At 45.2% G+C, this 72,089-nt stretch overlaps 1 protein-coding gene across 2 annotated transcripts; it reads right to left on the reverse strand.

Annotated features, from left to right (window-relative positions):
* Nucleotides 1–1,463: 1,463 nt before the first annotated feature.
* On the reverse strand, nucleotides 1,464–41,099 carry LOC147611886 (uncharacterized). 2 transcript variants are annotated; one of them, XM_086783759.1, is made up of 3 exons: nucleotides 40,666–41,099; nucleotides 2,507–2,839; nucleotides 1,464–2,345 (listed from the first exon to the last, which is right to left on the reverse strand). In XM_086783759.1, the coding sequence occupies exons 1-3, from the start codon at nucleotides 41,037–41,039 to the stop codon at nucleotides 1,616–1,618; spliced, it is 1,437 nt and encodes a 478-aa protein (XP_086639885.1). In that variant the 5' UTR covers nucleotides 41,040–41,099; the 3' UTR covers nucleotides 1,464–1,615. The 2 variants fall into 2 exon arrangements, with proteins under 2 accessions (XP_086639885.1, XP_086639886.1); XM_086783760.1 differs by having other exon boundaries at nucleotides 2,507–2,836; nucleotides 40,666–41,082.
* Between the last annotated feature and the right edge of the window lie 30,990 nt (nucleotides 41,100–72,089).

The following is a 72,089-nucleotide window of genomic DNA, read 5'->3' on the forward strand; positions in this document are numbered from 1 at the left end:
CATGGGACCAACCACCAATCATTGTTATTCCAAATATAGAAAATTACAAAAGATCTTATGCCAAGAGAGAAATTTCTCAAAAAACCTTTTTCCTCGAGTGCCCCATTGTCACATGCACAACATGTGGACATACTTCATCCTTGATTTTAGGCTATGATTAGGAATCTTTTGCGGTAATAAACAACCCATTTTAAAGCTAGGCATTTTACGAAAGGCAATCAAGTGAGGAGTTGGAGGGCTTTTCCAGGCAATTTCAAATTATAATGCTTTTTATGCTTGTCCTCTGTAGGTGTTGTTGACTATATATAGGGGTATTTAAATGCCTATAAAAAGGCTAGTTCATTCCCTTTTGTAATCATGTAGTCCCAAGTTTGTTAGACAAGTCATGGGCATAGGTGTTACCTTTTGGAGGCCATTTCACATGCAACATTGGTATCCTTGATGAAAGACTTATTCCAAGAGAAATTTCTCAAAACCTTTTGCAAAATACACAGCTCGATCGTCCAAGTATAGCATGTGGACATGCTTAAACCCCAGTTTCAGGATATGATTAGGAACCTTATGGGGAAATAAACAACCCAATTTAAAGCTAGGTATTTTGCGAAAGGGAGTCAAAAAAGAGTTGGGAGGGGATTTCCAAGCAGTTTGGTATTATATTGCATTTTATGCTTGCCCTTTGCCGCATAAGGGAGCCTATAACAAGGCTAGTTCATTCCCTTTTGTAATCATATGATCTTGAGGTTTGTGTGACAGGTCATAGGCACAAGGGTTATCTTTTGGAGCCCATGCTGGCTAGGATCTATGTACATATTGATACATATATACAGAGCACACTGTTACATCTCTCTCTCTCTCTCTCTCTTTCGTGTTCCTCTCTGCATTTTGCATAGTTCTTAATACTAGTTCTTCTCCATGTGACACCCAACCTTGGCAATTCCGGTTACACAATGGACCAGAGTTTGTGAGAGATGGGAGATTATCATCAGTATCATCGTTTGGCACATCTGGCGGGCGAGATGCAAAGAGGCCATTGATGTTGCCATTGGAAACGTCACCCATGCAACTTAGAGCAGATGCAACAGCACCACACCATGCTTGGACTGGAGAGCCGATCTGACACTACAGACCCCGTGATGTAGCCTCTCTCCCCCCCTCCCCTGACGTAGTCTGAAGACAACAGCCAGGGGTGCAGATAGGAGTGGCATGCACCTGCCGTGGAGGAGAGCTCAAGGGGGTAATATGCTATCTCCATATGTTCTGTTTAAGTTCGTAATTGTAATCTTCCAATGTAGGTCAAGCCAGAGTTGCTGATTGAACCTGGTGGTTTCTGATTAAAAAATAGAAAATGCCCCCTATGTAGAAGTGGCACACACAGACTAAAGAAGTGAGCTCTCAGTGCACACGTGTGAATGTGTGTTTGTGTGCGTGTGAGAGACAGAGAACATAAAACCTGTAGGCTCTTGTACCACAACCGAATCATTCATTACTTATGAATATCCCTGGCTTCCAAACATTACTTAAGTTTCTGACTCAATGCAGTACTTTCAGCTTAAGCCTATATAACCAGACACTGAACTGGGCTACCAATTATGGTACGCCTTTAGTGCAATCAAAATTATGCTTTACCAAGCAACCCCGTGATATTCTGCATTATCCAAAGTTCATGCAGCATACAAGCCTTCACTGCCAACTTTTCGGCTATCTTCTTAAACCGGCTTGGCAAGTGGGCTGCTGAGATTACCGGTCCAAGTAGAGGCAAGGCTCCAGAGAGGGTTGCTTCCGCTGCAGTAGAAACCACCTCTGCTATAGCTATCTCAAAGACAATCTTTCCAAAGATGTGTACCATTGTGTCATGTACGGCTGTCACCAACCCCTCCTTTGAGGCAATCTGTGCAGAGAGCGCGTGCTTATTCGCCTCTGCATTAACCTTTTGCATTGCATCATCGGCATCTTCAATGAGGCCCACATCAGAGCATGCTTTGAGAGTAAACCATAGTGTTTTGGAGAAAGTGAGCATGACAGGACCTGCAATAGGCAGCAATGTGCCTGCCATGAGATGCTGTGAGAAATCCAAGGCCTGATGACGTTTCTTCACATTATGAAAGGGCTCCAGTGCATTCCATACTTCTTCCTTGACAAAACCATGGATTTGAAGTTCATCAAAAAGACCTTTCCGTTCAGAAAGGTAGGCCTGCAGCAGTGGGAAATGCAGGCTCTGGATGTTTTTCATGACATACTGCAAATCAGGGCCCTCGAGCTTTACACCTGTTGCTTGACCTTCTGGGAATGGGATGCAGAGGATAAAGACTCTGACATTGAGGCTATTGATCAGGCTGAGATCTCTCCTGTTATACAATTGCATGGAGGCATAAGCCGTTGGGGACTTTTGAGTCTAAAAACCCATTATTGCTAAGTTTCTATCATCTAAGAAATGCATGCAGACCCAGCTATGAAAGCCACCCAAACTAGATAGATTTGAATAGATATGACCATCAATGTATCTTACCTTACTTGCTCCTCTAACCCTTCCAGTTGATTCTTAAGCAAAGAACTATCTGTGATTTGCATGAGGTTATCTGCATGTGTGCGCACAATGCAGAAAAACTTCCGGTAGTCAGCCGCAAGTTCCATAAGCTTTTCATCCTCTGGTGTGATCCTGTTGTTCACAACAAAGATAATGGCCTTGGTCTCTTCTTCGAAAAGCCGGTAAGCTTGCACAAACTTATCCACATCAAGCTTCCCACCTTTGCTGTGGCTGCTGCTGTGTCCACTGCTGTGGCTACTGTGGCTGCTGTGGTTGCTGTGGCTGTGGCTGTGGCTGTGGCTGTGGCTGTGGCTGCTGTAGACATGACAAACAATCCACCTTTCAAAAAACACACTGTGAAGGAAAGCATTTTGGCATGCATAAAATTTAAAGAGATTATGTTGCTGAGTTCAAGCGACATTATAATAAAACCATATACTGATGGGAAGTTCAGGTTAATTCCCAAACTTAACAAAAACCGAAGTGCGATCTTGCCTCTGTGAGAGTCTACTCACAAAGCTTCAAATCAACGACTCAATCTATCGCATCCATCACTTACGTGAGTGCCATACGGACATGATAATCAGCATTCACCCACTAAAGGACAAGTTTAGAGGTAGAATCGGATCAGATTGGAGCTAATTTTACACCATAATAGGAGTCCAGAATTGCCCAGGACATGCACACCTGAATGGGACATCTTTTGGGCGCAATTTGAACACAATTAATCATATTTATGATAATCTTCTAGGGTCAAAAAAGTAATGGCCAACCGAGCATCAGAAACCTATGAATAGGCAGTTAAGGAGACAGATAAGATCATCCATATGCCAGTATCTACAAGTGCCAATTATTAGAGCTGCAGAGGAAATTTGTGGGTGAGAAGAAGGCCATTCCCAAGCAGCCAAATTCAGTCCGAGAACAGCAAAATCAAAAGTGACCTTTTGTCATCATATGTAGAGCATGACAGGCAGTAGGATGTAAAATCTCATACAAATCTGTGTTTTATCCATTGCATATATTCGTTCATGAAATATACAATAGATTAGAATTCAACGTTGTCTTTTGTGTACTTGCAATTCACATGATTAGCAATTTAATCAATGCTTAATTAGAGTTAATCTAAGCACACTTCCACAATTATGTAACGTTGGTATCGCCTCGGGCAGCCTACAACGATTAGAGTTAATCTAGGCATGCTTCCACAAGAATGTAACATTGGTATCAAAGCACTACATCGCCTAGGGCAGCCTGCAACTAATGTGCCTCTGACGTGCATCCTGCACTTGGATGCCACATGGACATGGCTAAATAGACATGTGCAAGACCTAAGGCCCGATACTGCATTTTGTGGGTCCTTGTCCAAGAAGAAAGTCCGCCAGTGCCCAGTCACGGGTGGAAAAGTCAAGTCATGCAAGTCCTACACCATCATGTTGTGCCAGTCATGCACTGAACACATAACCCTCTTGCAACGTAATGAAATACAAGGTGTGCGGATGCTTATTAGACCTCCATCACGTGTCAAGACACCATGATCACGCTTCTGCATGCAGGTTACACTCTCTCTCTCTCCTATCCTGCAATGAAGCGAATAAGTGTTCTATCTGCCGGGTGCCCGGTACATATAGTACAAACGGCAGGTATGGCAGTACATGCGGTACATATAGTACAAACGGCAGGTATGGTTGCCGCACAAGGGTGTACGGGCAGGTACGGACGCCATACAAGGATGTACAAGCAAGTGCGGGCCTCGCACAAGTGTACAATATGCAAGGAACGTATTTGGGGTCTTGTCTCAAGAGGACAAGCTTGATGGCAACAACTACTCCCTTTGGAGTTTTATGGTCACAAATTTACTGGTGGCCAAGGGTCTATGGGGTTTTGTTAACGGCGACGCCCGTCCCACAGCTATTGCACATGCCACTCCTAGGCAAGATGCTCAGCTGGCTACAGCACTTACTCCTAACACTCAAAAACATAAATAATGGGATGCTAGCAATGCCTTGGCGATGGCTTTGATCTCATTGTCCGTAGAGATATCAATTATACCGCACATACATCTCATCAAGATTGGGATGTATTGGAAACCATGTATCAAGCTAAGAATGAGGCCAAAGTCTCATATCTGAAGCAGCAGCTTGAGAATCTTGATGTGAGCGAAGGTGACAGCATGGCAAATCATCTCACAAAGATCCAAGATCGTCTGGAGAAATTCCTTTATATAGATGAGGTGATTGCGGAAAAATAACTTGTGCCACAGTCTTACTTGAATTTTCATGTCTCTCATGCTGTCCATGCAGGGCAACCCGGTACTACTTCAATTCGAAGAATTAGTGGGTTTGTTGTTACAAGAAGGGAAGACAAGGAAGAACAACTCTTCCATTATGGCAATGATCAAGTCTTTTCTGCCAATGACAAACGCAAGGGCAAGGCAAAGGGTGGCTACTATCAGTTTAAGGCTGATTCTCAACAACCATCAAGCAAAGCAGAGAGTGATGCAGGTCAGCCCAAGAAAAGGGCCTATATCACTTGGACTCATTTGAGAAGAGAGCACAGGATGCAAGTTTGGCAAATACTTCTACAACTCCCGTGCACGAGGCAGAGTGATGGCATACCAAATTTTAGCATGTGAATTATGACAGTTTGTTGTTGCTACAAAGGCATCAAATGGTGCAAGATATGCCTCCTATGCAACTGCCACCTAAACATGTATGTGAGGCAAAATGCACAGGAATGCCTTCCCAAAGGATGGATTTGTAAGGGCTATCCGGAAATTACAGCTGATACACAGTGATGTGTGTGGTCCCATGAGGACCCCATCACTTAGGAAGCATCTTTATTTTCATTGATGATTACTCTAGCTTTGCTAGGATGTACCCTTTAAAAGCAAAATCCGAAATGCTTATATGCTTATATGTAGCAGAAATACTGACTTTTGGAGATCTTCCTTGGCTGTAAACCTTCAGCATGAAGATGACTTGGTTCTTGACCTTCAAGGTTACCGTTGCGTTAGGCTCCCTTTGGCTGTCCTACCCCTTGGAACACTTCAGCACTTTGTGAATAAAGAGATGATTTGACCTTATTAAGCCCATGCTTATTGTCACGATTGTGACTAACTCTCTTAATCTCTCCTTAATTACTCCTTAATCCCTTATCAACTGAAAGGACACCTGTGAAGGGTCACACCCTTACACATGGGTCACTATCAAAGGACATGTCTATTCATTAAAAGGCACACCCCTAAGTCCAAAGGACATAACCGTTGACTCAAGAGCCACACCCCTTCCCAGGGATGTGTCTCTTCACTTGTACCCTTTCGGCCTCTATTTAAGAAAGGCCCCTGTCTCAATGCAAACAACTCAATCTTTCTATCAGCATTTGTCTTATGTTTATTAATTAAGTCTTAATCATGTTAATAAAGCTATAAAAGCTTTACAGTGGTATCAGAGCAAAAAAAAAATTCCTACCTGTGGATTGTGAAGCCCTCACCCTCTCCGCGGCACTCCCTCGTCCACCCCTCTTCTCGGTGTTGTATGGAAGCAGCAGAGCGATGGTGGACTTGGCGTAAAGCTTTGCCCATGGTGATGTAAAATATTTATTTTTCTTCCCCCGTGGGTTTTGCGGGCCACTTAGCCTCTTCACTCGGCGTTCTCCCCCCTCGACAACCCACACGTGTGTTGTATGGGAGTTATGGAGCAATGGCAAATCTGGCGCAACACCCTCCTCCTTGCTTCGTTCGCTACAGGCTCTATGCCCCCCTTCACTATGTGCAACTGCCGGCCCTGAGCGCCCCTCGCGGCTGAGTATCGACTGCTCCCCCCTCCTCACCTCGTGCGCTGCAGGCTGTGAGCCCCTCGCATGATTCATGTAGCTGCCGACCCAGCGCCCTCGTCACTGATTCGTGGTTGCCGCCACCTTTTCGCCTTGCTGGCGACGCCCCTACGAAACGGCGCACCCCTACGAAGCGGCGCCTCTACGAAGTTTTCAGGCCGTCACCTTTACACACAAAAAAATAAAAAAAAAGCCTTATAACTTAAGGCTTATACTTAAGCCTTCTATACACGTGGCTTCCACCAGCCACGTGAGCAGCCGGCAGCCAGCACCCAACGGCCACCCGACCAGCGAAAGGCAACCCGCCAGTGCAAGGAAACTCGGCAGTGACCAGCGCACACAAAAAAAAAAAAAAAAGAGAACCCAACGGCCAGCCCCCGACCAGCGCATTAAAACAAAAAAAAAAAACAGAGAGAACCCGACGACTAGCGACTAGCGCATTTTAAAAAAAAAAGAAAAAAAGAAAAAGGAGAACCCAACGGCCACCCGACCAGCGCATTTTGGGAAAAAAAAACCATAAACTTACCTTACGGGTTCCTACGAAACGCCTTGGTCTCCTGCGTGCCAACTTGCTGCCACCTCCCTTCCTCGAGAGCAGCCTTCTCCATTGCTAGGCTCCTGTGGTCTATGTTGGTGTTCTCCGCGGTTTGACGACTACGACCTTGGTGCTTCTTCTCCAGCAAAACTATTTACTATGGCAACCTCCTTCAGGTGTGATCTTTCGATTTTCTTAGGTATACACATTTCACATAATGTGGAGTACTAACATATCAGCAACCCACCATTTCATTCTTTTGTGGGCTCTCCACTCCTCCGGGGCCAATACCCCTTTTTACGGGATCAAAAGCACCTCTCCGATCACGTGGACACACACTACCCTCTTCTCTGACGGCTTATGGCAGAAACCTATGACTTCAGTAGAGTCTTGACAACAGCTGAAAGGAATTATACAGTGACTGAGAGAGAAGCTCTTGGGATGGTGTATGCTTTGAACAAATTTAGACATTATTTATTGAGCAACAGGGTGATTTTTCATGTTGACCATCAAGCATTGCTGTATCTGATTAAGAAGCCATTGTTAACTGGAAGGTTATCCAGATGGATGTTGTTGTTACAGGAATTTGATTTTGTCATTGTCCACACACCAGGCAAGGAGCATGCTATAGCTGATTACCTGAGTAGATTAGAAATTGGAGAGCCAACAGGTATCAATGATGATTTGCCTGATGGAGAGCTGTTTGAGGTGCAAAATGCAATATCTAAGTCATGGTATGATCAGATGTTGATATTTTTGACAGATGGGACTATGCCAATAGGTTTTTCAGCTGATCAAAGAAGAAAACACTATCCTGCACCATTCTCAGTGGCCAAGTACACTGTCCTGGTCCACTGTTCGTCAAGTCTTCAGTGCCCAATCTTCGGGGATTTCAGGGTCCCAAGGCTCAAGTAAACCATCAGTCGCACGAAGTCCCAATGGTCCACCTTCTCTGGTCATGCAATGTCGAAGCTTGATCCAAGAGATATCTGAGGGTAGAAATCAACAGCAACTAAAGAACAAAAAGAAAAAGAAAATATATGTATTTACTTAGGTAAATACAAGGAAAGCAACTGCAAAAGTTCACCACCTGGTGACATACCCCCCTCTTGAAAGAAGCAAGCGACCTCGATTGCATACCACACATGCTAACGGATGACATAGGACGATAACAAGATTCCCCATGTTATTAATGCCATTCATGTATCACTTGCTAACGGATGACACACAGGTCGATGATAGGAATTCCCCACTACCATTAGTGCCGTCGCAAGTTGAGCCTTTCAATATACATGTTTCCGGATGCAACACAGGGCGATAGCACGTGTCCCCGCACTATTAGTGTCACAACACGTATAATCATTCATTGAAGTATAACAGATACAACTTCAAAGCACTGAAAGTCCATTCATTCATTTATTGACAACAAATGTCAAAACTGTACATTGCCAAACATATGATACAAGTGTACAGGTCATTCAAAATTCAGGTTCAAAAAGCAGATCTTGTCACTGTAGTGTCTAACAAGAAAGCTTTTCTACCTTCGTCTAGTGCAGACAAATCAGTTTCAACTTCATTCACTTGGTTTGCAAAAACCAAGTACGGAGAAAGATGATTTTACATTACTGAAGTTATGGCAGAAGCAAAAATAACTGGGACAGACTCTCCTTTCAGCTTCACATCCAGAACATGAGTCTTGTCCCTATGTGTTTCGACCCAGCAGCGGCCGAGCAAGGAGAGCGCCTATTCCATGTCACAGTTTGCTTTCCTGGACTTCGCCGCGAGTACCTCCCGCTCCTTTCTAGGAGAGGATCATTGGTGAGCTCAGTGCTTGAGACTGGCCCCACAGCAGCTTCAACGGTGGCTAGAGCAGTTGGCCTGCCTTCGGTCAGAGTTTTGGTTCCTGACATCTCCTCCCTTCCGAAGGTCATTCGGTTACCTAGGATAGGGAGGGGATGGATCGATCAGAGAGTGGAGTTTTTCGGGGCACCCGAACCAGTGTTTTATATGCAGGCAGGTCGGCCACCTGGCCAAGGCCTGCCCTCGCAGGAGACCCCGACCCTCACCGCAGCAGCAGACCTCCGATGGCCCGCCCACAGATGCGGCTCGGCAGGCAGTCTCCTGGACACCTACTCAGCCCACAGAGACCTCGGATTGGCAGCCTGGACAGGGGCGCCGTAGAGGGAGACAGCCTCAACAGCATGCCCAGAGACCGACGCAACAGCAGACACAGCCTCAGAGCATCAGTGGGTTCCAGTGAGGAACAGCTTTGCTCCCCTGCAGGCGGAGACCCGAGCGCAGACTGAGGATCAGGAGATGCCAGCAACCCCCCTTCACCCCCACCCCCCATCCCCCATCCCCCCCTCCCGCCTCGCTTCCGCCTTCGCCTCCTCCCGTTCCCACTCCCGCATTTTCAGCGGCTCCTTCCCCACCCCCTTCTCCCCCTCCGCTCGCACTACTCCTTTACACGCCTTTTTGGAGCGGAGGGCCCCCATGGGCCAGCACCCATCAGAGTTCATGTGGTGATACCTCCGGCCCGAGGGGAGGAGGCACTTGATTCAGCGGTGGCCTTCTCCTTCCCTCTTTGCGGCACTAGCGACCGGGAGTGGACTCTGGATCTCGCTCTTAGTATTTTGAAGACTCAGGCACTTGAGTTTTCTCACCATGTGAGCGATTTGGAGATGACAGACGTGATAGGCCGACTCTGGGAGTTGCACATTTCTTTGATACCGGGAGTGCGGATGCCTCCGGGAATCGACATTTGGTGGTTCGCATAGTGGCAGACCTAGCACGAGACCCTGCCTATGTATGCATACATGAGGTTTCTCTCTCCGAGCGGGAGGCAGTCGCTATGGGACACAACCATTGGCGCCTGGTCCGAGACTCTTGCAGCACACCGGGTGGGCAGATTCGTAGCCGCTCGGATGGGGATTACTCTCCATCCAAGCCGCTTGCGAAGGCCCGCCGTATGGCTGAGACAGCCTCCACCTCAGCAGGTCATCCATGAGGATCATCTCATGGAATGTACAAGGCCTTGGCGGTGCACACTATGTACGTTATCGTGGTTGCTTGAGGCAAGAGCTTCAGAGATGCCTGGTTGGGGGCAGCATTGATATTCTGATGATGCAGGAGCACCATTTGAGTGAGAGCAAGATTCAAAGATATAGTTCGGTGATGCTTGGTAGATGGGACACATTTTGGACTGCAGGTTTTGGCCCCTTGGGTGGGCAGGGAGGAGTATGTATGGTCATTGCGGATGTATGGCGGCAAGCCATTGTGGATCGCGGGGTCATTGTGCCTGGTAGAGCGCAGTATGTTATTCTGAGGATGCACGATGAGCACTTTGGTGTGCTCAATGTCTATGCGCCCAACCATGCTAGTGCCAGAGCAGAGTTCTGGACCCTTGTTACATATGCATTGCCCGAGGCCGCACATTGGTGTGTCGGGGGAGACTTCAACATGCTTGAGGACCCGGCCGATAGGGTGGGAGGCAGTCATGTTACAGTGCACGGCACGGAGCTTGCAGCTTGGGAGCAATTTTGTACGACACTGCGGATCACTGATGCATGGCAGCATGAGGCTTTCTCCCGTTCTCAGGACAGTCTTAGTTTTTCTCAGTCGGATCACCGGCAGGGAGGGACTAATCTATCACGGATCGATCGCTTCTATGTGGGCGACAGGTTCGGGGAGCGTGGTGGCTCCGTTGGCATTCTCGCTGGCACCTCTTTTTCAGACCATGCGCCAGTTATTTTGACGGTTGAGGAGAGGACACGGGAGACCAGCTTGCAGTTGGGGATCCCAGAGAGGATACTTACAGATCCTAGTCTTTTTGAGGACATTGAGAGGATATGGCATGATAGCCAGAGCTCTGACCTGGATGCAGCAGGCCAGTGTGCCAAGGGACTCATCGAGCTCAGCTCTTTTTTGCACGCTACAGCCTTGACACGGCTGGGAGAGACACGAGAGCAGGAGTGTCGCTTGAGACGTAGCCTTGCTTCGCTCCAGCGTCTTCAGGAGCAGCTGCCTACATGTGAGTGGGTGGCGTCCCAGCTGAGCCAGGCACGCCAGGAGGTTAGAGAGGCAGAGGAGCAGAGACACGAGTTCTACTATCATCGCCATGCCTCGCAATGGACGCAGCTTGGTGATAGAGTGACTGGGGAGTTTTTTGAGATCACCGGACCCCGCCATGCTCGAGCAGGAGTACGCCAGCTCAGGAGGCAGGACGGATCGTTAGCCATTGAGCCCGGGGAGATTAGAGATATTGCCACTGAGTTCTATAGAGACCTGCTTTCAGCGGAGCCAGCCACGGAGGCACGTGATGCTTGCAGACAGACTGTGTGGGCCCATGTGCAGAGGAGGCTCACAGATCGTATGCGCACAGTTTTGGGTGAGCCCCTTTCAAAGGATGAGCTTGTTGAGGCTTTGAGGGTCCTTCCGCGTCATAGTTGCCCTGGGGAGGACGGATTGACACCTGCCTTTTTTATGCCCTATTGGGACCTTTTGGGGCCAGGCCTCCGCAGGGGCTTTCAGTATGTTTTGGACACTGGGGTGATGCCACAGAGTTTTTCAGAGGGCTTGATCTTTCTTATCCCCAAGGGGGAGGGAGTGTCAGATGATATTCGGCATTGGAGGCCTATTACGATCCTCAATACTGTCTACAAGGTCCTAGCAAAGGCCTTGAGTTTGAGGATCCAGCCCTTCCTTGGGGAGTTGATTCATGCTACCCAGACAGGATTCGTCGAGGAGCGCAGTATCCTTGACAACATTTTCACCTTCTGGGAGGCGACGGCCCGAGCTAGATTTCTCAGTGAGGACTTGGTCGTTATGCTTCTCGATTTTGAGAAGGCATACGATAAGAGTCGATTGGGGTTTTCTAGAGGGCACTATGCTTCGCTTGGGTTTTGAGCCAGACTGGATTCGAGGAGTGGCGGCTCTCTATTCCACAGCTCGTAGCCAGGTGTTGATGGCAGGAGGACGGGGGCCGAGTTTTGCGTTGACCAGATCAGTCCGTCAGGGATGCCCTCTCGCCCCGTTCCTTTTTCTTTTCTTTACAGAGGCTATGAGCATGTATCTGACAGCCGAGGAGGTTGGTTTGAGAGGACTCCAACTTCCAGACCGGGGTGAGGACCTGCTCGATTCTGAGTTTGCTGATGACACGGGATTGTTTCTGCATGGCCAGGAGGCCAATCTACAGAGGGCAGCCAATCTACAGAGGGCAGAGCAGTCCCTATAGGTTTTTGGTGTGGCTTCGAGAGCATTGATCAATTGGCGCAAGACAGTGCCTTTTTGGATCAGTAGCGCTCCTGCTCCGGCATGGAGCCCAGACCCGGGTTTTAGATGGATTCCTCTTGGCATAGCAGTGCGGTATCTGGGATGCCAGATTGGACTTGATTTGTCACCTGAGCAGCAAATCGCCCCGCTTCTTCTGAGCATTCGGAAGAAGCTTTTATATTGAAGTACAGCTCGGCTATCCTTGGCTGGGAGGGTGGTGGTGACAAATCAGGTGCTTTTAGCGACTATGTGGTACATCACGTCTTGTTGGATCTTCTCGAGCTCTTGCATCAGCCAGGTATAGAGGCTGATCAGGAACTTTCTTTGGTCTGGGCGGGATGGTCAGCCGGACCGGGCTAAGGTCGCTTGGGCAGTTATTACTCTTCCGCCGCTGGCCCAGGGGGGCTTGGGCATTATAGATCCAGCTGATTAGAGTAGAGCCTTGTTGGGGAAGCTTAGTGTTCGGGGGCTGCTTCCAGGCACGCTGAGCCTTGGAAGGAGCTTCTTTTTCAGCGGCTGCAGGCTAGAGCTCCCCCAGCAGGGGACACTTGGGCACCAGAGATACGGTGGATCTTCATAGAGATGAGGAGGGAGGACAGATTTGCCTTGAGCATCCTGCGAGCTTGGGAGTTGCTAAGACCGGGGCTTTCTCAGAGACCTCCCACTTGTGATGAGGAGCGGGCCAGACAGCCGCTCATCTGGAGCCCCGCAGTACGCACAGAGCAGGGTCATATGCTGGGTTCTCGGCCTCGTCTAGCCTGGGGACCATTGGCGGCAGGCCCAGCACGCAGTTTTGGAGATTGGCAGGCCTTTTGCAGTCTCCCGGAGGAGATCCAGGCGGAGAGGCTGAGTCACTTTAGAGGGGGGCTGATTATGAGGGATGACATTCAGGAGGCACTCACTGAGGAGTGGTTCACACCTTTCGAGCCAGCGGCCCAACGGTGGATGGGAGCCTTTACACAGTTGGAGATCCTGATTGCTGTCAGAGCTTGCATTGAGGATGGTAGATGTCTCTACTATGAGATACAGGATGAGAGCAGACTTCCAAAAGTGGAGGCGGAGTCGCCTTTGGTTGCAGAGTGCATCTTCAGAGGATACGGGTAGTGGCCGCCGCTTCTCGGAAGTGGCAAATTGATCCAGACCCTACAGATGTGGACTCTAATTGGCGCATATGGGCATATGCTGCGCGCCGCTTGGCCCGGCTCCAGTGGGACCCTGGCGAGTACGAGTGGCATGATCCTTATGCGTCCCCCGAGGCGACTGAGATCACCTTTTTCCAGTACACTGTTCGGCTGGGGAGGCATATTTTGACTACGAGGAGGATGGTCTCTCCAGCTGCATCGGAGCATTGCCGACTACAAGGACTCTCACAGGATTTCCTGGAGGATTTTTGGACCAGGCTCTGGGCTAGCCGACAAGCACGCAGGATCTCGGCTTTCCAGTGGCTGGTTGCCCATAGGGGCTCTGCAGTTGGCACCTGGCTTGTCTACAGTGGCCTTCCGCCGGCTTGCGTCCGATGCGGCCACCCATTGGAGACACAGAGACATTGCCTATGGGACTGTCCACAGGCGCAGTAGATTTCGCTGAGGATGCTGCGCATTTTGGTCCCCCTCTCTCCAGAGGGCATGTATACGTGGGGAGCCGCTGCTTGGTCGACTTCGTCAGGGCCAGCTCTGGGATACGAGACGGAGCACGACAGCCAGGCCATCAGATTCATTAGGGGCCAGCCTCGCCTTGTTCCTTCACCGGATTTCTCGACAGCCGGCTGGACACAGGAGAGGGATTTACGATGGGAGCTCCTCAACATCCTCACCATATGGTTCACTTGGAGAGCCTGTTGTTTCAGGGCCTTTGAGGGGAGACTGGAGCCACCAGCAGAGACTGTTCGGGCTATCTGGCAGGAGTTGATCCACACCCTGTGAGGACAGTATGACCACATCCGGGGCGACTCGGATCGAGCGATCTTGCGGCGCCAGGCCCTCCACATCACTTGGCAACGGCCCTTTCTATACTCTACACGCGAGTACCCCCCGCTGGCACTACAGGCCACCTGTTTGGATTTTCCCCCTCCTATTGTATGATATAGCCTCTTAGTTATTTGTACTTTTTTGCACCTAGGGAGAGTCTCCCTGGCAGCCTTGATTGGATCTCTGCTCTACCTTCTTATGAGCAAGAGAGGGTTTTGTAGCCCAGTGGGTGTTTTTTTATAACTAATGAAAGGATCTTTTCTTGGAAAAAAAAAAATCCTCTTGATACATGTGAACAAGACCTAACCAAGGGTAATTTTTCCCATGTGGTTTTTCCCCTTGGATATCTAATATGAAAGGACACTCTATCTATTGCTTTGTACTTTCATTATGGATTTGATACATGAAAGGTTGACTCTACCACTTACACTGATTCTCACTCTCAATCTCTCTGTGTACCGTGTCCATCTCCATCTCCTTCTCTGCCTGACTCTGTGTCATGTGCATAAAATGCCATGGACATTCTCTGAAGCTAGTCCAAAAGGGGCAACCAAAAAAAGAACAGTAGAACTAGAAAATGGAGCATAAGGTGCTCAAGTGGCAAGTTTGTGTTGGGGTAAAGACATTATGCCCACCCTTATAGTGTGTACAAGCCCATAAGTTTTATAGTACATAGTACACTTAGTACTTTTAACGTACTAAGTGCACTATGTGCACTAGAGCAAATATACATGTGTGATAGGGGAGTCACACACTCATACTTTGTGAGCTGACTTATCCCCACATGTCTCACTCTCTCTCTCCATTCTTCTCTGTGTGTGTCTCCCACATGAAACCCTAACTGTTTCAGCTGAGCTTCTTTAGCTCCTTCAACTGGTATCAGAGCTGCGGTTGTGTCCGTGTGTGCGCGTGTGTGCTTCCTGGCATCGTAGGGCTGGTACAGGTGTGCGTGTACAGGTCTTAGTGTTGTGCTCTGTGGAGCGTAGGTTTGGGTTGTGCAGGACTCCATGTGTGTATGCGAGTACAGGAAAGCAGTGTCCTGTTGAGAGGCTCTTTACTTGGTTGTGTGGCCAAGGTGTTGTCCACAAATCAGGTACTGTGTGGGCAAATCGCGAGCAGCATCTATGCCAGGCAGCAACGAATTGACCAGCCACAATAAGGTCAGTGTTGGCAGATGCGGTGAGTAGTGTGTCCCTATTGTGCTGCCACGAAGTCCAAGCATCAGTTGCCGTCAACGCAGGAAAGCTGCCAGGTGTTGGAAGATTGATGCGCAGGGTCTCAATAGGCGATCAGCAGGGCAGAAGCATAGGGACTTGTGTTGCCGTGTGTGGGTCTGATTCGCCACCCTGCATAAGCGTCAAAAAGGTGTCCTGTGTGTGTACAAGGTAGAGTCGCATGGTGTGTTGAAAGCAGGCAAAAGATGTTACAGAGGTCAACGTAGACAGGTGTAGTCGTTTGGAGTTTGCTAGAGCCTGGATCTGCAATCCGCATAGTGGGACTGCCGAGAGCGTGTCTAGCTGGCCTGAGGCGATTGGACCGGTTTGATATCTTCAGCCTGTGAACTCGGCTACACGAGTCAGCAAATACGACTCCCCCCCCCCCTCTTTCTGCAATAGAAATCAGAAATTTCAGAGGTATTTGCTTCAATTTTGGGATTTGCATGTCCATTATCATCAATTGAGCAGGTACAGGTCCTAATGGCTCAGATTTGAGCACAATTGGCAACATTGGGTGACATTGGTCACATTCCGGATCAATTGGCAGGAAATTGGGTGTTAACATTTGGGGCTTTTGATGTAATTGTGCCATTGGGCATTCATACATGCTGTATGATGTGAGCAATCTCACATTCGGGGCTAAATTGCAAGAAATTGGAGTGCAAATCAAAGGGCTTTTGTGCCAATTGGGTTGATTTGCATGCAGGCACTGGCATTTGATGCTTTGGGCAATGTGTTGATGCCTGTCAAGCACTCAATGTGCCAGTAAATCAAGGGGCTTTTATGTATTGGATGTATATGTGGCCAAGGGGAAGCATTGTGAAGACTCTGGATGCCTTCATGTGCATTAATGTACCATTCATGATCAGAAATTGATCTTAAATCAAGGGGCCTTTCAAGATTCTGTGCTTGTTGAGCTTGGCAAAGCAGCAGGGAAGACTTTTATGCCTTGAACCCTCAGAAATCCACTTGCAGTCAAGGGGCTTTTGCCCAATTTCTGTCCGGGACTGTTGTATGCAGTGGTGGGGACTGTCAAGGTCTGATTTTCACTCATTTGGACAGCCAGGAGAGCATTTAATGCTACTGTACTTGCTGGTACAGATTTGGTACAACTTTGTACAAGTTTTGGCATGGCTGTACATTGATTTGAGTGAGGAAAAGGCTCATTTTCAACTGCTGTACTTGCCGGTACAGATTTGGTACATCATTGGTGAGCACTCATTAGTACTGTTGTACAGTATTTTGGAAGGGGAACAGAGCACATCTAAGGTGCTTCCGCAATGGGAGATAAACTTTGGGAGAACAACTGTGAGCACTTTGTGTGCTTTAGTGCAGTGTTTGCACATCTTGCAGGGAGTCAGGCATTGACTGTGTCAAAGGTTGCATATTGCTATGGCAACCACAGGTGAGAGCTCTTCATTGCTTCACATCAAAAAGCTTGAAGGCTCACATAATTATGACATTTGGCAAACCCAGTGCTATAATGTGTTGCTCCAGAAGAAGCAGCACAAGCCCATCAAAGAAAGGGGTGTAATGCCCGCTTCTCTTACTGCTGAAGAATGGGAAGATATGGATGAGCTGGCAAGATCCACCATCATGTTGTCTGTGTCAGACTCTTTACTTTTCAGCATACGTGAAGAGAAGACAGCTTGGGGAATGTGGCAAAGATTGCAGGACTTGTATGCCCAGCAAAGTGCCTCAAGCAAAGTGTATTGGTTGAAGAAACTCATAGGTCTTCAAATGAAGGAAGGGGCGTCTATGACAGCCCATCTAAATGAGTTTAATGGTGTTGTCAGCCAGGTCATCAATCAAAAGTTGGCAATGGACGAATTGTTCAAAGCCACCTTTCTCTTATGCACTTTGCCAGAGAGTTGGGACACATTCAGGACAGCCACTAGCAATTCAAATGCTATGCTGTCATATACAGATGTGGAGGGTGCTTTCCTTCAAGAGGAGATGAACAGGAAGAACAACTCTGTTGGAAAGTCCAATGCAATGAATGCACGTGGGAGATCCCAGCAAAGGGATAAAAGCCAATAACGGGGAAGGAGCAAGTCCCGCTCCAAAAAGGACTTGGAATGCCATTATTGTGGCAAGAAGGGACATTTCAAAAAGCAATGCTACAAATGGAAGAATGATCAAAAGGAAAAGGGCAAAGGCAAAGACAAAGACAAAGATGAAGCCAAAGATGCAAAGCCAAAGGGCAAAAGTGGAGTCAATATTGAAGAAGTCAATGTGTCACATGCAGGTGACAGTGAGGATGAAGTCCTATTCATGTCTTCACTTGATGCCCATTCACTCCATGCAGGAGATGGTCATGGTATGCACTCGTGGATCATTGATTCAGGTGCCTCCTTTCATGTCACAGGTTGCAGAGACTTGTTTGTCAGGTATACTGCTGGAATGAAGGAGTAGTTTATTTGGGTGACAACCATGCATGCCAGATTCTTGGCAGAGGTGATGTGAGGCTTGTGTTTTCAGATGGCTCACAGCTTATGCTCCATGATGTCAGGCATGTGCCTGAGATCAAGAAGAACCTGTTTTCTACTGGACAGCTTGATGATGTTGGTTATGTTACCACATTTGGTAGTGGAAAGTGGAAGATTAGTAAGGGCTCACTGGTTGTTGCCAGAGGCTCTAAGGTGGACACTCTTTACTTCATGCATGCTGGTGTTTGTCACCATGCTAATGTAAATGCAACCGAGCTGCCGGAAATCTCTGTGGCATAGCCAGTTGGGACACATGAGTGTCAAAGGAATGGAGCAATTGTCTCGTTTTGGTTACTTGCCTTCTCTAAAGTTCTCAAGTTTTCAGTTTTGTGAGCATTGTATATATGGCACGCAACTCCAGTGCCCCCACAAGAAAGCTCTTGGACAGAAAGATGCTCAGTTAGAGCTTGTGCATACAGATATGTGAGATGCCTCAGCTTTCTTTGGGAGGGGCAAAATATTTTGTGTCTTTTATTGATGATGCCACACGCAAGGTGTGGGTTTATCCTCTTCGTTTGAAGAGTGATACATTCTCAGTGTTTGAAAAGTTTGTTGCTCATGTTGAGAATCAAACTGGCAAAACACTAAAGGCTTTGCGTTCCGACAATGGTGGAGAGTATATGTCCAAACAGTTTCAGGAATTTTGTGATGCTAAAGGCATCAAGAGGGAGCTCTCTGCTCCTTATGATCCTCCACAAAACGGGACAGCAGAGAGGATGAACAGGACCATTCAGGAGAAGGTCCGTTCTATGTTGTCACATGTTGCGTTACCTCATGGTTTTTGGGCTGAAGCTGTTGTGACAGCCGTTCATCTTATAAACAGGTCACCTAACACGAGGCTTGGTGGGAAAGTGCCAGAGGAAGTATGGACAGGGAAGCCTCCGTCCTACAAGCACTTGAGAGTGTTTGGTTGCGTTGCGTACGTGCACATACGCAAAGAAATACGCACCAAACTTGATCCTAAGTCTCACAAATGCATATTCCTAGGATATGGTGACAGAGGTGAAATGGGGTATAGACTTTGGGATCCAGTGAATAGAAAGATTATACGCAGCAATGATGTCGTTTTTGATGAAACATGCATGTATAAGGAGCCTGCAAGGCAACAAGAGCCTGGCAGAGTCATCTTTGATGATGATGGACATCATGGACAACAACCAAGGGCTGTAAATCAACCATTACAGCAACAAAACCAGCCTTTAAATGGTGCTGAAAATGGTCCAAATGGACAGCCAGAGATGGCAGAAGATATCCCTATGGATATCCCACAGTTAGAGGAGATACCAGGCATGATCTTTCAACCTTATGGCATGGAACAGGAGCCACCAATAGGTGATATGCAGGCTGGACAGCAACCTGCAAATGATGGTCATTGGGTACGGAGGTCCACAAGACCCTCCAGACCCCCTGACAGGTTTGTTCCAGGGGTTGACTACTTGATGCTCACTGACTGTGGGGAGCCCTCTTGTTATAAGGAGGCTTTACAGAGGGCAGACAAGGCTCTTTGGGAGCGTGCTATGAAGTCAGAGATGGATTCTCAGCACAAAAATGGAACATGGAAGTTGGTGCATTTGCCTACAGGCAAGAAGGTTTTGCCATGCAAGTGGGTTTACAGGCTCAAAGTTGCACCTGATGCAAAGCCAAGATACAAAGCCAGGTTAGTGGCTAAGGGCTTCAAGCAAGAATATGGTGTGGACTTTGATGAGATCTTCTCTCCAGTGGTCAAAATGACCACACTTAGAGCTGTATTAGCTTTGGTTGCTCATGATGATCTGGATTTGATTCAGATGGATGTGAAGACTGCTTTTCTTCACGGTGATCTCCATGAGGAGATATATATGCAACAGCCAGAGGGTTATGCAGTGAATGGAAAGGAGAAGCTTGTATGCAAGCTGAAAAAGAGTCTTTATGGGCTCAAACAGGCACCAAGGGAATGGTATCATAAATTTGATACATTCATGAAATCCCAGGATTTCAGGAGGAGTGACATAGATCACTGCTTATACACCAAGAAAGCTTTGGATGGCAGTCTATTGATCCTCATCTTGTATGTTGATGATATGTTGATTGCCGGGAAATCTCGTAAAGAGATGGATGCCTTGAAGAAGAGGCTGCATCAGACCTTTGATATGAAGGATTTGGGTGATGCAAATCACATTTTGGGTATGCGGATACTTCAAGACAGAAATCAGCATGTGTTGTATTTGTCTCAAAAGGAATACATTGGCAAAGTTTTGCAGAGGTTCAATATGGAGGGGGGGAAGAAGACTAGTACTCCTTTGCCTCCATATGTGAAACTCAGTGCTATGGACAGCCCACAGTCGGATAGTGACAGGGCTGATATGGCCAAGATTCCGTATGCTTCAGCTTGTGGCAGCCTCATGTATGCCATGGTTGCTACCAGGCCGGACATTGCATTTGCAGTGGGAGTGGTTACTAGATACATGGCCAACCCTGGCAAGAAGCATTGGGAAGCAGTGAAAGGTGTCATGAGATACCTGAAGGGCACACAGGATATGTGCATCTGCTTTGGCAAACAGGATACATTAGTGCATGGTTACACGGATTCAGATTATGCCGGTCATCCAGATAACCGGAAGTCTACTACCGGTTATGTGTTTACATTCATAGGAGGTGCTGTGTCATGGATATCCAGGATGCAGAAGTGCATTGCCTTATCTACTACAGAGGCCGAGTATATTGCAGCCACAGAGGGCATTATGGCTATCTCGGTTAGTGGTTGATTTGGGTTATACAGGGGATATTCCATTGTTGCATTGTGACAGTCAGAGTGCCATCCAGTTGGCAAAGAACCCTGTCTTTCATGCAAAGACGAAGCATGTGGATGTGAAGTATCACTTCATCAGAGAAGTGATAGAGAACAAGCTGATTCAGCTTGTCAAGATTCATACGGATGACAACCCGGCTGATCTGTTGACAAAGAGTTTGCCTCCAAAGCGGTTTGCTCATTGCAGACACTTGATGGGCATTGGATGAGGCCAGTTTCAGCCTTGATATGGCCTTGTATATTATCATGTACATGCTGATTTTTTCTTTTCCTTCACTTAAGGGCACATTGCCTTTAAGTGGGAGGTTGTTGGGGTAAAGGCATTATGTCCACCCTTATAGTGTGTACAAGCCCATAAGTTTTATAGTACATAGTACACTTAGTACTTTTAATGTACTAAGTGCACTATGTGCACTAGAGCAAATATACATGTGTGATAGGGGAGTCACACACTCATACTTTGTGAGTTGACTTATCCCCACATGTCTCACTCTCTCTCTCCCTTCTTCTCTGTGTGTGTCTCCCACATGAAACCTTAACTGTTTCAGCTGTCTTTAGCTCCTTCAGTTTGGACTTGGAGGAGGACCAGGATGCTGTCGGCTCCACGAAGGGGTCTTGTCGGCTGCTTACAGGAGGCGTCGGCTGTACCAGAGACCAAGGCGGCTGAAGGAACATCATGACATGGCAAGGCGGCTGCAGGTGCAGCATTTTAATATGTCCACTCGGCCGGCCGACTGCTGGTCAGCCAGCACTCCATGAAGTCCAAGAGACCTAAAAATAGGCAGTTTGCTCATTGTGTTATTCATTCATTCCTTTAAGGAATGGGTCCAAGTTAGGGACAGATTTTGGTGATGTTCACCTTTTGTATGAAGGCAACCTAGGGTTGTACAAGGAGGTACCTTTTTTGTACCATATGAAATATACTGATTTTCCAGCCATATCTCTCTCTCTCTCTCTACTCTCCCTTCTGTCTGCGTTTTTGCATTAGCATATTCTAGATGGTGTTTAGGGCTGAAAGAAGACTCCCAAACCTTCCTGGTATCAGAGCATCAGGCTCAGCAAAGCTTAACACTGATTCAATCCCATATGATGGTGTATAGGTCCAAGGTACAGGAAAGTGCACGAGTACGAAGCCCAAGGCAAGGAGCACAAGATCGGGAAGAGCTGCCAGGAGGTTTGTTGGTGGTGTTCCACAAAGCTAGAGGGGATGGCAGTCCTGTGAGCCAGATAGGTTCTCGGGCAACGGTCCCAAGGGAGGATTATCCTCCAAGGGGTGATGTGAGAGTGCCAGACTCATTTCTCAAGAATGAAGACCAAGACAATGTTCAGAGTCAGGGCAGGAATGGATTGGGAACTAGATGGAACAGATGCAGAGATATTATTCAGAGTTAGAGTGGTTTTGGAGACCGGGCCGGGTTTTCAGTGAAAAGGTTTGCCAGAGTTGAATGGATGACAAAGGGACTCCGGGAATAGAGTGGGATGATGACAGTCATCCAAGAACAAGTTGGAATCCCGTCATCAAGTTTAGCAGAGGGGGATGTCATGTGCATAAAATGCCATGGACATTCACTGGAGCTAGTCTAGAAGAGGCAACCAGAAAAAGAACAGTAGAACCAGAAAATGGAGCATAAGGTGCTGAAGTGGCAAGTTTGGACTTGGAGGAGGACCAGGATGCTATCGGCTGCATGAAGGGGTAATGTCAATTGCTTACTGGGGGCGTTGGCTGTACCAAAGACCAAGGCGGCTAAAGGAGCATCATGACATGGCAAGGCGGCTACAGGCGCAGCATTTTATGATTAATATGTCCAGTCGGCTGGCCGACCAGCACTCCATGAAGTCCAAGAGGCCTATAAATAGGCAGTTTTCTCATTGTGTTATTCATTCATTCCTTTAAGGAATGGGTCCAAGTTAGGGACAGATTTTGGTGATGTTTGTCACGTGCACACCAGTCAGGTGTACAGTGACATGGCATCATTGTATGGCAGCATCATTAGCATGATCAGATTTATCAAATATTTTATTGGCATTTATAGGCATTTTTACAAGCATTTTGGGGCAGCCGACTAGCATTAATGGTATTATGGGAGATATGCATCTGGCCGACCAGCAGCCTCTCACCCATATATATATTCAGGCGCCTCATCCATTCAGTCATCAGCAGGCTCATCAGGGAAGCGCATCCTAGTCTGGATCATCAAGCGTTTCAGCCTGTCATCATCAGCATACAGCAGCAAGTTCATCATTGAAGCATTCAGCACTCAGTCCCTCAGCGTTTCTGCTCCAGGAAGGCTGAGAAGTGTAACGCATCTCCATCAGCATTCAGTTAACGCATCTCCATCAGCATTCAGTTAACGCATCACCATCAGCATCATCCTCAGCAAACGCAGCAAGATTCAGCCATCAGGTCTGCGTTTCATCATTCCATCAGCATTCAGCATCTGTTCCCAAGCCTCCCTTCAGTGTTTCCTTCCCAGGAGACAAGGGAAAGAGTGGACAGCAGTTCAGCCCGCATATTCAGCATATAGGCAGCGTATTCAGCAGTACAGATCCATTTGGATCTCATTGTAACATCATTCATTCATCTAATATAGCTGCATTGCATTGACACATATCTGTTTGTCTCTTAAACATCATTAAGTGCAGTTAAGTGTAGACTAAGGTTGTGATTACTACGGTCTTCATCCCTCACATGTCACATTGGTATCAGAGCGTTACAGGGTAACCAGCCTTAGAGCATGTTCATTCCATCAGTCATTCAGTCAGTCATCAGTTTTATCGCTTCCGCACAGTTAAACCCAGTTCTCAAAATTTTGCAAGCCACCCTTAGGGATTTTCCCTTGGGTCTGCATCAGTAACCCATCCATCTGCATTCTTGCACAGCATATAGGGTTTGCACATGGCTTGCATAGCAGACATCTTAGCAGTCATCCTAGCAGTCAGTCCTGCATACATGTTACCCATGAACTCTCAGGGAAGAATGACATCCATCATCAAAGGAGCACATAAGTTTTGGCTTCAACTGGCAGCAGCAGGGGGTTTCTCTTCCACAGAAGACGGAAGTTTGCTCCAACATCGCCTCAGGAGGTTCAGAGCTTCAGGTACGACGGAGATGGTAGGTGAAAGGTTTCCACAGGCAGGTCAGGGGTGACTCAGGTATTTGCCCAGTTCCCGCAGTACATAGCGTCTTGGCTCAAGGATTTCACTCCTGCAGACGGCCTCAGTCCCAGCAGAAGACAGAAGGGGGCAGTGGTTCGGAGGAGAAGGATCGCAGAAGAGTCGAAGGTTGCCAGGTATCCACCCAGCAACAGTTTAGCAGCGGGGAATGTCACGTGCACACCAGTCAGGTGTACAGTGACATGGCATCATTGTATGGCAGCATCATTAGCATGATCAGATTTATCAGATATTTTATTGGCATTTATAGGCATTTTTACAAGCATTTTGGGGCAGCCGACTAGCATTAATGGTATTATGGGAGATATGCATCTGGCCGACCAGCAGCCTCTCACCCATATATATATTCAGGCGCCTCATCCATTCAGTCATCAGCAGGCTCATCAGGGAAGCGCATCCTAGTCTGGATCATCAAGCGTTTCAGCCTGTCATCATCAGCATACAGCAGCAAGTTCATCATTGAAGCATTCAGCACTCAGTCCCTCAGCGTTTCTGCTCCAGGAAGGCTGAGAAGTGTAACGCATCTCCATCAGCATTCAGTTAACGCATCTCCATCAGCATTCAGTTAACGCATCACCATCAGCATCATCCTCAGCAAACGCAGCAAGATTCAGCCATCAGGTCTGCGTTTCATCATTCCATCAGCATTCAGCATCTGTTCCCAAGCCTCCCTTCAGTGTTTCCTTCCCAGGAGACAAGGGAAAGAGTGGACAGCAGTTCAGCCCGCATATTCAGCATATAGGCAGCATATTCAGCAGTACAGATCCATTTGGATCTCATTGTAACATCATTCATTCATCTAATATAGCTGCATTGCATTGACACATATCTGTTTGTCTCTTAAACATCATTAAGTGCAGTTAAGTGTAGACTAAGGTTGTGATTACTACGGTCTTAACCTCTCACATGTCACAATGTTCACCTTTTGTATGAAGGCAGCCTAGGGCTGTAGAACTTCGCTTGTTCACCGACAGGCTGCCTCCCTTGCAAGCGGCTGCTGCTCCTCTCACAGCAGGCGGCTGTGGCTTATGTACGTGGTTGCGCTTATTCTCCAGCGGGCTGCTCTCTGCACTACAAGCAGCGCAGGCTGCAGCCAGGCGTCTCCTACATCCAGGCGGCTGCTTCTCCATCTCCTCAGGCGACTGTGCCCCCTGTAGGTGGCTACGCCTGTTCTCAAGCCAGCTGCCCACTCTTGCCAGCAGCTGTGTGCCATCCTCCAGCAGGCAACTGCCTACTCAGCATAGCGGTTGTCCATCTCCAGTGAGGCTACGCATCACCACTAGTAGGTGGCGGCTGTGCGCTCCTCTCCAACAGGCTGTGCTCTGCAGCCAGGCGGCTCCTCTTCAAATAGGCTACTACTCCTCCCTCTCCTCGACAGGCCGCTGCACCGTGGTGTCCATCACTAGTAGCTGCACACAGACACTTCCGGGTATTGGTCTTCCATCTGCAAGCTACAAGTAAGTGAATTCAGACTTAAGTTAAGAACTGTGTTGTAAATCTGATAAAGGATTCTCTCTCTACAGCTAACACCCGTTCAGTGCCGGGTAGCCCAAGCTTTTGGAGAACCACGGTCCAAAGGTGTCGAGATCGGGAGAGCCAGGCGTTAGTATGGGAGCGCCTGTCTGTGCGTGGTCCTGGAACACCAGTGGGGCGCTCTCCGCGGAGTCCAGTGAAGGCACAGGATCGTAGAGACTGGACCACTCAAGTGGTCGCTCTACTTCCAACATCTACTTCGAGCCTCTTGTTTGGTACTGTATTCATTTGTACATGGACATCATCTGGTTCTTTGAACCCATGGAGCATTGTATTTGTTAAATACTCCCAATAATATATCATATATTGAGGGGGGGGTCGGCCCATTCCGGCCCCAGTGCTGGTGTCCATCTTTCAATATTTCATTTCATTTTTCAAGTTGTAATTAAGTTGTCCATTTCAAATTGTGATATTGCGTTGTGCTATTACGCGTGTGGGTGTCCAACGGAGTCTATTCCCACTTGACGGGATCGGTTTCATTGGTATCGGAGCACGGTTGTTTCCCTCTTCTTAGTGGTCTAGCACACTTAACACAATGGACAGCCAAGGCAACCCTTTGGAAGTGCCTAATTCGAGGGGTCCATCTAGTGCCTCTCGTGGTTTTGATGCTCTACGAGGAAGGCACAAGCCCCTTGAAAGGGTAAATGATAGTGATTCAAAGGGACAACTGTCTCGAGGAAAGACAATCATGCTAGAAGAAGAGCCTAATGCAATGAGGGCTGAAATGGAGCATATGAGAAAGCTTTTGCAGGCACAAGAGCGAGAGCTGAAATTTTTGCATGAAGGTCCCCATGTGCAAAGTGCCATTGAAGCAAGGAAAGCTGATGCAATGGTAGATGTGACTTTTGAGTCCATGGCACGGGAAGTGGGCAAGAAGCCAAGGGAGTTGGCACTTTCCTACCTCCTCCGTAAAGGTGATATCAAAGAGGGGGAAGACGGACAGCTGAAATTCAGAAATCCACCTCGCTTGAAGCATGGAGATCCCGCATCTCAAAGGTTAAGGTCATTTATGCAAAAGGAAGAGGTGACAGTCACCTCTCGTCATGCATCTTCTCCACAAGGCACAAAGCCTGACAGGTATATGTATGCTAGTGCTCATGGAGGGCATGAAGGTCACATGCATTCAAGACATGTATCCCATGGTAGGGGTGACAGGTCTGCCACTAGAAGAGCTTTGCCTACTGAATTCTCATGGAGAGACATTGCCTTATGCAGGAAAGTCACATGCATCTCATTCTCAAGTTCGTGGAGCACATGCCACCATGCTTCATGAAACTTCTATGATGGCCCATGAAGCCCATGCAGATAGGGCTGCCCCATTGAATAAGGGGAAAAGAAAAAGAGAAGACCATGAGCCTCATGCCAGAAAGCTCAAGGAATTTAAAGCAGGTGACAAGTCTGTTAAGTTTGATGTCTTTCATGGAGAGCATGATGCTTCCAAAGTGTTAGCATTCGTGGCACAGTTTGACATTGCTTTTAGCGATGAGGACTTCACTGAGAAGTCTAAAGTATGCCATGCTAGCATGTTTTTGAAAGGGACCGCTGCTCATTGGTGGATCACTGAAAAGATCACCAAGGATCCCATTTGCACCTGGAAGGAGTTTAAGGACAGATTCTATGCTCAGTTCTTGCCACGAAATGCAGAGCAAACTCTCACCCAAAAGTGGGACAGACTTGAGCAAAGAGATAATGAAAGTGTGCAACAGTATGTCAACAAGTTTTGGAAAGTGTTGCTGGAGGTAACTCCTTTTATGCAAATCACTGAGGAAGAAAGAAAGAGGAAGTTTCGCTCCGGATTACAACCAGCTTATCGTTCGGGCATTGAATTGCACCCGAAACATACTTTGCAACAGCTCACAGCCTCTGCTCTTGCTACGGAGCAATTGGTGCTCAAAATTAAGCATGATCAAGGCGGTTCAAAGGGGAAAGACAAGGCTGTCCCAAATCTGCAAAAAGGTGGACAGCCACCTAAAAAGAACTTCCGGGAGACCCACAAGTTCCGGGAGACCCACAAGGGAGGTAGAGCTGAAAATACCTCATCTAAAGATCAGGGCCCAAAGAAGAACAAATTCGACTTGACCCCGGAGCAAAGAGAGCAATATGCCAAGGACGGAAAATGTTTTTCTTATGGTAGCAAAGACCACATGTTTCGACAATGCCCTGACCGCAAACCTAAGCATGAAGACAAGCAGACCAAGCCTAATGTACATGCAGTTCCCGATGTGCACGGAAATACAAATCATGATGCAAAAGAGCGAATGGTATGCAAGGCTTGGGGTCAAATCAAGGATCAACCCGCCTTATTCATGTTTGATGACTGTGCAACCGATAACTTCATCTCTATACAAACGGCAGCTGCTTTGGGTATAGAGGTTGAGAACATGGGACCTCAGATTGAAGCTGAAGCTGCATTTGTTGGTAAAGAGGTGCAGATTACCCCATTGATAGGGAAGTTGCGCATACATATCCATGGCTACCTTGATAATGAACATTTCTTAGTTGCACCACTAAATGGATGTGATGTATTGTTGGGCAAGCCATGGCATCATAGGCTTGAACCCCGCAAAGAATACAAGACCAACATGATTTCTTTTATGCATAAAGGCCGCATGCATTTCATTGATGCTGGCAAAGAAGGGGATTCCATCCCACTTGTATCTCACATCCAAATTCATAAAGCAATCAAAAAGAGTCGTACTTGGTTTTTGTTCGTGATAGGCTTGTGCCAAATCATCAAAATGTGGATGCTATGACTAATGATAGGATGAATTTTCTTCATGCATTCAACGACTGTTTTGCTGATGCACTGCCAGGCGAATTACCTCCCCAAAGCCCGAGGATCATCGCATAGATCTTGTACCAGGTAGTTCTCCATCTAACAAACCCGCATACCGTGTGAGTGCCGCACAACAAGAAGAGATCATGAAGCAAGTAAATGAGCTTTTAGAAAAAGGTTTGGTTCACCCTAGTTCCTCACCTTATTGCTCTCCTGTGCTTCTTGTTCAAAAGAAAGACGGCTCATTCCGCATGTGTGCGGACTATAGAGCCTTAAACAAGCTTACCATCAAGAACAGATTCCCAATTCCACGCATTGATGACATTTTGGATCGGTGCCACAAGATGTCCATGAAACTGCATTCAGGACAGCCTTTGGATTATATGAATTTTTGGTAATGCCTTTTGGTCTCACCAATGCTCCTGCCACGTTTAATCGTATGATGGATAGGATCTTCCGACCCCATCGCAAATTCACAGGAGTATTCTTTGATGATATCTTGGTTTTCTCCAAGAATGAGCAGGAACACAAAACTCATTTGGTCACAGTGTTCGAAGAGTTGCGCAAGCATAAACTTTTCATTAATGCCAAGAAAAGTGAGTTCTTCCTTTCAGAGATACATTATCTGGGTCACATTGTATCCAAGGATGGCGTAACAATGGATCCTGCAAAGATAGAGACCATTTGGAATTGGCCAAAATTGCAAAACGTACATCAAGTACGTAGTTTTCTGGGATTATGCTCATATTATAGGCGTTTCATAAGGCATTTTGCTATGATAGCCACCCCTCTACATGATCTCACAAAGAAGAAAACTACTTTCAAATGGACTTCAAAAGAACAGGATGCTTTCTTGCAGCTCAAGCATGCTATCATATGTGGACCCGTATTGATTGTTCCTGACTTGCAAAAATCATTCGTGGTAGAATGTGATGCCTGTGGCGATTGCATAGGGACTGTCCTAAATCAAGAAGGGCATGCAGTTGCATACGAGAGCCGTCGATTGCATGATGCTGAGCTTCATATGGATATCTATGAGAAAGAGCTCTTGGCTGTAATTCATGCCTTAGAGATATGGAAACATTATCTTCTTGGGACTGAATTTGTAGTCAAGACAGATCATCAAAGCTTGAGATACTTTCTATCTCAAACAAAGCTTTCGGAGAAGCAGATGAGAATAGCAAACTTTCTTTCCATGTTTCATTTTCAGATTGTGCATACTTCCGGGAAAGAAAAATGTGGTGGCAGATGCATTATCCAAGAGGCCTTATGTAGCTGCAGTCTCAGTGGCCTCTCATGGGGACTTATCTGCTATGCGAGATTTGTATCATTTGGATGCTGATTTTTCCCATATATGGACTGATTTGATGGCTGGTCATTCACATGCCTCTTATGCTATCAATGAGGGTTGTCTTATGAAGGATAATTGCCTTTGTGTCGTGAAGGATTTGCGTCCAAAGGTTATGGAGGAATGTCACGCTCCACCTTATGCTGGCCATAGAGGTATCATGCCTACTACACGCATGATTGATTGATATTTCTTTTGGCCAAGCATGCGTAAAGACATTGAGGCTTTTGTACGTGCATGTATTACTTGCCAAAAGGTGAAATTTGACAGGCAAAAACCTCCAGGTTTGCTTCAACCATTGCCTATTCCCTCGCAACCTTGGGAAAGTATTACTATGGATTTTATCATGGACTTGCCTAGATCCCAGCATGGGAATGATGCTATTTGGACCATTATGGACAGGTTTAGCAAGCAAGCTCATTTCTTGCCCGTCAAGAAAACCATTAAAGTTGATCATATGGTAAAGCTTTTTCTTGCTCACATTTTCAAGTATCATGATATGCCTAAATCCATTGTTGGGGATAGAGATCCCAGGACTACGAGCCTCCTTTGGAGGGCTTTATTTGATAATATGGGTACTAAACTTGAGTTTTCATCAGCTTATCATCCCCAAACGGATGGCCAAAGTGAAGCTGCAAATTCAGCCGTGTTGGATCTGTTGAAGTTTTATGTGGCAGATCAAAAGACTGCATGGGAGAAGTATCTTCCACTTGTTGAGTTTGCCTACAACAATACGATCCATGCCTCCACGGGAAAGGCTCCGTTTGAGATTATTTATGGCAAAGTGGTATTGCCACCCATCCTTCGTACAAAGGATGAGATTTTTGCAGCTGATGAATATGTTCGTGACTTGGATGTAGCCTTTGCTCAGGTACAGACAGCCATTGCAAGGTCTCAAGATAAGCATAAAATGGCTGCTGACAAGCATAGAAGGGACATGCAAGTCAAAGAAGGTGATTGGGTTTTGCTGAAATTTGAGAAGGCTAGGCTTCGGAAGAGGCAAGGACGAGAAGGATCATATCCTAAGCTTTCTCCTCGCTATTATGGACCCTTCAAGGTGATTCAAAAGATCAATGAAGTGTCATACAGGCTTGCTTTACCTAGTCACTGGAAGATTCACAACGCGTTTCATGTGAGTCTTTTTCGGAAATATGTGGGGCCAAATCCTGACGAGCCTGTCACAGAAGATCCGCCAGAGATTGATGAGCTTGACAGCCAGAACAGATTGTTTTTCACAAGGAGCGAAAGCTACCTGCAGGAAAGCTTTCCAGGAGATACCTTGTGAAGTTTAAGAATTATTTGCCTATTGATGCAAAGTGGGTAAATGAGGATTATTTTGTTGATTACCCACAGTTGTTACAGGCATATCTTGAGGCTTTTCAATTGAGGACAACTCTTTAGAAGCCCGGGGGATGTCACCAATTGGCCGACCATTTGGTCCATCTCCAGTTTTGTGTCTCGTTCACTTGAGGCCAGGCCGGTGTCTCATGTGAAGAGACCAGTATTTTTGCTTCACATGGACGGGAGCCAGACTGGTGCCACCCATGTGTTAGCAGGATGGTGTCGTATGGACGGGAGCCAGACTGGTGCCACCCGTGTATGACCTGGACTGTGTTCTATCCATGGGATTGTCACGCCATGGAAGAGCCAGTATTTGTGTCGTGTCTTGCCTATGGGACTGTCACTCCATAGGGAGGCTCGTGCCTGGAACTGTGTTTTACCTATGGGACTGTCACTCCATAGGAAGACCAGGATTTATGTTTTATGTCGTGCCATTTTTGTGCCGACAGATGTTTTGTACTTGTTCCATGAACGGGAGATATGTCCATGATACTGTTTGCACATTGACTCATGTTTTGCATGTTTTAAACTGTTTTCGCATGACTTGTATTTTTGTGTTTGCCTGCTTGACGTGTCACTTACTGAGCGGGGACGCCTACCAGTGAGTCGTGAAGTTTGCTCTGTCTTCTGACAAGTTTTGTTGCATGTGAACAGGTGGTAAGTGTATTGCACTTGTTGGTGTAATAGTTTTAATTCTAACCTTTTGTTTTATAAGATTGTATGTTCACATGTAATTTAAAAGTGGGCACCCACTTATGGGCCAAGGTGTGTGTGGGGGTGGGTGCATGGTCACCTACCCACACCACACCATGAAGCTGGCCGCCCCCATGCAAACGTGGGGAGCCGGCCAGCTGCGGTCGTGGAACTTCTTCTCCAATCTCTACTAAAGAAGGCGACCACCCTTCGTGAAAGGGGAGAACCGGCGATTCCACCATCGCTTCAGGTTACGCTTCCTCCACCTCTACACCCTGACGGCTGCACACAGCAGGCGGCTGTGAACTCCTCTACAGGCTGCAGCCCGGTGGTTTCAGCATCTCTGCAGGCGATTGTGCGCCTCCTCTCCCTACACACAACAGGCTGCGCTTCACCTCCAGCAAGACGACTACGCTTGTTCACCGACAGGCTGCCTCCCTTGCAAGCGGCGGCTGCTCCTCTCACAGCAGGCGGCTGTGGCTTATGTACGTGGCTGCGCTTATTCTCCAGCGGGCTGCTCTCTGCACTACAAGCAGCACAGGCTGTAGCCAGGCATCTCCTACATCCAGGCGGCTGCTTCTCCATCTCCTCAGGCGGCTATGCCCCCTGTAGGTGGCTGCGCCTGTTCTCCAACCAGCTGCCCACTCTTGCCAGCAGCTGTGTGCCATCCTCCAGCAGGCGGCTGCCTACTCAGCATAGCGGCTGTCCATCTCCAGCGAGGCTACGCATCACCACTAGTAGGTGGCGGCTGTGCGCTCCTCTCCAGCAGGCTGTGCTCTGCAGCCAAGTGGCTCCTCTTCAAATAGGCTACTACTCCTCCCTCTCCTCGACAGGCCGCTGCACCCTGGTGTCCATCACTAGTAGCTGCACACAGACACTTCCGGGTATTGGTCTTCCATCTGCAAGCTACAAGTAAGTGAATTCAGATTTAAGTTAAGAACTGTGTTGTAAATCTGATAAAGGATTCTCTCTCTACGGCTAACACCCGTTCGGTGCCGGGTAGTCCAAGCTTTTGAAGAACCACGGTCCAAAGGTGCCGAGATCGGGAGAGCCAGGCGTTAGTACAGGAGCGCCTGTCTGTGCGTGGTCCTGGAACCATAGTAACATGGAACGCCGTTCCATAGCCTAGGGAACGAGGGAACGCGTTCCATAACCCATGTCGTTCCCGTTCCTGTTCCGCAAATGTGTATCCTTGGCTAAAGGCACTTTGGGTCTAATTTTTTAGTAAATGAGAATTTTTGTATTTTTCTATGATCATATCATATCATATGAGAGTGGTGTATGACCTTGCATCTAAAAGGCTTGGCAATATATGTCCTTGCATCTCCTTAGCTTGCACATGGTAGCCATATGGTGATGATGTGTCGTTCCCATTTTCTTTTCGAGTTCCCATTCCCGTTCCAGAATAGACTCCCGTTCCATCTAACCGTTCCCGTTTCATGTGACAATGCCTGGAACACCAGTGGGGCGCTCTCCGCGGAGTCCAGTGAAGGCACAGGACCGTAGAGACTGGACCACTCAAGTGGTCGCTCTACTTCCAACATCTACTTCGAGCCTCTTGTTTGGTACTATATTCATTTGTACATGGACATCATCTGGTTCTTTGAACCCATGGAGCATTGTATTTGTTAAATACTCCCAATAATATATCATATCTTGAGGGGGGGGTCGGCCCGTTCCGGCCCCAATGCTGGTGTCCATCTTTGAATATTTCATTTCATTTCAATTTCAAGTTGTTGTAATTAAGTTGTCCATTTCAAATTGTGATATTACGTTGTGCTATTACGCGTGTGGGTGTCCAACGGAGTCTATTCCCACTTGACGGTATCGGTTTCAGTTGAAAGAAGACTCCCAGAGCTTCCACGTGTTACACTTTGTCAACTGAAACCCTAACTCTCTGTGTGTGCATAAAGCTTTCCAACACACGTGTCATCTTTGGTTCTATGCGGTGGTGAGAGCTGTTGCTTCAAGGTCCACCAGCATCCGAAACTCAAGTTCTCGTATCTGCAACTCAAGTGGAGAATGGGCATGTTGTGTTAACCCCTCAATGTAGTTAGTCGATGTCACATGCACGCCTATGCCATGGCTTAATCTTCAGCTTGAACATTCTTAATCCCTGATCAATCAGCAAACAAGTAGCATCAGAAGCACCTTCATCAAAATCATTATCTGAAGAAGCATTATCTACAACATTAGCACCAGGTGGGAGGTCACAAGGACCTGTCAACTGACAGCCAACCTTGTGCAACAGTCGGCCATGGGCTACAGGATGGGCAGCAGGTGTGGGCAGGACCAGGAAACAGCACAGCATTCAATTTAGTATTTTTGCTCAATGTTTTCTCCATGCAACAAGCCAACAGCCATAGTGTTGGCCGACTGGCAGTCCATACACATATATAAACATAACTCACAATTCAGTATAAGTTAAGTCATTATTCAGTCATTCAGCCATCATTCATCGGGCATCCATGTCAGTAATAGAGCATAAGTAGAAGGGCTATGGGTCAACCCTTATGGGCTGACCATAAGCCCTAATTTATGTACAAGCAAATCAGTTACCTTTTTGTACCATAGTAATACAAGAAAACCTGAACACTAATCTCTCTCTGCTTCTCTCTTCTCTATGTCTTAATCATAAGTAATTAGCATCACACGGTACAGTAATTGGGCGTGCAGGTTTGGGAAGCAACAGAGCGCACCAGAGCGCACGCGGATTCCAAAAAAGCCCAGGCATAACGTTAAACGTTAGCCTGGTAAATTTTTTAATTAAAAAAAAACCTCACGTTTTTTTTCAAAAAGACGTTTTTTATCCAAAAAAACGTCCCGTCGAGTATTTTTAATAAAAAACGCGTTTTATAGCTGCTATGGCTAGTCCTAAAGGGCAACAGATAAAGAAGGACTTAAGAATCATTTAGAACCAGATTTTGGAGCAAAGGAGTGCAAAACATGGAAAGTGTTGGACTAGGAATGGACAAGATGACCTGTTGGTTGCATGGTGTGCTGTCGGCTGCAAGAGAAGGCAGGTTGTGAACAGCTTTTGCAATATGTGTCCAGTCGGCTGGCCAACCAGCAGTCGGCCAGCTCTCTAGTTTGTCCAAAGGCCTATATAATGCACTCATGGCTCATTGTGTTATTCATTCACTCCCCCTTTGGGTGTGGGTCTAGACTAGGACTAGAATAGCTGTTCTACCTTTCCATGAAAGGCAGCCCATGGCTGCAAGATTTAGATGTACCTTTTTGTACCATATGAAATACTGAATTTCCAACCATCTCTCTCTCTCTCTACTCTCCCTTCTATCTGCGTTTTTTGCTTTAGCATGTTCTAAGTGGTGTTTAGGGCTGAAAGGAGACTCTCAGAGCTTTTGCATGTAACATCAGAATCATTATCAGAAGAAGCATCATCAAGCACCATCATCATCATCATCACCACCTTCAGCATTATCTACAGCATTAGCATCAGGTGGGAGGTCACAAGGACCTGTCAGCTGGCAGCAAATAGCCTGTCGGCTGACAGCCAGCCTTGTGCAGCAGTCGGCCATGGGCTACAGGATGGGAAGCAGTTGTGGGCAGGACCAAAAAACAGTGCAGCATTCAATTCAGTATTTTTGCTCAGTGTTTTGTCCGTGCAACAGGCCGACAGCCATAGTGTTGGTCGATTGTCAATCCACACATATATAAGCATAACTCACAATCCAGCATAAGTTAAGTCATTATTCAATCATTCAGCCATCATTCATCCATGGTAATAGTAGAGCATAAGTAGAAGGGCTATGGGTCAACCCTTATGGGCTGACCATAAGCCCTAATTCATGTACAAGCAAATCAGTTACCTTTTTGTACCATAGTAATACAAGAAAATCTGAACACTAATCTCTCTCTTCTCTGTGTCTTAATCATAAGTAATTAGCATCAATGTTCTTTATCATGGGGATTCGTGGACTCGCGCTCGCTGAAGCTCTCGCCTCCCCCCTGCTCGCGCCTTCGCCTCCCCCCCCCCCCCCCCCCCCCCGGCTCGCGCCTTCGCCCCACCTTCTCGCGCCATCGTCCCCCCCCCCCCCCCCCCCCCGCGGCCGTGCCCGCCCCCCCTTTCGCACCCGTCTGCCCCCCCTTTCGCGCCCGCCTGCCCCCCCTTTCGCGCCCTTCCGCACCCGTCTGCCCCCCCCTTCGCCCCCGTCCGCGTCCCGCCCCCCTCTCGTGTCCACCTACCCCTTTCGTGCCCGCCTGCCCCTTCACGCCCGCCTGCTCCTGCCCCCCCTTCGTGCCCTTCCCGCCCCCCTCTCGCGCCCTTCCGCTCCCGCTCCCGCTCCCGCTCCCCCCCCCGCTCCCCCCCCCCCCCGTGTCATCCGCCCCTCCCCCCCTCGCTTTCGGTCTTTCCCTCCCTACTCCGTGCTTCCCCCCATCCCGCTTCGCCCTCGAATCAGCTTCAGACTCTGATGGAGGCCCCTCCCCCCCCACCTCAGAGGGACGCTTTCGCAGCCCCCTCGCCAGCCCCTGAGGATACCCCCATCAGGCTTTCTCTTTCGCCAGAAGAGGAAGCGAGCCTCGCCGCAGAGGTGGAACACCTCCAAGCACATTCCACCATCTGCCGTATAGTTGGCACCCGCCCCAGCAGAGGGGAGATCCGGGATCTTCTCCAGGCCCGCCTTCTTGCAGATGTAGGCAAGATCCTGGACGTTCAGTTACTGGGCCGCGGCCATTACCAGATTGAGTTTGAGACAACCCAGAGCGTGGCCCAGGTCCTAGCCATGAGTCCCCTTGACATCAGGGGCGCTTGGGCCTTCTTCAGACATTGGCAGCATGGTTTCGACCCAACAGCGGCCGAACAGGGAGAGTGCATATTCCATGTCACAGTTTGCTTTCCTGGACTTCGCCGTGAGTACCTTCCGCTCCTCTCCAGGATAGGATCATTGGTGGGCTCGGTGCTTGAGACTGGCCCCACAGCAACTTCAGTGGTGGCTAGAGCAGCGGGCCTGCCTTCGGTCAGAGTTTTGGTTCCTGACATCTCCTCCCTTCCGAAGGTCATTCAGTTACCTAGGATGGGGGGAGGATGGATCGATCAGAGAGTGGAGTTTTCAGGGCTCCTGAACCAGTGTTTTATATGCAGGCAGGTCGGCCACCTAGCCAAAGCCTGCCCTCGCAGGAGACCCTAACCTTCACCGCAGCAGCAGACCTCCGATGGCCCGTCCACAGATGCGGCTCAACAGGCAACCTCCGGGACACCTGCTCAGCCCACAGAGACCTCTGATTGGCAACCTGGACAGGGGCGCCGTAGAGGGAGATAGCCACAGCAGCATGCCCCGAGACCGACGCAGCAGCAGACACAGCCTCAGCAGTAGAGCCTTGTTGGGGAAGCTTATTGTTCGGGGGGTGCTTCCAGGCGCTGAGCCTTGGAAGGAGCTTCTTTTTCAGCGGCTGCAGGCTAGAGCTCCCCCAGCAGAGCAGAGGGCACTTGAGCACCAAAGATACGGTGGATCTTCATAGAGATGAGGAGGACAGGCCTTAGTAGAGGATGGGAGGACAGATTTGCCTTGAGCATCCTGCGAGCTTGCGAGTTGCTGAGACCGGGGCTTTCTCAGAGACATCCCACTTGTGATGAGGAGCGGGCCAGACATCCGCTCATCTAAAGCCCCGCGGTACGCACAGAGCAGGGTCATATGCTGGGTTCTCGGCCTCCTCTAGCCTGGGGACCATTGGCGGCAAGCCCAGCACGCAGTTTTGGAGATTGGCAGGCCTTTTGCAGTCTCCCGAAGGAGATCTAGGCGGAGAGGCTGAGTCAGTTCAGAGGGGGGCTGATTATGAGGGATGACATTCAGGAGGCACTCAGTGAGGAGTGGTTCACGCCTTTCGAGCCAGCGGCCCCACGGTGGATGGGAGCCTTTACACAGTTGGACATCCTGATTGCTGTCAGAGCTTGCACTGAGGATGGTAGATGCCTCTACTATGAGATACAAGATGAGGGCAGACTTCAGAGAGTGGAGGCGGAGTCGCCTTTGGTTGCAGAGTGCATCTTTCAGAGGATACGGGTAGTGGCCGCCGCTTCTCAGAAGTGGCATATTGATCCAGACCCTGCAGATGTGGATTCTGATTGGCGCATATGGGCATATGCTGCGCGCCCCTTGGCCCGGCTCCAGTGGGACCCGGGCGAGTACGAGTGGCATGATCCTTATGCGTCCCCCGAGGCCACAGAGATCACCTTTTTCCAATACACTGTTCGGTTGGGGAGGCATATTTTGACTGCGAGAAGGATGGTCTCTCCAGCTGCATCGGAGCATTAGCGGCTACAGGGACTCTCACAGGAGTTTCTGGAGGATTTTTGGACCAGGCTCTGGGCTAGCAGACAAGCACACAGGATCTCGGCTTTCCAGTGGCTGGTTGCCCACAGGGGCTCTGCAGTTGGCACCTGGCTTGTCTACAGTGGCCTTCCGCCGGCCTGCGTCCGATGCGGCCACCCATTGGAGACACAGCAACATTGCCTATGGGACTGTCCACAGGCGGAGCAAGCTTGGTCAACTTCATCAGGGCTCGCTATGGGATACGAGACGGAGCAGGCCAGCCAGGCCATCAGATTCATTGGGAGCCAGGCTCGCCTTGTTCCTTCACCGGATTTCTCGACAGCCGGCTGGAGACAGGAGAGGGATTTACGATGGGAGCTCCTCAACAGCCTCACCATATGGTTCACCTGGAGAGCCCGTTGTTTCAGGGCTTTTGAAGGGAGACTGGAGCCACAGCAGAGACTGTTCGGGCTATCTGGCAGGAGTTGATTCACACCCTGCGAGGACAGTATGACCGCATCCGGGGCGACTCGGATCGAGCGATCTTGCGACGCCAAGCTTTCCACACCACTTGGCGCAACGGCCCTTTCTATACTCTACACGCGGGTACCCCCCGCTGGCACTACAAGCCACCTGTTTGGATTTTCTCCCCTCCTATTGTATGATATAGCCTCTCAGTTTATTTGTACTTTTCTGCACCTAGGGAGAGTCTCCCTAGCTGCCTTGATTGGTCTCTGCTCTGCCTTCTTATGAGCAGGAGAGGGTTTGTAGTCCATTGGGCTTTTTTATAACTAATGAAAGGATCTTTTCATGGGAAAAAAAAAATGTTCTTTATCATGCTTAGGGCTGTGGATCAATACAGCAAGGCTTCCGCGCATGCAACAGTCAAGGTAGGAATTTGGATAGGGATCTAGGTTAGAACTAGCGAGGGCTCGGAGGGAGGGGGAGGGGGGGATGTGAAGACGAGGCTCGAAGAGGCAATTGCTTCTATAAGGCCTGGTCATGGCTTTTTGCTCAAGCAATTAATCTCCCTGTTGCGTCATGTGAGAGTCATGAAATTCTCGAACAGCGCTTGCATCTAGTCTCCAATGAGAGCATTGCTCCCTGATGCTATGGCTATAGAAGTGAGTGACCACAAATAAACCATCCACTATGTGTGGGAGACATTTTCGATCGTGTTCTGGTAGCTGAAAACCAACCGTAATTCAAGGGACAGGAGTCACAGTGGAATGGGGAGTGCTTCCTGCATCTAAAAAACCAACCACACAAGCGAAAAAAAAAAAACTTTTTTCCTTGGATGAATTTCTTCCCCAAAAGACAAAGCTCTGATACCACTGTAACATGTGGAAGCTAACAGAAAAGGATTATACTTTGATAAATACTTTCAACCCCTTTGTTCTTGACGATGTATAGCACAATGTAATGAAAGTAAGAGTGCACAGAGAGCAGAGAGATAGTATATAGTGTTGGGTCCCAAATACCCTCTGAAGGGTCCCCACTACGTACGGTGTATTTGCTTTAATGAATGAGTAGACTGTCAGACTATTGGTTGTAAATAACCAGGACTGAATTGACTTGCATACCTTCACTTGGTCGAGATTGGGGAAATAATCAATCCCATGTGTCTGCGCATATCCTTTGGCAAACAATCTAGCCTTGTACACTATTATGTTTCACCGCTGTCCAAATGACAAAGGACTCGTCTATGAGTAGCCCCCATAGCCATGGGCTCCTTGGTGGCTCTTAGACAAGTCATTCATGGCTTTTCATGAGAAGACTCTACAAATCCTATCTCTTGACCTAGACTGGTGCTCATGTATCTAGCTGAAAGCCTAACCAATTCCCAGTACACCTCTACATCATTCTACAGGGTTACCCAGATGAGCAGGACATGCACTGACTTCATGTGCGGACATGCACACCTAACCATGACCCTCTACAATGGATCCTTGGCTCACTTTTGTCGGACAAGGAGCTCACAAAGGACAGTCACCACTCTAAGACTTGCACTTGCTGTCCATATATGTCCACATGGCATCCAAGTGCGGGATGCACGTGACAACAAATCTTCATAGTTAAACCATCAAACTAAGTTTGTTATAGAACTAGTGTGTGCATGCAAAGAATTGTATGCTCACAGCATCACATTGAGGATGTCTCCACCACAACTTCATTGTGATGGATTTTCCAAAGAAGAGGGTTATATACAACGATCCTCAAAAGGCCTTGCATGAGAGAAGGAAGGCTAGTTCATGATTGGGAAACCAATCACATTTACATACGCAAAGATAACCAATCCTTGAAAATAAACATGAAGACATGGAAGCCTTATCCCATGGGTAGAGGCATTTTTGCCAATGAGACTGACACAACCACTTTGGTCAACATGTGCAAATGTTACATCAAGTTGGTAGATAGTGACGATAAGAAACAAGACTACGAGCCTCTTGGACCATAGCTTGACAACTGTGAGGATTGGATTCGCAACCATGGGCACTCTTCCACAAAGGCTTGGAAACAATGACTTTGAACCATGAGTTACTCAACAAGCACAGGAATTGTGAGGACATGATGCCGGGTGCCTCACTTGATGGTTTTGGTGGCATAGACACCCCCGATACTGTCTTACATCAAGCACAGAGAAAAAACACGCAAATACAAATGATTACAGAGTAAAACATATGCATTCTCGGGGCTTATATAAGGGCATTTTGGAAGTATGTGACATACATCAGACGTCATATTCCCAGTGCCCCCGTCCCTTTTGGCCTCTCCGGCCCTCATAAAGCTCAAATGCATTTGTGTTAATAACTGGTGGTCAAAAAAAAAATACACACATACATCACACTGCCAAAGACATGCAGAAAATGTTATGGTTACATTGTGGAAAGCTACGAGGGGGCTACCTGCCATGGCTGGATTGATGGAAATGTCGTTGGTGAGAGCGCCGCGCAATGGCATGCCAGCCATCATAGCCGGGGATCTCTCTGATGCAGAATAAGCCATGGAAATCGAAGGTGCGCTCCTCAAAATCGGGCTCGCTGTGAGAAACTCTAGCCGCTCTCTCTCTGAGCAGATGGTTGATGAGGGACCCTTTCCCGACACCTGATCTGCCCACCACACATACAGAGAAAGGGGCACGACCGTCGGATATAGAATCTTGTTGCTGCTGCTGCTGCTGATTCTGATGTAGGAGCAGGTGCTGAGCTCTCTGGCGGTACTTGGCCTGCCAGTCTGTATTAAGACGCACAGAGGGAGCTGCCTCTCTTGTGGTCACCATGGCAATGCGAGATGCTATGTGTAGCTGTGTATGTGTAGTACGCTGTCACGGTTGCCATTTAAAAATTCTGGTGTACTCTTATTCACTCATTTATATTTAAAAAATTTGGTGTACTATTATTCACTCATTTATATTTTTTTATTTTTTTGTTGGTGGTGCTTATTCAGTCTAACGCATTAATTAATTTTTTTGTTGGTGGTGCTCATTTAATTTTTGCCATTTAAAAATTCTGGTGTACTCTTATTCACTCATTTATATTTAAAAAATTTGGTGTCCTATTATTCACTCATTTATATTTATTTATTTTTTGTTGGTGGTGCTTATTCAGTCTAACGCATTAATTAATTTTTTTGTTGGTGGTGCTCATTTAATTTTTTATTAAAAAACCTTACGCACACTAAGTTTTTAATTTTATTCGAGGATGCAGTCAATTTCTGTAATGTTTTGTAACGTTAGAGAAATTTATAACTTTAATTTATTAACAATTGTTACAATAATAAATATTCGAGGGTGCTTTTATTTTTAACAGAGTTTTGAAAGTAAAGACATGATTTACACTTTTTTAAAAAACAAGTTTAATGAAAATTGTTGTTTTTGTTTATAAGACTGAGGATATGAAAATGTTCTTCAATTGAACTTTGAGCCATTACAAATTGTAAAGCACATGTATTATAAAGCAAACGAACTTCAGTACAAGTCGGAAACAAAATCCAATTCAAAACACAACTGATTACAAGACAAAGTGTGATTCTGGAGGAGAGGCAAGCTTCCTCCTCCATTCAGCCAACAAATTTAGCAACTTCCGAAGAGAGCGAAACAAACTCATCTCCTTCAACAATTTCTTTTTTGAATTTATATGCTCTCTCCCATACAAAAAGATAAGATGCATAGTAGTTTTGTTGACACTAATTCTCTGTATCATCATCGATGACAATAGGATTGGTACGAGCACCAAGCTTTGCATCAGGGTTCTCATGTACATCTTCATCACTTTCTGCAGCATCAGCAGCCTCGCCTTCATCATCTTGACAATCTTGTGTATTGTGTTGAGCAGCTATAGGATTGTAAGCAGGATTATGTCAAGGCATTGAGTCAGATGAGGGAGTTTCATTACTTTCCAAACTACAGAGGCCCTTGTCCTGTTCATACTAGTTCCGGTCTTTGGGATTATCCAAGAAGCAGCTGGATAGTACTTTCTAGTACGAATCATTTTTAAAAAGCGTTCTTTGTAGTGATGCACCTAGTTTATTTGCTATATAATCATCCATATACACGTACGTCCATTTGAATAAATTTACAGACGATAAGCATACTTTGTTTTTTAGGTCGGCTTGGCCATAAAGAGCGTATAGCTAGTGACCTCTTGTTATTTCTTCATTAGATATAATATGTGAAAAAAACTTGAAGAGTGGCTTATGTGAATCTTTCATACAATATCCTATCATCCCCTCAAATGTGTGCATCTTGATTTGTCTTAATCCTCTCCACATAACTATACCACCCTCAGATTTAAACAAATCCCACCCTAAATATCTTTTTATAGTTTTACCTACACTTATGAGTGAAGGTGCCATGAGACTTACCACCATCTGAAAGTGTAAGTGGTTCAAAGTACCACCATCTGAAAGTGTAAGTGGTTCAAAGTATCACCTTTCTCTAAGGCGATCATTCCTTTCAAATAGTCCATTCTAATAAGATCTTCAAGTGGCTCCCAACAACAAGAGAGGTGGATATCTCTATTTCCAATTGCCACGGTCACAAACACTTCAAACAAGTTAGTTTATTTTTCCAGGTGAGAATTGCGGGATTTTGTGCACATACGGTTCTCAGTCAGCATTCTTCTCATTTGTCATTAGTTGTTTTCCTTTTCTGTTGCGATGTACAGACCCTGCATAGTGTGTTTTTCATCGTTCAATTATGATTTTCTTCAAATATAAAGAAGTCGTATATTCCAATCAGGTCTAATAATAAACTTGAAACAACGAATCGAGAAACCCGATTATTTTAAATAAAAGATATAAATCGAACATTTTGTTGATATGTAGGGAGGGAGGGAAAAAAAATACTGACAATTTTTCAATTCGCATATAGTTATTATAGAAATAAATTAATAACGACGGTGCTATCAAAGGGTAAAGCTCCATGTACTGCCTGTTTTTAATTAGAAAGTACAAAAAATTACACTTCAAACCTCAAATGAAGCTGTAATGCTACTTTTGTAGCGAAGCGAGGACATTTTTTGGAATATATTCGTAAAAGTTATAAAGTAAATAAAGCTAAACATAGTGAAGTCTCATATATATGTACAACAAACATTAATAAAGCAAATAAAGCAAATAAAGCAAATAAAGCAAATAAATATTCACCCCAGAGCAAAAAAAGAAAATATATATGCATATTGTATAATGTTTCTGCATGGAGAAACAATACGGTCTACAAAGGATACAAAAAACCACGAGTTTGAAATCAACAAGCTGATGTTTCTGCATGGAGAAACAATACCGTCTACAAAGGATACAGAAAACCACGACTTTGGAATCGACAAGTTGACAATAGTTACTCAAAAAAACAATAACATGCATTGCTCCACCACCTTTCCAAAGACACTAAAATCATCCAAAAATACCCTCATAAATGTGGTCAAGGACTCATAAAATATTTATTGCACCATCCTCTGAAATGTTGTCGAAGCATTCTTGAAACCAAAGCAAATGCTCCCCATTCGATCACAAAAGTCGTCTTCTCCCAATCCTCTAGAGACCCAATCAAAGCAAATGCTCCCCATTTGGTCACAAAAGCCGTCTTCTCATTTTATCTGCTAAAGTCGTCTACAAATGTTCATACATCTCATGGCATGCTACAACATCCAACAAAGGATCTATAAATGGAGTGGGAATGGATCCATCTAAGTTGTTGCATTCAACTTCCTATAATCCCACACACATGTAGCTTCTCATTCTTCTTTATTGGTACTATCACTATGGTGTGACAGCTAGGTCACTTTATCTATCAAGTTGATGAATATCACTTTATCTATCTCTTTCTTCACGTGTTTGGCATAATTCGGATTCATTCGTCCATCAATAGCATTGATACCTCATTGGAACTGTATTTACCTTGAGGTTTGATGTGATGCTAGTAATATTGAGGATCCACCTCCTTCACATCTGTATAACTCCATGCAAACACATCCAAATATGATCTTAACCATGTTTAGACCATTCAGATCTCCCAAATTCATATCTTCAAGCTAATCTACTTTACAGGTGTTTTGAATCTCTCTTTCATGTACTTCTTTGGTTGCTATTATCTTCTAGCATTCCTGCTTCATCGAGGAGATATGACTATAGTATTGATGATGTATGCAGATCTTTTGTTGGGGTATACTGAGATACATTTTGAGATACTATCTGATTGTTGACATCATCTACCTCAAACAATGAGGCCAGATCTAAATTTTGCTCGAGTATATCTTATCTCTTTCTTCTCATCTATATGTACCCTTCTAGCCAATTCAATCAATCCTTCTGGTGCACATGGTACATAGACTGACTGTTTGCAACATATCTTTGGATGACACTGTTACCCAAACTTTTTTCTTTCAAATCCTATCTGGTATTGGGCCTAATTATGCTTAATCTTTTCCTAACACAACAAGGTCCTTCCAATAACACTGAGTATGAATCTCTTCCATTCTCAAAACAATGAAGACTACCAAAAAATTAGATCCCAATAGCTAGATGTACATATCTTTCCAAGGGGATTCACTCTTTGATGGTCAGCTTTTCTAATTGAAAAATGGGGTTGGCCTCACCTCTATGTTTTACAATTCCCTATGGGTGGCATCCGAGATTTGCCATACAAGACTACTCTTTTATGTTTTTGTAATTGCATTGTGCCCTCTAGAACCATGGCATCCCAATCTGTGATTGGATGTACTATCTTGGGTATCATCATTATTCTTCTCCTTGTTTGTTTTATAATCTTCTTCAAATCCAGCTCAAAGAGACAAAGGTAGTGAGACCTGCTATGTCTCATGACGTCCTAATCAATCCCTTGCATGTCTCATAAAAATAAGAACCGAGAGGAAAGTTTTGAAGGAAATCAACTTCTTCTTTCGCAAACATACAAGCCACTAAAGAAAATTTAGAAGAATAGGTCAACATTTCCTCAACATATTCCAAAGTAATTTTTGGAATATCCAATATTCTAGGTTTCACAGAAACTTTGGCATATGGATATACTGTATCAGCTCCCTTACTTGCTTTTAGTCTTGCCTTGAATTTCTCTCAACATTCTTTGACTAAAGCTTTAGCTTTTTAAAGCTTCTCAAATTCTTGCTCGGATTTTGGGTATTCACCTACTCCTCATTCTTTGGCCTTATGATCCTTCTTGGTTGGTTTTGCTTTTTCTTGCAAAATTGGATATTTTCCACTAGACCGAGTTGATACCATTTCTATGGTCCCTTCATCCCCAAAATGTGTTGAATTTGGATCACATATTCACCCTTACCTACCCCTTCTTAATACTCATGTGAGCTCCACTCAATCTCTGGAGGCACCTCGGGCTCCTGATCTCTATCATCGAAGGCATCAATTCCCAAGTCAATAGCTGATGTAAAATCAATAGGCCTGCCAGTCCTAGCATCTACTCGAACGAGGCCTGGGTGAAGATCATCAATGCCCGAAACTATGTATGTCGCTAGGTCGACGCGTGCACGGCAAGAGGGACATGCTGAGAACCGTACTAGCTCCTGGGTGATGTAAGACAAATGGAAAAAATGTCCACATCCCAGGGCATATCCACCAGTAGTGTCAATGTCCTCGATACATAAAGCGCAGCACGCATCACGTAGGAAGGGTGGTGCATCTTGAGGGAGAGGTCGTCGAAAAACCTCTGTAAACAGGCCCTGGATATAAAGGTAGGTAAGGCACTGTCACGTCCGAGGATCTGCGAAACTCTCGAACATGCAGCATCAACTGCTCTGCCCTATGCTGGGCAATCCACTCCATAATCTGGTGATGTTGTGCCTCAGCTCTAGAGCTCTCTACCTCGGTCCGAGCCTACGCAAAAAAGTAAAGCATAAAAATAATTGATTAGTCTCTCTCATTAGGTATTACTTAAAGAAATTTATAACTTAAGACCTTAATTATAACTCTTTTACGTGCTAGAGAAACCTACCTGCTGGGGATGTCGGACTCTCTCAGATGCTGTGCCTCTGCAGTAGCTGCCTCTGCCGTCTGTAATGCAGCTCTAAGGAGGTCAATCTCCGCTCTCGCCTCTACCAACTCCTTAGTGAGCCTCTCAGTGGTAGGTGTGGGACCCTACTTGACACAATCAACCATGCCGCTCATGTAAAAATATAGAAAAGTACATATAAACATGTAAATAAATGACTAAAAAAACTTATGAAGTAATAAATATGTAAATACCTCGACATCTGTCGTCGGTATCGATTGTGAGAATAAGCGTACCACATGCTGGATGCTCTCCGTGGTGGTACTCCGTACGTCGATGCCAACCTGGGTGCCAAGAGCCTCTACTGTCGACATAGGCACAAATGAAGGATCTGAGGGCTGGTGGAGGCCGCCTACCCTGGTCCTGGAGACGGCCTCGGCCCCAGCACCACCACCCGACCGATGGCTAGTGTAATCCACCTCCTCCCCTAAGACAAACTCCGCATATAATTGCTTTGCGAAGTATATGGGAATCTGGCGGTTGTTCGGCATCCTCCCATATGCGGCAGCATATCGACTATAGATATGTGCCGCCATACGAGGATGCGAACACCGCGAAATAGTAAGGGGCTTGCCCGCCCCAGGCCTCATCCCACGACTATCGAGGAAAAGATCTAAATAGGCTCCATCCCTAATCGGACCAAGATCACAGACCTGACGATATGTCAAGCCATGTGACACAGGAGCAGTGCGATGGTGGGCTATCCACTCATCCACATAAACAATATCGTGAAGGCTACGAAGGGACGAAAGCATCGCCTCCAAGTCTGCCACAATATGTAATGTAGACGGTGTGTCTCTAGCACTCCTACGGATAGCTGCTAACTCGCGGTCTATCTCCGCGAGATGAGGTCCACAATAGACGAGCGGCCCTCCTCGTGGCCCTCCTCGTGTGACTCCATGCTAAAACCTAAGCCTAACACAAAGGTCCAATGTGAAAGGGTCCAATGTGAAGGGTCTAATGCTTAGCGCTAAGTAGCACTAATGAAGCTATAAAACAATGCTAATGGGCCCACTAATGCTAATCCAAATCAAGAGAGCAAGGAGAGTGAAAACGACTTCTGACAATGAGGCAAAAAAAAAAGTTTTCCGATTTTATAACCTCGATCGAGGTTCTGTAGCATCATGCAATTTAGGGTTTGCAAGATGTACGCTCTCGATTTTAGGGTTAGTGAAACATACGGCCAAGATACACACTTAATTTTAGGTTTGGTGAAGGATCGAAGGCTGAGATTTGATATTAGTATCTCGTTCGAGGTACATGGACGGCTTTGATTTTAAGTCATCACCACGACCAAGGTATGTCGACGGTCGAGATTCATTATATACCTCGATCGAGATATTTAAACGGCTGAGATCGCATCTTCCAATGTGCCTAAATGGACGATGGAGATTGCGTCTACGTATCTCGAACGAGATATTTGGACGGTGGAGATTGCATCTACGTATCTTGAACGAGATATTTGGACGGTGGGGATTATATCTCTGTATCTCGAACGAGCTATTTGGACGGTGGAGATTTGATCTCAATATCTCGTTCGAGATACGTGGACCTTGGAGATTGTATTCCTTTACCTCGAACAATGAATGGTTGAGATTCGATTTTGATATCTCGTTCGAGATACGTGGACGGTGGAGATGGGCTAGTCAAATATGCCTAGGGGGATACAGCATGGCCATGATGTGGATCCGAGTGGCATAGATATCTCGATCGAGATAATGTGGTGGTGGTGACATGTAATGGTGACATGGATGATGATTGGAAACCCGAACCTGCTAGCGTGGCATTAGTTGGTATCTCGATCGAGATATGTTGATGTAGGCTTGGGAGGCACGTGTCGTGTTTTAATTCACGACAATATCACGATCGAGGTACTCCGCCCGAGATGCATGGATGTCCCAATTTTAGAGAGAGTGAACGAAAGTGAGTACCCTCATCTTGCAACCTCCCTGGTACATTTTAGGCATTTACACATTTTTGGCTATTTAGTATATTTTTGGGGGAGTTCACACGTACATCTTCACCCTTGTTTAGTGTATTTTGGGCATTCACACACGTATTTTGTCCCTTGTTCATGCCCAGGCAGGTCATTTGAGCATATTAGTGCTTTTTCCACACACAGTGTGGCCTTCTTGAGCACGTTTGGGGGTGTTTTCACACTTTCGAGCATTGGCGGATGACATGGGGATCCATTACTACCTCTATCCTGCCTACGATTGCCGTGCTACCCACCATCATCATCATCGATATCACCAGGACTCCATCCCAGACGTTGATCATGCAGCATTCGCTCATACCCTATCACTCTGGCTATATGCCCATCATCTTAATTTAGCATTTCATGTGAGGAGATGCATATCGTTTGCCTAGTTCATACATACATTTAACACATCGCGGCTTCGACCTCTAGATCCTTCTTCACCAACATCATGCTATGATGACACATTATATTCATGTCACTTATGGATGTTTGAGCTTGAGAAGTTGTTGCCTAGTCACTTTAGACACTTATTTGATGAAGGGGATGTCCGTGCCAGATGGTCCAGACATTCTACATATGGTGATCTTATTGAGGATCTATGTGGTTATCTTTACAGGGATGTGCATGGGATTATGTATGTGGGGACTTGATTGAGTTCCCTTCATTTGTGAGCAGAGATGACTATATACATGAGGATGGGTATCATTATGACATGCATTTAGTGGTGGATGATGATGTGGGTAGTGATGATGATGTTCATGCTATGACTATAAATGATTATATAGGTGATGATGATCGTAGTGATCATTCATGGGATACTTTTTTTGAGTTATGGCATGACAGGTTTGGATCCTTGGAGGATATGGATCGAGGATGCTGCCACTTTTGTCGCTATCATAGTGGTGTTCTCATGGGCCTTGAGAGCTTCTACGACTCACCCATGACATCGACTAGCCATCATCTCCTTGATTCTCATTTACTTAGACCAACTCATTCATTGTATTATGATGGGGATGATGAGGATGATGTTGTATTGTACTGTGACATGAAAAATTGATATCTTTCATTTTTAATTTTGTACATATTTTGATGGTTTCTCAATGGTAATAAGGTGGAAGCTTGTCTAAGAAGATTGTGGCGCCCACAATGGAATAACGGCGTGGTGATGCGGCGGCTTGGCGGCTACCCTGATAACAGCATTCTATCTTCAAATATAATGGTTTTACTTGATTTAGGGTGCACACATTGTAAATGCCACAAGTATGCTTGATAAATACTTTGGTATGGTAGATAGGCTAGTGATGTGGAAAATAAAAGTGGGCCTTCATGCTCACATGGATTTTAATTATATTATTAATATAGTATTCACCATAAGGCTACAAGTTGGGGAGTGTGGAAGGCATGTGAAGAAGTGTGTGTAGGTGCATAATTGGGAAAGATTCTTCTAGAATGCCTACATGGAAGAGGAGAATTTTGCCATGTGTAAGTGGGATCTCCACCTACATGCCACTTACACATGCCTACATGGAAGAGAAGAATTCCACCATGTGTAAGTGGGATCTCCACCTACATGCCACTTAGACTTGGCTATTATCTCATCACACTTTCAAAGTCAAAAAGTCTTCAATTTAATAATCAATAGAAGACTTAGCCTAAGAGGACAATTGATGGTGACATCTACCCTTATGTCACTGAAGGGTTGAAGATTTTTATGTCGTAATTTGTAACAATGGAAGAGAGGGTGATTCTCCACCTATAAAAGGAGCCCTCCTCTCCCTTTCAAATCAATGAATGAAGCCTCCTCAATTGAGCATTTTGTGTCATTGCCATTCTCTTATCTTCAAACCCTTATTCAAACACTCTCTTTACATGTGAATGTCTCATTTAGCATTAGCTCCTCATGCTTAACCCAATTTTGGACCTCTTTGATGATTCATGATAAGTGGGATAAGGAGTTATTATCTTGGTGGGCCTGTGACTTCTCAAGGTAGCCCTTGCCTTATTGCCGCCCTCCTTTGGAGGTACCAATGGTTTTAGTGGTAATGAGCATGTGGTAAGACTTTGGGGACCATAGGTAAATCTTTACGATTGTCCACTGAGCAATGTTAACCCTTACCCTCTAGCTTGAATCATGAAGGAGATGAAAGGCAAGAGGCTATGTGAAAATTGAGGTGTCATGCAAAGAGAGGGAAGTGCAGTTTTTGTGGTCTAATACCCAAATTTCAACCGATAATTACTCATCACTTGGGTATTGGTTTCTAAAATTGATCATATGGCTAGGAAGCTCTTTATATGCTCTTTCCACTCATGTAACTAATTTCTTAATCCATTATTTCATTGATGATCAGAATTTCTCCCAAAGTTGCTAACTTTTAGGCGAATTTTGGCAGTTTTATAGTCTTGTAGTAAAATGCTCATAATGTTTCGCTCGGTTGCCCGTTTTCGAAAGTTTTTATATACGCGCGAAGCTCTCTTCAAGCTCTACATACATATATAATCCTCTTTTGTACAGTCTATATGGATTTAAAACTGCAATTCTCTGTGTATCTCTGTTTTTTAAGACTTTTGGCCATTATTTCTTCTTAATGATTAATTCCTTATAATCTCTTATCAAAAAGCAAATCCCATGTATCTTATCCTCTTGTAAGTGATTGCTATATTCTTTTACTTTAAGATGTTCCGTCCAAATCGCCCAATTTGAACGGATGAACCTTACCAACATTCCCCGTATGTTTCCGTTCACATAATCCTGAGTCGGAAGATTTTCTTCCAACAAAGAATTGCCCTCTTGTTTGGAGCTGCAAGACTGGCAGAAATTCTTGCTTCTCCTGAGCCTTTCATATTTCCTTCCATGAATTATGATCTTACCTTTGATGTGTTTATCTTTATCTTAACCTAGGGAGAGAAAGGGAGGTGAGGAGGCTGTGAGGTTTCATACAAGTGTGTTTTGATTCTAAGAAGTGACCGAAGTCAAAACCCCAAATTTGTGTCACAGTACACACACACACACATGATGATATTGATATATCACACACACATGATGATATTGATATATCACACACACATACACATGATGATAGTGATATACATGCACATGATGCCACTGGCATATATGCACATGATGATGATGTATGTGATAGTGATAGTGAGGGTGATGTGTGTGAGTTAGATCATGTGGACATGATCTCGAGGGAAGAGATGGCAGCGAGCACATCGAGCATCATAGAGCTACCTATCTCTATTCCTAGTGATCATAGGGATACATTAGATGACCATAGTGATACATTCCATGATTTTGATGGGCATTTGACTAGTCATGATTATTCGGCTAGTCATACATTCCTAGTTACACATGGGATTGACACTTCACATGTCGTTAAGCACATCATAGACCATGAGGAGCATAGACACAAGGTTCTAGTATTAGATGTGTTGGGATACTCCTCTAGAGGTTTTACATGTGGAGAGATTTTGGATACGACCACTACTCCTGGTTTTCATAGCATTCTTGGAAGCATTCGAGTGGATCGAGTTGTTGTGATTAAATAGTCAAGGATATTGCATGAGAGTAGTGATGAGTTCGTGGAGGTGAGACATCGTAGGAGTATGCATATCGATCATAATTTTATCATATCCTATGACATTGACCTCGAGAGATTTACATTCAATCTAGGTATTTCCTTAGATCTAGTGTTATTGGAGAATGATTTATCATGGGATTTAGGTCGTATAGGGACACCGGTGATAGAGATTGTATATACCTTTGGGGATGAACTTAGTGGCCTTGAAGATTTCATTGATAGTGAGTGGGTTGATACCACTTATCTCTCTTGTGTAGACACTTTGTCAGTACTTAGTGATGACGATCCAGCTTTTATCTTAGAGGGACACACACATATAGAGTGTCTTGCACATGGAGATATTGTGCATGGGTCGACGGATCATAATCATGCATACATTGATATGGTGGATCATGCCTTTGACTTTTTTAGTGGTGCTCCATGTGACGGTGGCGTGAGTTCACATTTGACTCTACATGAGACCGCCCTTGAGATATGTTCTTTTGGCTCCTACTACAGATGTTGACATGAGCCTATGTTCTTTGGAGCCAAGACATTTTCCTTTGGATGCATTCTTTACCATTTGAAGAGCATAGTTTTTGGATATGTGGCTCGATATTCAGATGCATCTATGACATATTCTAGTCTTGGCCTACATGATGATTATTTTGTGCCAGGACCATTTGACATTCTGGCCAAGAGTTTCGAGCTTCTTCGACGGATACCTTTCATGCTAGATTCACATTGTGGTCATGAGGATAGGTTTACGAGTTTTCCTTTTGACCCTGGAGCTACTATCTCTTTGGAGTCGAGCTTTCCTTTTGATCCAGGAGCTACTACCATTTCAGCTTCAATGGTTTGGGATGTATATCATACATATCCCTTTGATCCTGGAGGATACTCAACTAGCTTCATCATCAAAACAGTGGTTCCTTATCCTCTCCACTTGCACCAGATTATCATGGGACCATTGCCTTGGATTTTGCACGCCTTGGATTTCCTTTTGATCCACGTGGTTGCATAGGTAGCCTCATCATCGATGGGAGTCCTTTATCCTTTCCATTTTACCCAGGGGGTCATATGATTCATGTATGGGTCTTCCGCTACATCAATATTCAGTTTCATGGATGTGATTTTTGGCTTTTGTAGATAGCCACTTGTATATGTCTTTTCTTTGGATACGATCAACCTTCGATTTTGAGGACGAAATCATTTTAGGAGGGGATGGTTTGTAATGAAGCAGGTTTGGGTGCACATGCACATGGGGAATGGGGCTAGGCACTTGGGCTTAGGGACATTTACATGTGTACTTTTGGGGCCTTAGGCTATATTAGGCATAGGGCTCATGGACATTGTACCCTTTTGATGATATTCACTCTATAAACATTCATGTCTTCTTGGTGCTCATGCCCAAGCTTTCATGGCCTTCTTGGCTATTACCCTAGGATGGTGACCCACACCCATGTTGTCACTCCATGCTTTGAGTGGCCAACCCTAGTCTCTTGCATAACAAATTTAAGTTTTACTTGCCATGTATAGAACCATGACCATTAAATTTATCAACTATGAGTGGAGTTGCCATGGTTTCCTTACGTGGATAAGAAGGTCTTTGCAAACCAATGCCAGTGTCTAGTCCCTTACAAAGGTGGACATATGTATTTTTCTTACAAAGGTGGAGATATGTATTTTATCTATGATCAATACTTTCCAATTTTAAAATTATAAAAGCTAGAAAATACCATGTTTTGGGAGAGTAAATTGGAGTACTAAACCAAGGGGAAAATTGATTTTGATGATGCAACATCCCAATGGTAAAGTAAAACTCCCAATGGCTCAAAACATTCAAGGTGTTTAGTGCTAATTACCTTATTAACAGAGGTAAAATTTTTACTAATAGAGTAGAGAATGATTTGACAATTAAAGCTCCAATGTTTGTTGTTTATGCTCAACAAAATGATGTATACATCCTTTAAAGCATATGTGATTAATTCATAAATCAAATGCTTGAAAGTATGATTAACCCATAAATCAAATGCTTGAAATTTTGATGAGATTTGAGATTTTTTCCCCCTTTTGGCTAGAAATTGTTGCTACCCATTGAGCTATTTTGGACTTTGATTTGATTAACATTACCCTCCTTTGTGCCTTGTACCTCTTCAAGTTGTTGTAGTAGCTACTCCAACTAGTCCTTTCTTGTAGTAGATGAAGCAATAACTCTTGATTCTTGATGATTTTGAAGCTTGAGAAAAGAGAGAAAAAATAGCTTACTAGCTAATTAGAGAAACTAATTATTTTACTAATCTAGACTATACTAGAGTACATAGCTACTCAAGGGATGATGGGTGGCTTTGATACCAACTTGAGATTTATGCCTAGAAAGGATTAGGATGTGTAGAAATGAATTAAAATCAACATCTTAACATGCTAGAAAAGAGATTAATCCTAATGATAATGCTAATGACAAAAATAGATCTAGAGCATAATGACAAGGCAAGAGGTTTAGCAAAAAGCTCATATGATAATCCATAAGATAGAGTTCCTTTTTATAGGATTGAGTACATCTATATTAGCCATTAATTATGGCCCATAACCTTTATAAAGTTCTCTCTAATATTTCTTAGATTTGAGCACCATCTCCTTGAAGTAGCTTCTTTCCTACCTTCTTCTAGGTGCCTACTTTTTCACCTTCACATGGGCCATCCATTCTACATATTCCTTGGTATTTGGGATCCTTTTGAAACTTTTAACCATAGTTTATGACTTATATGCAGCTTATAGAAATGTTTGAGCTTTACTACCACTTTGCCTTGCTCATGAATTTCACCCAACATCACTTACTATTTCAACACAAGGCTGGACCACTATAGCTACTCATGTGTGCGATCCTAGGTAAGGGGTAGAAGACATTGCTACAAGTGTAAATTTTTATGTATTATAAAAAACTAATATGGAGTGTATAAGAGCTCATGACATTAGCAACTGGGAGATAAAGGAGGAGGACATAGATGCTAAGTACTATTCTGGAGTGCTAAATGACATCATGAAGAGGAATGGATCAAATGAAGTGCCAGATTTCTTTGGCTTTATCATTGGCAAGGTAGGTGCTAATTGGAGGGAAGTTTGAATTATGTACAATAATAGTCCTAACAAACAGGATGGAGGGAAGGGACCATGTTATGACTCTATCATTGGGAGTAGAGCCTACATATACACACAATATATTATGTTATCAAGGGTTTTTAGGCTGACTGTAGGACTAATAATTGCTCTTTTTGGTTAAATTTTTTTCCCCTCAGATGTTGAATAGAAAAGAGTAGTGATTGATTAGTCCTAAAGCAAGTCACAACATTGTACTTAAGGAAATCTAGCCAAACTTGGGTTGTTTAAGGATACCCAAGTTTCCTTGGATACAATGTTGTGATTAGCTTTAGGACAAATCATCACTGGTCTTTTCTATTCAATATTTTTCCCTATAGGGAATTCTAGCCAAATTTTGATAGGCTCCCCAAATGTAATCATGGATGTATCAGATACACTATTAGTTTCAATTTTCAATTAACTTTGAGATGGAGGCATTAAATCTTCATTTCCATATGTCTTCCCAAAGAGTTTGTCTAAGCATAGTTTTCCTCATTCCCATATGTCTTCCCAAAGAGTTTGTCTAATATAAGGCGTAGTTTTCCTCATTTTGTCTCTCAACATTCTCAATGTAGTGCTCAATGTGAAAACCTTATAAGTTTACGTGCATCATCAAAATGTTAGAAAACATGAGTACCTCAACAAGATGGCTATGGTGAGAAGACCTTGTAAGTTCACATGCATCATCAAAATGTTAGAAAACATGAGCACCTCAAGCAAGATGGCTATGGTGTGAGCTATGATGATTGATATAATACTAAGGTGGGTGAAGCCTAAGATTACTCATGATGATGAGTATGTTATGCTAATAAATCTCTAGAATCAAGTTCAATTAGGTTACAAGATTTAGACTTGTAACTATAGAAAAACTTAAGATAGCTTGCTTTATTGATTGCTTAAAAATGACCCCTTTTATATGAGGGAGTTACATATGCTTTCTCATGTGGGATTATTCTTGCTTGCTCATGTGGCAAACATTTCTAGGTTAACACTCACTCCCTACCAAGTCTTATGCTCTAGAGCACCATATTTCTCAACATGCCCCTTTGGTGCCATGTTCTTAGGCTACTGCAAGGTGGTTGGATGTGAGGTTTTACAGTATGTCATTACCCCCCTCTTAATGTTAACATAGCTACTTAAGTGGTAAGGTGTGATTGCCTACAACCCCCTTAGTTCCAACATAGCTATTAAGGTGGTGAGATTTGGTAGAAATAATAGAATTTAGGTCTACTCATAAAATTTGAGATAAAAAAACATAGGCTTAGGTAGTGAGTTTTTATTGATATAGCTCTTAGAAGAGTATCATGTTGGGAATCTCCTCTTTGCTTGATAAAGACTCCATGTAGTTGGATTTGGTTCTTGAATATGCATTCCTCTTATTTGTGTCCTAGCTTCTTTCAATGGTCACACTTTGGCTTGGTGCTTGAGTCTACATTCACTTTGGTAGTGTCCCATCCTTCCAGAATGGAAGCATTTCTTGGTTGTTTTGTTGAAGAGTGCTTGTTCCTCCACAGTTATGCTTCCTTGCTTTAGCTCCTTTTCTTTGTCAAAGAAGAGAATAGAAACATTCTTCAAAGGTTGGTTTTGGCAAATGTTTTAGTGTAGTGACCAATACATTGTGCTCTTTTTTGCATAGTGGATCGCTCTAGGAAAACCAATGGGATTTGGGCTATAATCACCAACAAGGGTTTTGTAACATCTTGTGAAGTAGAAGCTTTCCCATCAATGGCCTTGCCTCTTACGTTAGGGTTTCTCTTAGGGGTCCAGACTTGTTTGGGTGATGGTGGTGAAGGTTTATCTATAATAGTCTTCCCTTTGTTTGAATTTGAGCCTATGAAGCTTTTATCCACCACTGAGGAAACTTGGGAATTAGCAAGGCCGTAGTGAGACTAGTGGTATACATTTTTGTTTTGGGATCCAAATACAACGATTACCCTCATAGTGATCTTCCAATAAGCATTTAGATATCTATTTTGGGGTAACTTGTAGTTTGGACTTTCTACACTGTTGAGGCCTTCTTTGCTTGGTTGGTTGCTTGGTTGGTTGAGGTGGTACAAATAAAGAAATCTTGGGAACCCATTCCAAGGTAGATTTGGGTTGCCAAAATTGACATTTGAACGGGTTTTGAGATATGCGATAAAGTCTACATCATTCAAATACCTTCATCGTAAAAGTAGGATAAATGCTCCTTTCATGACGAATGAATGCATAAATCATCTAAGAAAGCTTCCAAGAATTTCCTTAGAAAATCTTTAAATGAAGTGTTCATGAGTCTCTAAAATGTGGTTGAAGCATTGGCTAGGCCAAAATGGCATAACCTGGTAGGCATACATACCGTCTTTAGTGTGACAAAAGTAGTTTTAGCTTGATCCTCAGGTGCAATAGAGATTTGATTATAGCCTGAGTAACCATCTAAAAATCTATAGGCCTCTTTGCATGAGACTCATTCAAGCACATGTTCTGAATATGGTAAGGTGATCTCTATGCATGGTAGCATTCGGTTTCTTGAGATCACACACACTCAAAGTTTTTTGTTTTTCTTAGGCCTAATCATAATGGGTGAAACCCAATCTAAGCATTCAAGCTCATAGATGAATCTGCACTCAATGAGTTTGTCAATCTCTTCTTTCACAATTTTGGCATTTTTGGGATTCATTGGGATAAGGTCGTTGTTGGACTGGTTTAGCATTGGGCACCATAGGGATGGTATGTTGTACCACCTCTACATGCACTCCTTTCATGTCATGGTATGCCCAAGTAAATCAATCCTTATATTCCTTGAGGAGGTTAATGAGTTTTTCTTGACTCGGAGTGAGGTCTTTCGCTATAAAGATTGGCTTAGAGTCCCTAGGTTTAGCCAAATCTACTTCCTTTACTTTAGCTAAACTGTCATAGACTCTTTCTACCTCACTTGTTTGTTTTTGTGTGGCATTGTCAAACACTAACTTGCCATCTCCAACTGTAAAAGATTTATAGTGATCTAGAGTAGGGTGCAAGTTAGGTGTTGGCTCTTGATTTTCTTTAGGTATCTTAGTTGTAGCTTTTGCTTCTTTCTCTTTTTGGGCCAACGTTTGTTCTTCTTTTGCCTACCAGAACGATTTAGCTTTGGTTTGTCAGCAACATCTATTTTGGCTATCAACTTAGTGGGAGGAGGGTTGTAATACATAATTTTTTGTAATTCTTCTTCCAAGTCATCAATAAACTTGCGATGTGCATATAATGTGCCAACTCAGGTGTTACCTATGTAGATCCTCTAATTCCCCAACTATCGACTGTAGCCATCATATATATATATCCAATTTGGATCATCTTCAGGCTTAATAGATTGTTTGTCAGCATCCTTGTACCTGCATTGGTCTCTTCTCTCTACAAGTATAGTAGTATTGCAATGGGGCTGAATGAGTGAAGGTGTCTGAACAAATTTAAAAAGTCCTCCATTACCTATAGGATATACATGGCCAGCCACAAGATCAACCTTGATGATAGAATCATAGAATTGGAGATAGCCATAGTCTTAGACTAGTCATGCACCGTCTTTGCCTCTCTCATGAAGGGTTATCTCATACGATTTGGGTTTTTCGAAACAGTCTCACCCTTGATGTTTAAGAACCTTGATCTTTGAATCTTGTAACATCTTGATAGGTGAGACATCTTGACAATAGTATCTGAGACTTCTAGAAGTGGCTTTCCCATCTTCTCCCAACATTTCTTGGTGATTATGCTCACTCTCACACCACCATCTAGGACTCCCATTACTGTGATGCCCTCGATGGTGCCATGACTAGTAGTAATGAATTAGACTCATCACCTTCAAAGTATTGTCCCAATTTATTAAGTGGAATTTTAACTATAGATTTGGCATTTTATTCTTCCTCTGGGCTTGCTAATTTGGGCACGAGACTTGAGGTGTCTCCATTATATAGTGGGGATGTGCCTTATGCATGTTAGCACAACAAATGGTGGTAATCCTACATTGAGTTCTCCATTAAGGAGAGATCTCATTGCTTCAAATAATTCAAGATCTCCACTCAATCGGGTGGTTATCATTGTGCTTGTTTGTGAGGCCATAAAATCCAACTATTTGGGGATCTTCAATGAACGAACTCATGACCTCCTTTCCATAGAAAGGTGTCGATGAGACTGGAAAATCCATCTCTAAGCTGGGCTTAGGGTTTCCATATGGTAATTATCCCTTGAAACAATCAGGGATTAAACTACGAGTGATGGAGGCCTCAATCTCTTCCATGATGACACTGGGCATATCAAGGGATTACGGTGAGTCTCACTAGTAGTCATTAAGGTACTAGAGTGTATAGTATGTGAGACTCTCACTTGCTTGGGCTTTGATTCTAGATCTGCTTGTGTTTTAGTATAACTAAATCATTGAGTTCTTGGACTTAATCTCCTTATGAGGGTCAGGATAAGAACCAAGTTTCATCATGTGTGATTTAATTTCAGGAATTATAGGTTCGGCAGTCTTTAATCCAATGATCTATGCCACCATGGTTAACAAGTAGCTAGTGGCATGTTTGAGGGCATAGGTTGGTTGAGTTGAGAAAAATTTACATGGCATTCCGAAACTCGATGGGATCTTGACAGTGGTAACATTGAACATGCATTATCCTTCCCATTGCATTGATGTCCCGGCCCCTTCCCATAGTGGCAAGTTGGTAAACTGGCTTGACTCCCCCTCTCCTATCCACTATATAATAGTTGGATGAAGTTTCATGGGGTCCTCAAAGAAGTGTGGAATGGGTTTGAAATCACACCTCATATTCTTAGTAATCGGTAGGCTCCTCGAAGCGTACTTGATTAAGAGGTGTCACTTTTGGTGGAGGTGGTCATGGTCCTAAGACTGGTGGAGGTAATGGCACATTGGGTGAATTATGCATGCCCTTTGAAAGGAGTTGTTCGTGGGGGTCTCAACCATTTCTTGATTTGTTACAAGACCAAGGGCTAGGGTTTTGTTACAAGACCAAGGGCTAGGGTTTTGGTTGTGTCAACAAGGCTAGTTGTGGTCTCACTATGCTGGCAATAGCCTGTAGGCATGTTCACCAATCTCGGGCTTCATGATCATAGCGACCATAAAAGCCAATGTGACCATTATAAAAACGAGTCCTTAAGATTGGACATTCGCGGTCCTTAACAACAAATGGAGCACCAATAAATTTCCCTCCATAGATATATGTGTATATTGTTCGGAGCTTTTTTGGTCTTCATTTTCTCTTGGAGAGCTTTTGAGAAATCAGTCTAAGTCGTTTTCGCTAAGGTATTACCTTTAGCTAGGTTTCGTAGTTGTAAGGTCTCACAACCTAAAAAGGGGAATCCTTAAGATACTCTACTAAGTCTAACAAAAGAAAAATTTCCTACTCGTTGACACCTCAACCGTGTAAAGATGCGAGGAGATACAACTAATAGGTAAGACCTAGTTTTATCCTGGAGGGGAAGCGTGGTCTCCTAAATGACTCTTAAAATTGAATCACCCATAAAGTGGTTGACCTAACTTGAGAAACCTCTATTCTTGATTCCTAGAAACAATCTTTTTTCCCTATCTATACGAGGCACTGCCGGTGGCCTAGTTCTCTAGAGTAGGGTTGCCCAGGGACCTACTTACCTAGCATAGAGCTTTCAGTTAATTTTGTTGGAAAACTACCCGACTAATGAGGTCCACCTGCCCATAGGATGATGCCTTCAGGGCATTCCATCTTCCCACTTTCCACCCAACTCATGCATCAATTTTATTTTCTAATTAGTCCTACCATGCTGTGTGACACATATAAACAAGTTCCTTAATTAGAGATCTTACACGGCCACTTAACAATGATACAACAATACTGGAAAATGAGGGATTTAATTAAAAATAGATACAAGGTTTAAATCTATCCATAGCCACATCAAGGCTTATTTTATTCTGCCCGATAATCTAGAATTCGGCCTTCCAGTCTCCATAGACTAGGCAATCCCTACGTGACCATACACCTCATTGTTGGTCGAGGACTCAAGCCATCCTGTCGCCCTCTCAGGCTTCGATACTTGATTCTCCCACTCCTTGGAGGGATGTCTATGCGCTAGGGTGGGCTTATTTATCACACTAGCCTGGGTCCACAGAACTAGGAAACATTTATAACACTCGCCCAAACCGCCGAGTTCCAACTTCTCAATGGTAGGAGGGATACCTTGGGCCGACTCTGGGCCTTGCTAATGTCGTTGCCCGGCTACACAAGCACAAGAACAAGATTAGCATCAAGGTGGGGAGAAGATATACCTGTACTTCAACTTAGTAACATAATTGTTTAACTAAACCATAGGATACGAGAAACCACATTATCTTCTTGAGAAAGTGTCAATTTTACGAGAAATTTGGTAATTTTGAAATAAGGAAAGGTAGCGCCGTCTTTCTTACTTAATTAATGTTAACATTAAAGATCAATAAAAAAATCTCTTTTTAAATGAGTATCAAGCTAACCTGGCCAATGGCACCATGTGGGACTGCCATGGGAAGAGCTGGGGCTTCGTCTGGGGGTATACCCTCTAGGGTCATTGTTATGCACGCTTCTTGAGATAGCATTTTTGGCATCTTTGATGAGGTGACATACTATCAACCTTCTCGTAGCTCGTGTCACGGAAAACTCAATGCTTCAGTCGGATTACGATTCGGAGTTTGTTTGCTCACTTTATGAGCATAAAACTCACTCGTGAGAACTACCTCTAAGAGCCAAAGTGTGCTTGCTTAAGTCTCTTTATATGGAGGGGGGGGAGTAGAGTGTCCTTAAGCTTGGGGCAAGGTAGGAAGCTGGAATAGAGGGGGGAGAAGGAGAGTTCCCCCTTAAGTCTATTCACATGGGGGAGCAGTGTAGGACACCCCCTCCATAAGACAAGGGTTGGTTGTTTGAAGCAAATATGCAGAGCCTACTTGGAGATGGGTTGAAAAGGGCTTGCTTGTTGATATGTCAAGCTCAACACAAGATGACACTTATGATATGCCTGGGTGACCGTTTCCACCACTTACATCACTAGCATGTTTGGTAGGATGCTGACATGATAGATCTTTGCCCTAGTGATTCTACAATTGGACTACACGAGCTACTAGTCCACCACTAAGTTATGGCATACTTATCTTGCCAACTTACTCACTTAGCGTGTTCACATTGTGGACCACATGTACATAGTACTTTAGTACTTTTGTTGTATTTCCCTTATCTCTTTGGTGGAACTTTTTGTTGTTGTTGTGAAGAAAAAGAACAAATTTTCAACCTCTCATCTTGTGTGTTCTCTTCTAGGCTTTGTTTGAGTGTGTGTGCTTGCAAGATCTTAAGCTCTCTTCTGCCTTGCATCTTTTCATTGCTCGAAGATGGGCTGTTGGGTATGGGTTGTCGGGTATAGGCTATTAGGTACAACCTCCGATCAGAGTGTCGGGTGTTGGCCATAGAGGGGGTACTGGGGGTTTTATATAGCGGTTGGTACGAGTACAGGTATGGGTAAGGAGAGAGCAAAGCGGGGTGCAAAGGACGGTGTACAATGAAAGTACACCGGTCTATGGCTGCATGAGTTTGGGCAAATAGGTGTATGCAGGCCAAAGGTGGGGTACGCATGTACCTTCCGAGCTAGTGGTCGCATGGGTGTCCATGTGGTAGCCAGTGGGGACCATACGCTAGGGTGGCTGGCTTTTGGTCTATATGTGCCTATTTGTATGGCCGCCCTAGTATGTGTACGAGTCTTTTTGGGATGGGGATCCCCTTTTTTGGGCATCGACCTTGATATGCGTGCTAATGCGTCCGACGGCAACTGCAAATTTTTTTTTTCCAATGAAATTGTCCAAGGTGTTTCTCTAGTCTTAGGGGTGCAGTCTGTTCATCAATCGGACACCCGGACATGCATTTATTAAGGTCGAAAGTTTACCGTACTACTTTAATAAAAAATTTACAAAGAGGCTTATTCCGGTGTCCATTTTGAGTGCTGTAAAATCCTATACTAGGGTAAAATCGCACGTAGATTTTAAATTTGGACTCAAGATTCCAAGTGGAAATAGCTAAATTATTAAAATTTATGATTTTTACACTATAAAAAGGAACATAATTTCATCTATTAAAAGGACATAAATTATTATTGAAGATGGGCATGTTACATCCTTTCCCCCTTAAAAAGAAGTCGAGATGTCCTCATCTCGTCATGAATTCAGGGTAATCTCTTAAGATTGTAGCTTCATCTTCCCAATTTGCATCCTCTTTAGGGTAGTCTTTCCATTGCTTTAAATACTCTATAAGAGTTTGATTACGGAGTTGCCTTTCTCTACTATCTCTGATCCTACTAGGCTGCAACTCAACAACTCCTTGAGTTGGGATTACAACTTGCTCATCATCAAGAATATGATCAAGACTAGGTATATAAGGCTTCAACAAGCTTACATGAAATCCATTGTGGACCTTAACATGGACTGGGAGCTATAGCTTATAGGCACTTTTGCCCAAACACTTGATAATTGTATAGGGTCGACAATATCTTGGGCTAAGCTTCTTATATTTCCCAAGTGATAGAGAGCTATACTTGGGTCGCATCCGTGCAGCAGAAGAACGTTGTCTCCTTCCTTGAAGATCCTTTCAGACCTCCTTGTGTTGGCATAATGTTTGTGCCGATCTTGAGCAGCTTTAATATCTTTCTGAATAGCCTTAGCTTGGTCTTCCATCTCCTTGAGCATTTTTCTGGAGGCTTCGACTCTTAAGGTCATATCAGAGAAATTTAGAGGAGATAAGCATTCTTGCCCATAGAGTGCTTTAAATATTGACATCCCTATACTGTGGTGATAAGATGTATTATAGGCAAATTCTACAAGAGAAAGGTATTGAATCCATCTTCTTGGCTCCCATACACAATATGCTTTGAGAATAACTTCAATTACTTGGTTAATTCTCTCAATCTGGCCATCAGTCTTTGGATGATAAGCTGTAAGCCTGTATTGAAGTAAAGTTGAGTACCCAAGGCCTGAAATAAAGACTTCCAGAACTTTGAGTGAAGTTAGAGTCCCGATCATTGAACCCCCTTTTCGGTAAATCATGAAGCTTGAAGACCTCCTTGAATAATCGAGAAACATTAGAAGCTTTGAAGGTTTTCTTTGCCGGTATAAGATGAGCTACTTTGGTGAGCAAGTCCACAACTACAAAATGGAATCACATCCTCCTTGTGTAGTGGTGAGACTTGTGGCAAAATCCATACTAATGCATTCCCAGTTCATTTGAGGAATATCCAAGGCTTGAATCTTTCCAGGCATCTTGACTCTTTTAGCTTTGATCCTTTGACATGAGAGACATTGCTTCAAGTATCGAAGGACATCAGCTTGCCCAATGGTAGCTCCTCCTTTGAGCATTCAAGGTCTTTGCATAGCCTAGGTGCCTTGCGGTAACAGGGCTATCATGAGCTTCTTGGAGGATTAGCTTCTTTATGGAAGGATCCCTAGGAATACATATAGCTTGTGAGAGGTACCCATCATGGGTGAAGTAACCCTTGATTAGATTTTTCTCTTTCTTTGAAGCTCCCCCTTCATACTGGGGGTAGGTTGGCACTTTATGTTGAGATATCGAGCTCTAGTGAGGCGGTGGACACTGATGACCCGCCTGGGGGATAGGCCCCACACTTACACCACTGGCATGGTTGGTGAGATCATGGGAGATATGCGGCCAGTGGGATGACAGGCTGTGTGACAGCCATTCTAGAGACTGGCATAGTTATAGCGCTAGCTCATTTAGTCGGGTTCACACTATAGAGAACCCGTGTATGTATTGGTTGAGTACCTTTCATATTATGAGTACTCTTATCTTGTATACGGTGTGTTGAGTGTTGAGTAGAGAAGAAGAAGATTTTCAGCCTCTCACCTTGTGTGTTCTCTATTAGGTTTTGTGAGTGTGTGTGTGTGTGCTTGCAAGAGCTCAAGCTCTCTTCCCCCCTGCATCTTTTCATGGTATCAGAGCCTGGTTCGTGCTAAGGGCTGAGCTACAAGCAAGAGAACCACAAGAAGCGGTAGGAGGGTAAGAGCTTCAACTACTCTTCCCTATTGTGTTGGTGACTACACCCTTGTCGGGAGCTCTACGGGAGGCACCGGCAAATGGTCTCTGATTGAGGAGCTTTCTTCGCGGGAGTAAAGCTATAGGGCAACTTTACAGTCCTATCGGACTAAGTTTTTCGGGCCAAAAACGCGTTTCGGGTGCGTCTGGACCTCCGTTTTTCAGAAAGTAGGCGATTTCGAGCACTGCGGGTAAGTCATCGATTCTCTGCAGAACTCTGTTTTAAGAACTGCAGGAAGACAGATTGACTGTGCAGACACTATGAGTGCTGCAAAGAGGTCAACAGTTGCCATTGGGTGTATGTATGCACATTGAAGTCACTAGCTGTGACATTTGAGTGTACTACAGTACTGCTGTGCAGAAAATACAGCAATTTGTGCAGAAAAACCAGAGTACAGTTTCTGGTAAAATTGTGTGTTTGGCAAGATGTCAAATGATGGGATAACTCAGATTGTGGTTGAGAAGCTTGACAAGAATAACTTCCATGCTTGGAGGTTTAGGTTGACGAATTTCCTAATGGGAAAAGGCTATTGGGACTACATAGAATGTGAGCATGAAGAGGCACCGGAGATACCGGATATAAATTCGACTGCTGCAGATGTGAAAGAGTTTAAAGACTGGAACCAAGGAGCCAGGAAGGTTATGTATTGGCTCTCCATTAGTATACAGGACACCATGATTGGGCACATTCAGGATGCCAAGTCCCCCAAGGAGGCGTGGGACACCTTGGTGAAGCTCTATGAAACAAATACCAAGGCACGTAAGATACAGTTGAAGAATGAACTTCATACTGTGGAGAAAAAGAGCATGTCTGTGAATGACTATGCGTGCGCTGAAGATAAAGGGTATTGTGGAATCCCTTGCATCTATTGGTGTGTCAGTAGATGATGATGACAAGGTGGAAGTCTGTCTACGTGGTCTCGGGCCATAATACAAGTAAAGAAGGTACATTTTCTCTTCTGAGCATAGAGTTTATGTCTATGTAGCAATTGCAGCACTCTACGCACATGCTCCTCATGTTCTTCCACTGACTTGGAGTAGATTAGAATGTCATCAAAAAAGACAAGAACAAATCCATCCAAGTAGGGACATAATATATCTTGCATTAGGTGGTTGAAAGTTGCAGGAGCATTGGTTAACCTGAATGACATTACAGTAAACTCATAGTGGCCATAACGGGTATTGAAGGCCGTCTTGCATATATCTGCTTCCTTGACTCTGATTTGATAGTAGCCAGACCTCAAATCTAATTTTTGAGAAAACCTTGGCCCCATGAAGCTTGTCAAGAAGCTTGTTAATGGGGCGAGGGATAGGATACTTGTTCTTGACAATGACTTGATTTAGCCTCCAATAATCTATGCATAGGCGAAGAGTGCCGTCCTTCTTCTTTTGGAAAAGAACGGGTTCTCCCCAAGGAGAGCTGCTGGGGTGTACAAATCCTTGTTTAATGAGTTGGGAAAGTTACTCCTTGAGCTCAATGGCTTGAAGGAGAGACATCTTATAGGGTGTTTTTAGACAGGTTGAGCATCAAGAATTAGTTCGATCTCATGATCAACTTCTCGAGGAGGTGGTAGCCCTGTAAGCTCATCAGAAAAGATGTCAAAGAGTTCTTGGAGCCAAGAGGGTTCTAATTCTTTACTAGGTTTAGTAGCTTTGTTGAGCTTAACAAGGAAAACTTGTTATCCCTTATGTGCTCCCACCCTTTGGGGCATGGATGCTACCAAGTGGAGTTTGACTCGCCACCAACGACATCAGACCAAGTCATGCAGTTGAGCCCCCTCACATTGTGTATGGTGCATGCCTTCTTTGCACTGTGGCAGTACGACTTTGATCCTTTGTGTGACCCTCTAGCTGGTGTGCCAGCCTTCCTAGTCACAGTTTACTTTGCAGGGAGTTCCCAGGACTTAGGAAGGAATACCTTCCTCTTCTCCCAATGATTGGTGGTGCCATCGGGAGAGCGATGGAATCCCCCTGCCGCGTCGCCGCCTCGGCCCTTGCATGGGCAGACGGGATTCCATCCCTTCGTATTTGTGTTACCTCATCAGACTCAATACCTCATTGTATATCTATTCCTAGTCTCCGGGGCAACCCCATCTAGCAACATGTATAGTATTCAAGCCTTCAAGGGCAATGCTTCATCTATAGGCAGATGGGACACTTAGCTAGAGTTTGCCCTCAACAACGGGAGTCAGAAGACCACCCCCGCTGGTGGTTCCTCCCCCCATACCTCATTCAGATCCTCCCCAAGGGGTAGAGAGAGAGGAATGTCCTTAGGCAGTGGAGCACCAGGTTCTATCTAAAGACGACCCAACTGCTGATGTGCAAGTGACGGATAGCTGCCCCCCCATACTTGGGCTGCCAGCCGACCACTAGAGTTGAGCACCACCGTCGGTGCACTAGGCTGGCAAATCTCAAGAGGATTCAGTTCTGTTATTAGAGAACCATTTTGAGCATTTATTTTAGCACCTTCCAACCAGTCGACGAGCGATGGGCCCCCTTAGAATAAAGCGAGTCCCCCAGCCCCACAGGTTTGGCGGCCGATCTCTCATAGAGATTCCCCCTGGCCTCAGTGTCTTGTGCGGCCAACATACCTCTTTGTGCCCCTGGCGGGCCCCTCCTAGTAGCCTTCCTCTTCGATGGATTGCTTTCAGGCAGCACCCCTCTTTGGCCTCTTCGCTCCTCTACCCTCCCTTGCCACCTCCCCTCCTTCTCCTCCTCCCCTCCTCCTTCATCCTTGATGCCAACTATTCCCACAACAACAGCTCGCTTTGCTCCATCCTCCGTCTTCCTCATCCGAGCCCTTCCTCCCCCCCCATCCACCTCTCTAGAGCACTCCCGTCTCCCCCCCAAATAGCTCTCGACCTAGAGGGAAGTCCATTGGCAAGAGTTTCGTCCACCATTTGATTCATTATTTCTCTGAGCCGTTGAGATGACCATTGCTGCCTCCTTGGTGAGGCTTCTCCCGCTTGAGTCCCCAAGTGGGGCCCCAAGGATATTGGGACACCCTTTGGATTATACTTTCTTCTGATGTCTACTATCGGGCAGAAGGGACATATACGTTTGAGGAGACAGTAGCCCCTATTCGGGTATGTGTGGTTTTTAACTACTCTAGACCCTCTATGCTCGATAATGGTGTGATGACCTTCTCCTTCCCCTTGAGTGCAGCCCCGAGAGCCCCGGGGGGATAGAGTGGGATTTTGTCCCTGGACGGTAGCCGCCACCCAGGTAAAGGCAGTCGAGCTCTCCCACCATCTTCACAATCTTTGCATCACTGACATTCTCACCCATTTTTGGCCTTTGGCTAGGATGGAGCTTGGAGGCTCAGCCCATTGAGACTAGGACGAGGAGTGGTGGCCTCTAGCGTGGAGGTGTTTCTTTTCATATTGATGCATACTTTTGTGACAATACCTCTTCCCCCTTCTTACAGATACCTCCATTGTGATTGATGGAGCCTAGAGTATGCATATGCTCATGCTCGGACAGAGTGGCATCACATGGAGGACATGATTAGTGCCTTTGTCCCTATGCCTTTGTCCCTATGCCTTTGTCCCTGGACGGATTATGACTATTCCCCTTCTAAACCCTCGCCCAAGACTCTTTGAGTGGAGGGAAATTCTGCCAGTGCTGCATCACACCGAGATTGATATGCATACTGTCTCATGGAACATTCAGGGTTTAGGTGGGCCTCAGTGCTTTCAGAGACGAGACATCCTCAAAGGAGCGATTTAGAGAGCCATAGTTGGGGGACCCATCGATATTCTATTCCTCTAGGAGAATCACCTTTCTAAGGGGTGCACCCGCCATGCGTGAATAATCTTCCAAACAGGAGTCACACATGCTGGTCTCCAACCTTTGGCCCTTTAGAGACGAAGGGAGGTGTGTGTGTTTTTGTCAGTGAGCAACTTTTGCTTGCAGGTTTAGGAGTCATAGTCCCTGGGTGTGCACAGTGGGATTACAATATTTATCCGAGAGGATAACATTGGCTTCCTCAATGTTTATGCTCCAAACGCCACTGCAGGTCAAGCCCTCTTTTGGAGCACAGTTCGGCAGGCCCTCCCTCAGGCTGACTTTTGGTGCTTGGGGTGGTGACTTCAACATGATAGAGGGCAGCAGAGGATAGGCCCAATTGGAGGTGGCATGACCAGAGTCTTAGGAGTAGAGTATTTGGCATGACCAGAGTCTTAGGAGTAGAGTATTTGGCATGGGAGGAGATGCTACTAGTACTCAGGGGACAGGACCATTGGCATCTTCCAGAGTTTGGGCGTAGCCCTGGGAGCCTTAGCTTCTTCAGATCGGATAGGAGGAGCAATAGCCCCAACCTCTCTAGACTAGATAGGTTTTATGTTGATGAGTGGGCTTGCAGAGGAGGCATGACGGTATCCTATGAGGCATCACCTTTTCAGATCACTCCCAGTTAATCTGTCCTTAGATGACCCCTTGGAGGCATGACAGGCACGCGAGCTTTAGGATTCCGGACAGCCTCATTTAGGACCCCAAGATATGTAGCAAGATAGAGCAGATATGGGCAGGACTGGACTTTATCTCAGGCTCTGCGATCAACAGTTTCTTGTAGGAGGCAGCCTAGAGCTGATTGGAGGGATTCTGGGAGTAGGAGAGGAGTCTGAGGAGAGGAGTCTAGCCTCTTTACAGCAGCTTCAAGAGAGGAGTCTAGCCTCTTTACAATGGCTTTAGGAGAGATCCCCCGATAGAGCAAGTGTATCGAGAGTCAGCTTGTTGCCACTCGCATGGAGATTAGATCCATTGAGGAGAGGAGGGTGGAGTACAGGTACCATGCCAGAGCTTCATTTATGACTCAAGGGCCGGTGACAGAGTCATAGGGGATTTATTTGAGATACCTGGCCCCCACAAGAGGAGAGATGGCTTTTGTAGGATGGCATTTGCAGGTTGTATGGCTAGGATGGAGCTATTGTTTCAGACCCCCCCGCCCCCCAGGTGCGAGCCATTGCCACATACTTTTTTTGATCTCTTCTCACTAGTGTTCCACTATCTCCATAGGTGGTGAACGTGTGTGAGAGGGTCTGGCGGCACACAAGGAAGGTCATTCCCCCTTCTCTTAGGTCCTTCTTAGGTCCTTCTTATTGACACCTTTCTTAGGGCTGAGGAGTTGGTGGAGGCCTTGATAGCCCTTCCCAGGGGAAAATGCCCGAGGGGCAGACGGGCTTCCAGTTTCTTTATTTCTTCGTCACATTGGGACCTCATGGAAGGCGGCCTTCAAGTTTCCTTCAACGAGATTATGATCACATGTGTCATGCCAAAAAGGCTCTCATAGGACTTGATTAACTTGATTCCCAAAAGGAGGGTGGTATGACAGATTGGAGATCCGGCAGGATACCCATCACTCTTCTAGGGACCACCTATAAAACCTTGGACGAGGCCATCAGGAGTAGCAGGAGACTTCAACCTTTTCTCCCCCAGACTTAATCCACGTACTTAGACTAGTTTTGTTCAGGATCGGAGCATTTTGGACAATATCTTTACCTTCTAGCTTCGGACAACATGATCTCATTGTGCTACTCCTAGATTTCAAGAAAGCATATGATAGGGTGGATTGGAGCTTTCTGGAGGGAACGATCGCTAGTAACTCTCGCTCATAAGCCGAGTAGTTACATTGCGCACGATCTAACTTTTTACTCTCAAATACAATTGGGCGTCCCCTTTGCATAAGCACGGCCCCAAACAATGGCCTCATTACTAGCATCTGTTTCCAAAACAAACGGCTCATTTGGATTGACAATAGTCAAAACAGGTGCAGCTGCTCTACGGTCACCTTGAGCTTATCAAAGCTCTTCTGTTGGGCTTCCCCCCAACTAATGTTGACCGTAACTGGTCAGTCACAACGGGACTGCGATCTTTGCGTAGTCCTTCACATATTGTTGGTAGAACCTCGACATGCCAAGAAAAATCTGCAGTTCCTCGAGATTCTTTGGTGCTAGCCATTTAAGAATAGCCTCTACTTTTTCTGGCTCCATCCGCGTACCATCGGCGGATATAATATGGCCAAGGTAGTGAATTTCTGTTTCAAAAAATTCACATTTTCTCTTCTTTGCAAATAGTTTGTGCTCTCGCAACAACTCAAACACTAGACACAAATGTTATGTATGTTCTTTCTGTGTCTTACTGTATACAAGAATATCATCTAGGAAAACTACTACGAATTTTCCCAGATATGGACGTAAAATACTGTCCATTAGTGTCATAAACGTTGCTGGAGCATTGGTTAGCCCAAATGGCATAACCAAAAACTCAAAATGTCCGAAACGGGTCCTAAATGCTGTCTTTGCAACATCTTCTGCTTTAATTCTAACCTGATGATACCCTGATCTCAGGTCTACTTTTGTAAAGTATCTTGATCCATAGAGTTGATCAAACAACTCATCCATGCATGGCATCGGATACTTGTTCTTAATCGTTATCTGATTAAGAGCCCCCTATAGTTTATGCACATCTGCATAGATCCGTCTTTTTTCTTTACCAGAAGAATAGGCGATGCCCACAGACTTGAACTAGGCCGAATGAAGCCTTTGTTCAAATATTCCGTCAATTGTTTTTCCACCTCCTGTGTTTCGGAGTGGCTTAATCTATAAGGAGGTTTGCTTATAGGTTTTGATCCTGGCATAACTTCGATGCCATGGTCTACTTCTTTAGATGGTGGTTGGTAAGCCATCTGGCAAATCATCAGGAAAAACATCCTAAAATTCCTCTAATAAATTCATTAAAGTATCTACGTACTTTTTCTTTAATGTCTCTTGCACCTTGGATTTTTTCTTATTTGAATCACATGCATGCCAAACAGGGTTTTCAAATAGTGGGTCTCGTCCAAGGCTATTTTGTTTTCCTTGTTTGTTTAGGCAAACATCATTTACAGTTTCATCTACAAAAACAAAATTTAAAAGAGGGTAACAAGCATATACCTCTGCTATCTGGTCTGTGCATAGCTCCATGGAGGAAATAAATGGTGTGGCGGGGACAGTACGGTCGCCCTGCAGGGTAATGACTCTACCTCCATGCTCAAAACATAGCGTCTTATGTAGGTAATTCCGAGCTAGACTAGGGCCCA

Source organism: Cibotium barometz, chromosome 46, assembly GCF_041138505.1.
Source record: "Cibotium barometz isolate CiBa-2024 chromosome 46, ASM4113850v1, whole genome shotgun sequence".
In the NCBI taxonomy this organism is placed as follows: Eukaryota; Viridiplantae; Streptophyta; class Polypodiopsida; order Cyatheales; family Cibotiaceae; genus Cibotium; species Cibotium barometz.

Bases quoted from the DNA above. Each gene is read 5' to 3' on its own strand.
- LOC147611886 (XM_086783759.1), bottom strand. From the start codon at position 41,039: ATGGTGACCACAAGAGAGGCAGCTCCCTCTGTGCGTCTTAATACAGAC. The intron at 2,840-40,665 runs GTAGCCCCCTCG...TCATGTCTACAG, and splicing joins CATCAATCCAGCCATGGCAG to CAGCCACAGCCACAGCCACA. The intron at 2,346-2,506 runs GTAAGATACATT...ATTGTATAACAG, and splicing joins GGGTTAGAGGAGCAAGTAAG to GAGAGATCTCAGCCTGATCA.